Raw genomic sequence first — 55254 nt, 5'->3', positions numbered from 1 at the left:
AAGAAAGAAGGAAAGAAAGAAAGAAAGAAAGGAAGAAAGAAAGAAAGAAAGAAAGAAAGAAAGAAAGAAAGAAAGAAAGAAAGAAAGAAAGAAAGAAAGAAAGAAAGAAAGAGAGAGAAAGAAAGAAAGGAATTATCAAGGAAAACTGCCCTGATATTCTAAAACCAGAAGGTAAAATTGAAATTGAAAGAATTCACAAATCACCTCCTGAAAGAGATCCCAACATGAAAACTGCCAGGAATGCTATAGTCAAATTCCAGAGTTCCCAGGTCAAAGAGAAAATATTACAAACAGTTAGAAAGAAACAATTCAAGCATCGTGGAGCCACAGTCAGGATAACACAAGATTTAGCAGCTTCTACAATAAAGGGTCAGAGAGTTTGGAATATGATATTCCAAAGGGCAAAGGAGCTAGAATTACAATCAAGGATCACTTAGCCAGCAAAAGCTGAGTATAAGCCTTCAGGAGAAAAAAAAACTGATATTCAATGAGATAGAGGACTTTCAAGCATTCCAGATAAAAAGGCCAGAGATGAACAGAAAATTTGACTTTCAAATTCAAGACTTGAGAAGCATAAAAAGGTAAACAGGAAAGGGAAATCATAAAGGACCTAATAAGTTTAAACTGTTGATATTCTTATATGAGAAGATGATATTTGTAACTCATAAGACTTTTCTCATTATTAGGGTAGATAGAAGGAGCATACATAGACAGAAGGCATAGATGTGAGTTGAATATGAAGGGGTGGTGCCTAAAAAAAATAAAATTAATTTCTCTTGGGAGAAAGAGAAAGGGAGAGGCAAAATGGGGTAAATTTTCTCACAAAAAAAGCTTTTGCAGTGGAAGGAAGAGGGGGGAGGTGAGGAGGAGTGAATGAACCTTACTCTTATCAGCATTGGCTCAAACAGGGAATAACATACACACTCAATTGAATATAGAAATCTATCTTACTCTACAAGAAAGTAGGAGGAGGAGTGGGTAATAGTAGGGCAGGGGTGGTGGTGATAGAAGGGAAGAAAAATTAGGGGAGGGGTAGTCAGAAGCAAAACACTTTTGAGGAGAGACAGGGTAAAAGGAGAGAGAGAATAGAATAAATGGGGGATGTAGGGAAATGCAGTCAGCAATCCTAACTGTGAAAAACTTTTTGAAACAAATTTTTCTGATAAAGGTCTCATTTTTTTGAGTATATAGAAAACTGGGTTAAATTTATAAAACAAGAGCCATTCCCAAACTGATAAATGATCAAAAGATATGATCAATTTCCAGATGAAGTAATCAAAGCTATTTATAGCCATATTAAAAATATTCTAACTCATTATCCCTTAGAGAAATCCAAATTAAAACAATTCTGAGGCACTACCTCATACCTATTAGATTGGCTAATATGACAGAAAAGGTAAATGACCTATGTTGGAGGGGAAATGGGAAAACCTCCAGTTAAGAGGGATGCCCAAGCCAGCCATGTCATGTTCCTCTCCAAGTTGTACTCAGGACTTTCTCTACTCTATCCTACACTGGGTACCTACCCCATTTTCCAGATTCATGTATGTCTTCTCCCATTAGATTGTAAGGTCCTTGAAGGCAAGGACTGATATTCTGCTTACATCTATATTTCCAGCACTTAGAACAGTTCATGCTAGCACCTGGTAAATTCTTAACAAATACAACTAACTGACTAGGATGTATTGGAAATGTTGAGGAACAGAACCAGAATCTGTAAAGAACTTTCCAGGTTAGAATATTGGAGTGAATCTCATTAAAGTCCTACCCTTGAGTTCAAGAAATCAGTTTAACAAGTTCACAGTGGGAGAGGCATGCCTAGTCAGTAATCTGAAAAAGATCTGAGAGTTTTAATAGCCTCAATATAAATCATCAGTGTGATATGACTGTTGTCGACCTATTTCAAAAGTTTGGTTAAGGAGACAGACAAATGGTAATATAAGATTACAACATTTATTCCCCCAAAGCTAGCAGACTTGTACAAGGAGTTAGGAGATCTACATCCTAACTGATGAACAGAGGAATCAGAAGACTTTTTATACCTTTTAGAACCATCCCAATTCAGGATGACCATGTCACAAAACTTTATGACTTTCATTTGTTACCATCTATATGTGAAAAAGAAGTTCCTTGGTTGTAAATGCAAATTGAAAACAAACAGAGCAGAGTCTATTTACATTTTATGGTCTCAGGATGTCTGTTTTTCTCCCAAGATAAGGGGGAATTCTATCTCCTATCTTATCTGGTTTCTGGTGTCTTGCTGACACCGAAGGCAAGGGAAAGCAGTCTGTTTGATTAATTCAAATTTTGACCAAAATATGATATTTAATGATGATTACTGTCAAAGAGAATCTCAATGCAATCTTATGTGACATTAAGAGATAGTGTCTGAGACTAGGAAGGCAATAATTCCATTTAATTCTGCCATAGTCAGACCACACCTAGAATACCATGGATAGTTCTGAGAGCCACATTTTAGAAAGTATACTGAAAAACAGGAGGTTATTCCACAAGACAGCAATCAAGATGGTGTCAACCTGAAATGAAGCAGACTACTAAAGTAGTAACAACAAAGTGTCTTTTAATGGAGGCAAGGTGAACGCAATCCTGGTTCACCTGGAGTGCCCAAGGAAGGAAGGGTTAAATATATTTCAACAGGGAGGGAATCTCATAGAAAGCACAGCCTCAAGAAGTTGTTAAGTAAGTTGTTTCATTAACAACTGAAAGTCCATAGAGAAGGCCTGGGCGGCTCAGGAGTGGTAACATATAGTCAGAATTGGGCTCTTTTTTTTCCTCTTTTCTTTTTTTTAACTGATTTTGATTGCCCTCAGGAGGTTCATAGCTCTAGAATCCGGCAAAATTATCTCATAGTCTTCAAAAATGGTAAAAGTCTTCTAAATAATGCCATATGCTGATCGGTCAAAGGAAGTAGTAATGTTTACATGGCACAGTGGATACAGAAGACAGGAGGGACCTGAGTTCAAATTTTACCTCAAACACTTAGTGTGCCTCTGGGCATCACTTTGCATCAGCGTCTGCTTACATAAAATGAATATAATATCCCCTACTTTTAAAGGTTGGAATGGAATAATATTTGTAATGCACAGCACAATGCCTGTCCCATTGTAAGCACTATATAAATGTTAGCTATTATTATTGTTTAGCCTTCAGAAAAGTCTTAAGAGGGGTATGATGGCTATCTTCAAGTATTCAAATGGCTGTCCCATGAACAAGACTTCTGTTTGTCCTCAAGAAAGCAGAATAAGAAATAATGGCTAAAAGTTGCAAAGAGGCAGATTTAAACTCAGTACAAGGTAAATCTCAAAAGTTAGAGATATCCAAAAGAATAAGGGGCTAGCTCCTACATTAGAGGGCTTCAGAGAGTGGCTAAACATTTTACAATACAATGCAAAAATAATTCTTGTGCAGGTACGGTTTGGACTAGAAGATGTCTGAGGTTCCTTTCAACTCAGAGATTCTGCTATTCTTTAAACTCTCACCAGACAGTTAAAAAACAGCTGCTGCAGAGAGGGGAGGTAGGTTGGGAACATTGGTGCTTTAGCCTTAGCCCCATTTCTGACTCATTAAGTAGGAGTAAGAAGTGAGAGCCAGGGAGGTTGTGGTGGGGTGGAAAAGAAGTATTGCCCCAGCCTCTGAACAAAAATGACCAAAAACCACAGCACTGACTACTATTTCAGGCAACTTGGGTTTGGAGGATGGAAAATCAAGTTTCCTCAAGATTGAGACTTTCAGTTTTTGCCTCTCAAATTTTTAACTTTATTGCTTACACTGGAAGGAAACATGAGTAGTCATCTTGTCTCTTGTTCTGCTTCCAGAATAGGTTTGTCCACTATCCACTGCAGAACAATAGACAAAAAGCACCTCACCCCTGTACACCTCCATTTTATGGTATCCTAGAGTCAGAAGGGATTCCAGAAATCACTTTACTTAACCCTTACCATTACTGTCAAGTCCAGAAGTAAATCAAAACCATGAGTTGAGGAAGTGTTTTTAATTGAGATAACAATAATTCCTTTAATTGAGACAGCAAACCTCCTACCCTGTAGGATATCTGGTGCATTTTCCAACCAAAGAGACCCATGAAAATGTTTTTATCATTTTAGGAGGAGAGGGGAAGGAGATAGGTGAGATAGCAAGGCCTGGTCATGAAACCCCCGTTGCCCCCTGGCAATCCCAGCAAGGGAAGCCACTTCATTCTGACTGTTTTGCCCTTCAAGCTGTGAATCCCAATGGAAATGGTGGGGTATGGGACCTGGACTCCAAAAAAACAACCTTCCCATACATCCCAACCTAGATATTCAACAATACTCTCAACTGTCCTTTCCTTGCGGCCCCCCATCCAACCCTTTATTTCTGTTACCTCTGATCCAACCCAGTCCTTCACTGTCTGTTACCTCCAAACCATTCCAGGCTTTTTCCCACCCTTAATCCCCTCTAGACCCCTACCTACTCTGTTACCTGTCATCCCGGGCTATTGAACACTACTTGATCACATCCAGATCTTCCCACAGTCTTTCTCTATAAAAGCGTCCATCTTGCCCCCATTAAATTGCTCAGATTCTTAAAATCTTGATTGCTTCTATTGGTGTCACAAATGTGTAGGTTCTTTTTTTTTTTTTGCTTTTTGGAGGGGGGAAGGTAGGGCAATTGGGGTTATGTGACTTACCTAAGGTCACATGGCTAGTTTTTTTGTGTGTGTTAAGTGTCTAAGGCCAGATTTGGACTCAGGTCCTCCTGACCCCAGGACCAGTGCTCTATTCACTGCACCACCTAGACGCCCCTAAATGTGCAGATTCTGAAAATCCTGCCAACTTCTATTGGCCACACAATAAACTTTGTCCCTGACTGAAAGAAGGCTTGAGTTGAATTCTTTTGAGGCAGACCTGTACCTTTTGCCCTTGAGTTTTGGGGTTCCCAGCACCCCTAGACTGCAGCAGAAGAGGGCAAGCACACTACAAGCTGAGACCCAATTTGAATTGGGCTCAAGGAAACATCCCTGGGGGGTGGGGAGGAGAACCTAGATGTGGTTCAGCTCAACCTAATCAAGAGTAGATTTCTTAAGAGTAGGGATGTAAGGACATAACTGAAATTCAGACATTACAAGGATAATTTAAGGAAGTGGCAAGTAATATTACATTTGATATTAATCATTTCTGTCCTTTTATTTTTTATTTTTTACTTTATCAAATGCTTTATTAACTTCTAGTTTACATCATTCATTTCCGCAAGATTTTGAGTTACAAATTTTCTCCCTGTTTTTCCCCTACCTACCACCCCAAAATGGCAATCCCACTGGATATCCCCTCCTCCAATCTGCTCTCTCCCATATCTTCCCCCATGCTCCCTCTGATTTTCCAGTGGGGCATGGTGGATCTCTGTGCCCCAGTGCTTGTATACATTATTTCCCAATTACATGTAAAATAGTATTAATAATTATATATATATATATATATATATATTAAACATTTTATTTTAAAACTTTGAATTCCAGATTCATTCCCTTCCTCCCTTGTCACCCACCCTTACTGGGAAGATAAGCAATTCAATATAGGTTGTACATGTGTAGCTATGCAAAACATTTCAATAGTGGATATATTGTAAAAGACTGACTATATTTCCCTCCATCATATCCCACCTCCTACTTGTTCTATTTTCTACTTTGATCCTGTCCCTTTTCAAAAGTGGGTGCTTCCAACTTCCCTCCCCCCACCACCCTACCCTCCCTTCTATCATCCCCACTCTCATCCCCTTCCCCCCTACTCTCCTGTAGGGTGATATATCCTATTTAGTGTGTATGTCATTCCCTCCCTAAGCCAAATTCAATGAGAATAAAGTTGACCTGTTCCCTTTTGACTTCCTGTTCTTCCCCTCCACTGTAACTGTTTCCCCTTGCCTCTTCTCTATGAGATAGTTTACCCCATTCTATCTCTCCCCATCTCCTCTCATTATATTCCTCTCTCACCTCTTAATTTCACCTTTTAAGTATCATCCCTTCCTGTTAAATTGTTCCTGTGCCCTCTATCTATGTATACCTGTAAACATATATACACACATTCACATATGTATTCATATGCCCATATAGCCTCCTATATAGACATATATGTATGTATGTATGTGTGTGTGTGTGTATTTCTATTCCCTTCAACTATTCTCATACTGAGAAAAATTTCATAAATTACAATTTTCATTTTTCCATGTAGGAATGTAAATAGTTCTACTTTAATAGGTTCCTTATGATTTCTTTTTCCTGTTTACCTTCTCATGCTTCTCTTGCTTCTTGTGTCTGAATATCAAATTTTCTATTCGACTCTGATTTTTTTCATCAAAAATGCTTGAAAGTCCTCTATTCCACTGAATGACCATATTTTCCCCTGAAACATGAGACTCAGTTTTGCTGGATAGGTGATTCTTGGTTTTAATCCCAGATCCTTTGCCCTCCGGAATATCACATTCCAAGCCCTTCAATCCCTCAGTGTAGAAGCTGTCAGGTCCTATATTATCTTGATTGTGTTTCCACAATATTCAAATTGTTTCTTCCTGGCTGCTTGTAATATTTTCTCCTTGATCTGGGAATTCTGGAACCTGGCTATAATATTCCTAGGAATTTTCTCTTTGGGATCTTTTTCAGGAGGTAATCAGTGGACTCTTTCAACCTCTATTTTGCCCTCTGGTTCTAAAACATCAGAGCAATTTTCCTTGAGAATTTCTTGAAGGATGATTTCTAGGTTCTTTTTTTGATCATGGCTTTCAGGTAGTCCAATAATTTTTTAATTATCTCCCCTGGATCTATTTTCCAGGTCAGTAGTTTTCCCAATGAGATATTTCACATTGCCTTCTATTCTTTCATTTGTTTGGATCTATTTAATAGTATCTTGATTCCTCATAAAGTCACTAGCTTCCATTTGCTCTAATCTAATTCTCAAGAAATGATTCTCTTCAGTGAGCTTTTGAGATTCTTTTTCCATCTGGCAAATTCAGCTTTTTAAGGCATTCTTCTCATTGCCTTTTTTAGCCTCTTTTGCCATTTGAGTTAGTCCATTTTAGGGTGTTATTTTCTTCATTTAGGTTGTTGACTCTCATTTCATAATTTTCTTGCATTGTCCTCATTTCTCTTCCCAATTTTTCCTCCACTTCTTTTATTTGGTTTTCAAAATCCTTCTTAAGGTCCTCTATGGCCTGTAACCAGCTCATATTTTTCTTGGAAGCTTTTGTTGAAGGAGTTCTGACTTCATTGTCTTCCTCCTGTTCCATGCTTTGATCCTTTTTATCCCCAAAATAGGAGTGTAAAGTTGGATTGCTCTGCTTGCTTCGCTTTCCTTGCTTGCTCATGTTACTACTCAATTACTTGACTTTTGAGCTTTTTGCCACAGTAGGACTCTGCTACCAGACAGGGGAGCTTTGTCCCAATTTCTGGGGTTTTCGCAGCTGCTGGAGCTTTTAGTTGGGTGCCCTCTCTGAGCCTCAACATACTCTGGCAAGCTGGTCACACACCACAGGACCTCTACCCAGGACAGGGATCCAGATCCAAGCAGGTTAAAGCAAGAGAGATTACCCCTTAGACTGGTTGCTTGGGCCCCCTACAATCTGAAAGCCAGGAGCTGAAGTTGCCCCATGGTGGCAGCTGCATGGCCAAGGCACCTCAGCAGCTTCTCCCTTCAGGGGGTAAAGGCCAGACCCCACTCCCAAACTACCAGATCCCAAAGTCCACACCACACTGGCCTCTAACTTTGTCCTTAGCATCTATGTGTTGATAATTCTGGAAACCACCACAGCTGCTAGTGATCTGAAGTCCCTCCAGCTGGCAGTTGATTGTGGCCTCCCTGAGGCTAAAACCTTGGGCTCCCAGAGCTCTGTGCTGTCCCCTTCCTGCCAGCCTGCTAGACTGTCTTCAGTGGGAGGTTAGTTTCTTTCTGTCATTTTGTGGGTTCTGTAGCTCCAAAGTTTGTCTACAGTCATTTTTTACATGAATTGGAGGAGGTGGAAGCCGGAGCCATGTGGAAGTCCTGTTTCTACTCTGCCATCTTGACTATTTCTGTCCTTTTATTAACAATTATATTGATGTCTACATCCTGAGAAAGAACTGATTTGAACCCAGATTGAAACAAACTACCTGCTCTTTTTTTTGTTTGGTTTTGTTTCCTCTTTCCCATTGTTCATTCCATCTGATACAATCCTTTTTGATAATCTGACTAATACCTAATGTGAAAGTATTTGCAGATACTATACTTGATTTTATGCCACCATGGGGGGGGGGGGGTGGAGAGAAAATTTGAAACTCAAGGAATTGTGGAAATGAATCTTGTCAACTAAAAGTAAACAAATTAATAAAGACCAAAAATTAAAAAAAAACAATTATATTAACAATTTTGTCAAACCTTGGTTACAACATTCATAAGACATGACTAACTAACCTCTGCCTAAAGACATTCAATAGCTGAAAACATAAATACAAAGAAAGAAGAAAAACAGTCCCTATTCTCAAGGAATTTATGTTCTAAGAAGGAAACATAAGAAGGAAAGCTGAGAGATGCCCATCAGTTGGGTAATGACTGAACAAGTTGTGGTATATGAATGTAATGGAATGCTATTGTTCTATAAGAAATGATGAGCAGGCAGATTTTAGAAAGACCTCGAAAGACTTACAAGAACTGATGCTTAGTGAAGTGAGCAGAACGAGGAGAATAATGTACACAGTAACAGTAACATGATGCAATGATCGACTTTGATAGACTTAGCTCCTCTCAGCAATGAAATGATCCAAGACAATTCCAAAAGACTCATGATAGAAAATGCTATCCACATCCAGAGAAAGAACTGGTGGAGTCTGAATGCAATACTATGAAAGCATACTATTTTCTTTTTTTTATTTTTCCTTTCTCATGATTTTCTCCCCTTTTTATGATTCTTCTTTAACAATAGGACTGATGCAGAAATACTATCACTATGATTAATATTAATTTTATTAATAATATCATTACTATTAATAATTAATATTATAATAAGTATAATCTATTTTGGGGAGGTGGGAAGGGAGGAAGAGAGAAAAATTTGGAACTCAAAAATCTTAGAAAGTGAATGCTGAAAACTATTTTTACATGTAATTGGAGGAAATACTATTAAGTGGGGAAGGAAATAAAAGGGAGCCGAAGATGAAATATTGTGGGGGAGTGAATAATTTGCAAGTGTCAGGAGCCTCTAGAACCTTGTGAAAAGTAAAGAAGTAATCATGGCTGGGTTGAGTATCTTCTCAAATGGAGGTTCCAAGAAGGAATTCACTAATTAAAAGAGGGGGCCAGTAGGTAGAGGCATCTTCCAGGGTGAGAAGAACTTTTAGGCTGAGGAATCTTCCAGAGGGAGAAGACTGCTTGACAGAGTAGAGAAGTCCAGAGAGTCAGGAACAGAGCCAGGAGAGCAGTACAGGAGAATAGTCAAAATGGCCAGCTTAATTCACCTATAGCCAAGATACAATGAGATTTTCAAGTTCAAATGTTTTTTTCAACATATTATCAATCAATCAATTGGTACTTATTTCTTAGACAGCTATTATTTGCCAGGCATCACACTAGGCACTGAGTATAAATATACAAAGAATTAAGCAACTTTTACTCCTAATGAACTTACATTCTAATGGTGGAGATAACATATACGCATAAATTTGTACACAACATAAATGCAAAGTTAAGAAACACAAATATATACAAAGTAGTTAAGTACAATGTAGTTTGAAAAACCTTCAGCAGATCCATTTATCCTTGGTTGTTATGGCCCTATATCTCTCCTGTCTTGTGGCTAAACTCCTTGAGAAGACCATGTAAAATAGATCCCTTTACTTCCTTTCCTCTTACTCTTTTACTCTTATTTCTAAACTCTTGGAAGTTTGACTTCCCACTTCATCATTCAACTGAAATTACTCTCTCCAAAATTACCAGTGATCTCTTAATTACCACATCTAATGGTCTTTTCTCAATCCTCATTCTTCTTGACCTCTCTGAATCCTCTGACACTGTCAATCACTTTCTTGTCCTTGATTCTATCTTCTCTCCATTTTCTTAGCACTGCTCTCTCCTGATCCTCCTACCTATGTGTCCATTCCTCACTCTTCTTTGTTAAAACTTCATCCAGGTCACTATCACTAACATGGGTGTCCTCCAGTACTCTTCTCTTCTCCCTCTCTCCAGACTTCATTTGTGATCTCATCAGCTCCCATGTTATTATCATAACTTATATTATAATTATAATCATTATAATTATGATCTTGGTTCACTTCTGGGCAATTAGGTGGTACAATGGATAGCATGCTGGGCCTGAAGTCAAGAAGATTTATCTTACTGAGTTCAAATCAAGCCTCAGACACTTAATAGCTGTGTGGCCCTGGGCAAGTCACTTAATCCCGCTTGACTCAGTCCCTCACTTGTAAAATGAGTTGGAGAAGGAATGGCAAACTACTCCAGTATCTTTGCCAAGAAAACCCCAAATGGAGTCATGAAGAATCAGACACAACTAAAAAATGAACAATTCTCACTTCTGAGTACTTCCCTCTCAGCTCATTATCTTGTCTGCTCCAACTCCACAATGGTTGCTTTGTCCCATAAAGATCCCCCTCCCCACCTGCTTTCCACCTTCCCTTTATGTGTTATTCACCCATTAAAATATGTTTCTTTTTTTTTTTTTTTTGCTTTTTGGAGGGCAATTGGGGTTAAGTAACTTGTCCAAGGTCACACGGCTAGGTTTTCTGTGTGTGTGTGTGGGGTGTGTGTGTGTGTGTGTTAAGTGTCTGAGGCTGGATCCGAACTCAGGTCCTCCTGACTCTCAGGCTGGCACTCTACTCACTGTGCCACCTAGCCAACCCTAAAATAAAAGTTTCTTGATAGTAGGGACCATCTTGTTTTCTTGTTTCCATAGCCCCAGCACTTTTGTATCCTCACTATAAAATGCTTGACACAAAATAAGAACTTGTTAAATATTTTTCTAATCTAATCTATGCAGATAATTCTCAAATCTATTTATCTAGCCCTGACCTCTCTTCTGAATTTTAATCTCCCGTCTTTCTTTTTTTTTTTTTAAGAAATAGGGGTTAAATAACTTGCTCAAGGTTACACGGCTAATTATTTTTCTGTGGGTGCCATGTATCTGAGGCTGGAACCGATCTCAGGTCTCCCGACACTGGGGCCAGCACTCTTACTCACTGTGCCACCTGGCTGCCCCTTCTTTTACTGCTTATAGTACATCTCAAACTGAATTTCCTATAGACATCATAATCTCAACATGCCAAAACTGAACTCATATTTCCACCCAACCCACCAACTTCTATACTTTCCATTACTGTCAAATGTACCATCATTCTTCCTGTCACCCAGACTCACAACCTTGGTGTCATCCTTGACTCCTCAATGTGTCCCAACACCCACTATGTCCAATCTGTTGGCAAGTCCTATCAGTTGTCCCATCACAACATCTCTCATATGTGGTCCCTACTCTCTTCTAACACCATCATCCACCTGATGCAGGCCATTATCACCTCACTAATAGATTATTGAAATAGCTTGTTGCTTGTCTCCCTGCCTTAAGTCTCTCCCTACCTCAAACTAACCCCAACCTCCTGCTTCCTTTCCTAGCAGGAATCATCCCTTAGCAAAGGGGGAGGGGAGGAGATAATAAAGATATCTGTTCTTGCCTCCCTGCAAGACAGCTCTAGACAGACCAAGGTGGACAAAGTTACATGGGGAAAAGTACACACACACCATTTATGTGTGCCGATTGACTCACATATAAAAGATACATTTATGTAATGGGGTCTGAACTTAAAGTGATTCTGTACTCTGAAGGGTAGTTACAAAAGGCTCATGTTAGGCCCCCAGTAAGAGCACAACACTCTCTAACAATAGGCTGAGGTTTGTACTCCTAAGCCTATTCTAGGAAAAATTCTTTTCTCCTAATGGCTCCCATTGCACACTCAAGCCACAAACAAAGGGGAACCCAGAAATATAAAGATAGAGTCAGCCACAAGTCCTTATGAGAAATAATATTAAATCTGGTAAATGTATTCTTTATCAGAATAAATTTAAGAAAAACCTAAAAGGAAGTAAGGCTGGAGCAGAGTAGGGCTTCTTCTGATGTTCCTCTCTTAGCCAGCTTGTTTTTCTGTGATCCTGCTACTGGGGCAAGCACCCTCAACAAAACAGACATGCATCTTCTAGTTTAACTATTTAGCCTCTCACAGTCTTAAAGAAAGGAAGTAGAGATGTGCCAGTCAGTAGCTGCTGCCAAGTTCACACTACTGTGTGGGACAACCTCTGTCTCTCCCTTTGTCCCTCCTCATTCTCTTCAAGAGCACCCCCCAACTTCCACTGTAACCATGCCTAAAAAATTCCATGCCCTCCCCCCTGCAAGGGCTGATCTCAAGTTAGTTTCCTCTCTGCCCAAATTAAGAATTATAAATGCCAGATGTTTTGCAGATGGCCCACCCTTTGTCAGGGGGTAGTTACATGTGAATGAGAAGATCTTAGGGAGTCAGACAGGTAGGGGAAATACTTTCAAATACATGTTGGGAGAGGGGTTAAAGGCTTGTATGTTGGGACCCTGAGCTCCCTTTTTATATCCTACACCAGCTTAAATGTCTAGAACCTCCCCAACTATATCCCCACTACCTGAGCATTATTGGGGTGTCTTCTGGGTCTCACTGTAAATGGTAGTGGGAAGTTCCCTCTCTGGTGGCTGCTGCTCACAAGCTTCTTGGCACTAGAAGATAGGAAAGACATTGGGACTTGAGTAGTAGTGGAGGAACAAAATTGGAGATTTGGGGAGGGACACAGAGCCAGGTCTTTAGCAGGGACTGGAGAAACTCATGGCAGTTTATATTTATTTTGTGTCCCTACAGCACATAGCATTGAGCCATCTGTATCGGAGACCATAGGATGGTCATAGAATGTGTTTGACTTTGGGGAAAATTTGGGTCCAAAGAGGGGCACAATGACTTCCCCCAAAATCACAAAACTAGAATTCAACTGAAGTCTCCTGGCTTCCAGGTCAGTGCTCTTTCTGCTACAGCACCCTGACTTACCTTTTGTGTCAGTAAGCAGAAGAGGGCAGAAGGGACAGGAGGTGTGATGCCTGTGGGAGCCAAGAACTAAAAGGCTTCAGGGAGCTGTTAGGAGTTCCCAACCCTCAGTCACCTGGTTCTGGACCTCAGGAAGCCGGTCTGGATTCAGCACTGCATATTGGATACTGATAACACTATTTCTCTGATTCTTTGAAGAATCCATAACTGAATCAATAAATAGAGAAGACAGGTTTGATTCTCCCCATACTCCACTTCCCCCTAGCAGAGACCCAAGGCTCCCTGCCTCAACTTCTTCTGTCTGACATGTCTCCCTCCCCCCACACCCCCAATTTAGAGCAAATGCCACACCCATCACCCTTTAGGCACCACTCTTGTCCAAAACTAGCAGGGGAAGGGCTCCTAATTAAGAAGGGAAAGCAGAGGATCCTTGCCTTCAACCAATACCTTCTTTCTTTTCTTTTCCTCTGCAGATACACAGTCCAATCACCAGAATCTCCAACCATATGAATGGAAGGAAAAGTCCAATCAGCCAGTGCTGCCGTAAGAGATCTGACATGAACCAACCTTTAGAGAACAGGAGATATAAGAACAGGAAGGAAATGGGAGAGACACCGATTTAAAGGGGAAAGAGATAGAGACTTTACTGACAGAATGGTGATAAGTGGCCAAGAGAGGGGAGGGCAGGGAAGCAAAGTTCAGACCTAATTTATTTCAGTTCACCAGAAATTAAGTACCTGGCTTCCTGAGGGGATAGTGATACCTTAAACAGAAGTATCTAACTGGAGACTAGAGAAATGGTGATGGTAAATGACCAGCTCTCTGCCCCTTTCCCCAAGGCCCCCAACTTATATATCTCTTCTTTTCTTCCTCTTTGATTCCTTCCATACCACCAGCTCCACCCTGCATCCTCCCCCCTCCGCCACCCAAGAAGGCCACACTCACTTGAATTCTCACAGGCATCATGAAGGTTTAAAGTGGATTTTTTCTGCTCTGCAGGATTCTTGACTATGCAGGTGAGAGAAGAATCCTGGACACTCCATGGCAGGGACAGATTTAGTATACTAGAGTTAGAGAGCAGCCCTAGACTCTCCTCCTGTGGTAGCATGGTAGAGACATCTCTACTTTCCCAGGCCACTATCACCCCCTTAGTGTCTCCCATGACTTCACATGCTAAGGTGAGGTTGCACCAATTTGACGTCAGCAAATTTGAGAGTATCTTGATCTTGGGGAAGATGGGCTCTGAGAACAAAAGAGATTATAATATATAATATTATATTAAATTCAAACATAATAGGGGACTGGCCAAATCCAGCCCTCACAACCATGAGCAGCTTGTTTGGTCTATATAATCCCCATGGCAGAGATGGACTTTTAATTTTCTGTGGAGCCAGAGTGGGTGTGCGCTGGAAAGTCAAAAGTGTCCAATCTTTTCTTCCTGCCTGGCTAGGTCAAGTGAGGAAGATGAACTATGAGATTCTGTGTGAGAAGGGGCCACATAGCCTCCTCACTGGATGTGCCACGTGGGCTGTGAATATGGGCCTCTATTCATTTTCTCATTGCATTTCTTTACCGATTTCAGGTGGAGTATTGGAGATGACTTTGTGAACTTCTGAAGGTTGGGAGGGCAAGCCATCCCAAGTCCAGTGACAAGAGTCTAGACCAGAGTTTGCTAATTGGTAACAAGCAAAACTCCAAGGAATGAGAGCCAAGCCTAGGGGTACCTAAGATACTACTGCTCCATTGCTTATGATGAAGGTAGAAATGAATTCAGTGCAGTGAATGTTCACAGAAGCTATTCTAAGCCTGTGTTTACTCTCCCTCAAAACTTAAGAAGTCTAAGACAGAGTGTACCCCCTGGTTTTGGGGGGTGGGTTGTACATCTGTTATTTTCTCAGAAAATAACCCCTTGTGAAGGCTAAGTGGTGAAAACTGGTTCAATGATACTGAGGAACTATTTATTGGCAGTAATCCCACTGAAGTGGGAGCTTGAGCCAATAGCATTAGAAAGCAATCTACACACCACCCCCAGTGACTCAGGGATTCCTCTAGAAACCTGAGGACATGTGGTGCCTTGCACTGGCTCTTAACTCACCAATCTGAGTAAGAGTTGGAATGAGAATCCCCAGAGCTTTGTAAAAGCCACACAAAGATCAGAGAAGCTCCTAGACAAGGTTCTACAAGTGTATGATTAAATTATACCAAAGTACTTTCTCCTCATTTTTTTAAAGATGAAAACAGAAACCATGGAAAGGAGTAAGACCCAGGTGAACCAAGAGAATCAGAGGCAGGATGTACTCTTTTCCTTTGCCTGCTTGGTGGTATTTCCCAAGGGCAGTTTGGCAACTCTTTCAGAGGCATGAGAGAAAGGAGAATAAGTATTTACTAAGTGCCTACTATGTGCTAGGTAGGTGCTGTGCTAAGCATTTTACAACTGGTATATCATTTGATCCTCACAACAACCCTGTGATTGAGGAGCTACTATTATCCCCATTTTACAGTTAAGGAAACTGAGTCAGCAGTTAAGTGACTTGCCTAGAGTCACCCATCTACTAAATGTCTGGGGCCAGATTTGAACTCCAGCTTTTCTGACTCTAGGCTTGGGGCACCAGCCATGGCACCAGCTACCTCTGAGGAAGCTCAGAGATCAACTAGTGTCACCAGTTACTCCAAAAATCCCCTCTACACAGCACTTCTTAAACTGTGAGCCAAGACCCATATGGAGTCACAAAAAAAATTTGGCAATAGTAAAAGGTTTCTAAATGTGCAAGGACCAAAAATTAAAAATCAAACATGTAATGAATCCAAGGTGTTTCTGGCAGCACTTACTCATGTTGCATTGTACAACTTCACAGCAGCCTTGGTTCTGAACACAAAGTGTGGGTACTTCGCACTGTATATGCCCTCAGGCCACACAATGCCAACCAACACTGTCAAAACATGAAAAGGGATCTCAAGTAGAAAAAGTTTAAGAAGTCCTGCTCTACAACATCCCTGATAAGAGATCATCCTCTTGAAGCTTTTTCTTGAAGAACACTAATGAGGGGGAAAGAAATGCTTCCTGAGGCAGCCTATTCCTATTTTGGGATGATTCTAATTATTGGAAAGTTTCTTTTTTTAAGCAATTGGGGTTAAGTAACTTGCTCAAGATTACATGGCCAGTTATTTCTGGGTGTGGTGCTAAGTATCCGAGCCCGGATTTGATCCCCAGGTCATCCCGACACTGGAGCCAGTTCTCTTACTCACTGAGCCACCTGGCCACCCCTGAAAGTTTATTTCTTGCTGCAAACTTTGTTATTGTTAAGTTATGTCCAATTTTTCATGACCCCATTTGGCGTTTTCTTGGCATATGTACTGGAGTGGTTTGCCATTTCCTTCTCTAGCTCATTTTACAAAAAAGAAAACTGAGGCAAACAGTGTTAAGTGACTTGCCCAGGGTCACACAGCTACAAAGTGTCTGAGACTGAATTTGAACTCACAAAGATGAGACATCACTTAGCTGCCCCACATGCAGGTCAAGAATATCAAGGGAGTTAATAAAAAAATGCAAAAGAAGGTAGTCTAGTTGTGCCAGATTTAAAACTATATTGTAAAATGGCAATCATCAAAACTATTTGGTATTGGCTAAGAAATAAAGTGATGAATCAGTGCAATAGGTTAAGTATACAAGATGCAATAGTAAATGATCATAGTAATCTATTGTTTGATAAACCCAAAGACTCCAGCTTCTGGGATAAAAACTCACTGACAAAACCTTCTGGGAAAACTGGAAAAGAGTATGGCAGAAACTAGGCATAGACCAACATCTCACATCCAAGATAAGGTTGAAAGGGTACACAGTTTAGACAGAAAGGGTGATATCATAAAGAAAGTAGGAGGGCAAGGAATAGTTTACTTGTAAAATGGATGTCTGATTACATTAAATTAAAAAAAAACTTTTGAACAAACAAAACCAATCCAACCAAAATTAGAAGAAAAGCAAAAAGCTGGGAAACAATTTTTACAGCCAGTATCTCTGATAAAGGCCTCATTTTTCAAATATATAGGCAACCAAATCAAATTTATAAGAATACAAGTCATTTCCCAATTGAAAAATGATCAAAGGATATTGTAATAGTAAGAGAATTTGAAAATCCCCTTGTATTGACAAGCTGATAGGTACTTAGCACTTACTTCCAAGTTCACAATTGTGTCAAATATTAAGACCCAGAACTTGTGAATCCCACAGTGGGATGGATTTCCTGATGTAACAGGAAGGGCCTGGAACAGGGAGGAGCTATTACCTTACATAAGGTATTAGCACAAGCTGGAGAGTCAGAGCTTCTTGGAGCAAGCAGTTGGAGGCTGAGGAGGAGAGGCCCAGGCTGGAGAGAGTGATTTTGATTTTGAGAATGGAGCTTATGGTGGCAGAGCTTCTTCTGAGAGCCAACCAAAACGTTTGCTGAGAGCTTCCGAGAACCACCGGAGCTGCCAAGATTTCCAAGGGCCAGCTGGAGCTACCGTGAGTGAGAGGGGAGGATCCCTGCTTGAGGGAACCTTTTCTGTTGTGAAGGCTTGGGAATGTGGGTGTTCACTGCATTAACCACGTGTACCAACTTTGTGATTACTATAATGACTTTGACTTTCTGGTTCTGAGACTTGGTTTCCTGGTATTTGAATAAGGACTCGAGGTGGACTATAGACTGTGAGCTTCAATATGGAACAGGAACTTCATGGAGAGCTGGACAAGGAACTGGGAGCTGTCTGCCTTTGAACTCAGGTGGCAGTTGGTTAGATTTGGGCAGGAGCTGGGACCATGGAAGAGGAAGCATAGAAGCTGAGAGCCTGCCTCAACTCAAAATGAAAAGACCTCTCCATGGGTATTTAATGCTGACTAATGAGATTGTAACTTATTTGTGACCTAGGGGTGGATGGCCTTTGTACTTTCCACAACCCCTTAAGTGGATACTTAGTAGTGACTGATGTGATGATATTGTATCTTAATTGCACTAGGGGTGGAGGACTTTGACCTTTGTACTTTGTGTCAGTTAAGAAGGCTTGCCTCCTTAAGGGTGATTGAATTAAGGATTTACTAAATGAAGGACTTATTAAATGAATGTTATCTTTTGTTTAAAACTATGTGACCACTTTGGTGAAAACTATGTGGCCATTTTAGTGATAAGTTGTGAAGTTAAAACATTCTGAATGCTGTACTTTGTTTACTGTGGATGTTTTGCTCTAATTTGTTACTAAATAGAGAGTTCACTTTACTGTGTAATCAGAACCTTTAAAGCTGTTCACAGCAGCAGTCCTCTGGAAATCTGCTCATGCTTGGCTTTACAGATATCAACAGGCAGTTTTCAGATGAAGAAATCAAAGCTAGCTATAGTCATATGAAAAAATGCTCTAAATCACCACTGATTAGAGAAAAGCAAATTAAAGCAACCCTGAGGTACCACCTCACACCTGTTAGATTGGTGAATATGATAGAAAAAGAAAATGATAAATGTTGGAGAAGATGTGAGAAAATTGGAACACTAATGCACTGTTTGTGGAGTTGTGAACTGATCCAACCATTCTGGAGACCAATTTGGAACTACATCCAAAAGGCTATAAAACTGTACATACCCTTTGACCCAGCAATACCACTTCTAGGTCTGTATCCCAAAGAGATCATGAAAAAATGGAAAATACCCACATGTACAAAAATATTTATAGCAGCTCTTTTTTGTGGTGGCCAAGAATTGGAAATTGAGGGGGTGTCCATCAGTTGGGGAATAGCTAAACAAGTTGAGGTATATGGATATAAGAGAATACTATTGTTCTTTAAGAAATGATGAGCAGGTGGATTTCAGAAAAACCTGGAAAGATTCACACAAACTGATACTGAGTGAAGTGAGGAGAACCAGGAGAACATTATACACAGTGACAGCAACATTGTGAGATGATCAACTATAATAGATTCAGCTCTTTTCAGCAATACAGTGAACCAAGATAATTCCAAAATACTTGTGGTAGAGAATGCTATACATATCCAAAGAAAGAACTATGGAGTCTGGATGCAAATTGAAGCATACTATTTTCATTTTTTGTTTTTTGTTTCTTTGTCCTTTCTTTCTCACAGTTTTTCCATTTTGTTCTGATTCTTCTTTCACAACATGACTAATGTAGAAATGTGTTTAACATGATTGTACATATACAGCCTATATCAGATTGCTTGCTGTCTGTGGAAGGGGGTAGGGAAGAGAAGGAGGGAGAAAAAATTGGAACTCAAAATATTACAAAAATGAATGTTGAAAACTATCTTTACATGTAATTTGAAAAAAATAAAATACAATTAAGTACAAAAAAATTAATTTGCCCATTTGCAACTTCCATCCATTGCTGTTTTTCTGCTCATTTTGCTAAACAAGCGTTATCCTCTTCAATGATATCTCTTCAAAACCTTGAAGACTTTGGGAGTTTTACTTGAAAATAAATAATTTTGTTCATTGCTTCATTCTCTGACCCTACTCCTCTTTCCAAGGTCTCATATGCCTCAGAAGGGCATGCCCCATAATTTGGAAAACTCTGAACTAGATAAATTCTCTAAGGGTCTTTTCAACTCTAAATCCTAGTTTAGGTAGTTTCATAGGTGAAACAATGACACCCTACCCTATCCAACCCTACCCCCACACACATACATACCATATACAGTCATGAAGACAGTCTAATAGAAAAGAACTAGAAATCTTGTGACTTAGAAGGCTACAGAGAGGTTGAATGGAATGAGAATTGAGAAAAAGCCATTGGATTTGACCATTAAGCAGTTTCAGTAGAATGATGACTTGGGAGTCAATTGTAAAGGGTTAAATAAAGAGTGAGAGGAAAGAAATTGGAGGATGCTATGAAAGATGGCTTTTTCAAGGAGTTTAGAAACAAAGGACAGAAGAGATTTAGGATGATAGTTAGCAGGGATGGAAAGATCAAGTGAGGGGTTTTTGAGACTGGAGGACACATGGGAATGACTGTAGACAGCAGGGAAGCAGCAAATTGAGGAGAGATTGAAAGCGATAGTGGCAAAAACAGAGGAAGCAATCTGCTAGAAGAAATGGGATGGAATGGGATCATCAGTCCCATGCTCACCCTGGTGATTTTATGTTTCATCTCATGGGGTGAAAGTACCCATGGTAGTTACAAGATCTCGATTATTCTCAGAGTAAATAACCATCTATCTCCCTCTAGCTCTGTCCCTAACTTCCCCTAGCTCTATCTCTTTGTGTCTACTTGTAATGTCAATGCAATACCCATAGCAGCCACTATGAATATGCATGCATATTTCTAGGGTAAATTTGCAAAATATAAATAATTCTCTTCCTGAAAGACAAAACCAAAATACTTATTTAGGACATCATTAGAACACCAGGAGGTAAGATTTAACAGGGTACTTATCACTAATCCAGAGGCTACTGACATCTTAAACCTTCTTTCTGTCAGGCCTCCCCACAAAAACAAGTACCTCTAGACAAATTCCTCCTTCTACGCACTCACAGATTGCTTCTCTCTCTCTGCTCCTTGGGCCAACTGCTCCCACTCAGCTTGCTTCTCCCTCTATGGTCTGCCTGCTCTCACTGCTCTCTCTGCTTCTCTGCTCCTCTGCTCTGCTGTTCTGCTCTCTGAGAAAACTCCTCCAGCACTAAGCTCCATGTGACTCAGGTTGTATCAGCAGGTCACGTGTGCCTATTAATGGGCAGAGAAGATCTTCCTATTCCATTAACACTATACCACTCTGACTCATGGGTCTAAAAGTAGAGATAAGATGAATATTGTCCATTAGAATAGTCTCTAAGCCCAATCTGACAGGCAAAAACCTACTTCTTTTCTGAACTTGCTAGACTTTGCAGAGCCCTAGTGAGAGGACTTTGGTATAATGGATTTTTCTTATCATCACCCCACATTAGGAGAAGAAATCTGTGATTACACTGAAGGTGTCATCATCTGCGCTGGGACTCTGATGTTCTTGGTGCTACCATTCATTCTACTGAAACTACCATTCATCATCACCACTTTGCATTAGGAGAATCACTGTGAACCTCAAAGATGTGGCATCACTTGAGTGAAGTGAGCAGAACCAGGTCCTTATGCACAGTAACAGTAATATTGTGCAATGATCAACGATGATTGACTCACAATATGTAAGTATGTAAGCACAGCAATACAGTCATTCAAGAAAATTCCAAGAAACTCGTGCTAGAAAATTCTGTCCATATCCAGAGAAAGAAGTGATGGAGTCTGAATGCATACTGAAGTATACTATTTTCACCTTTTTTTGTTGGGATTTTTATTCCTTTTGTTTGATTTCTTCTTTCACAGCACAAATAAGGTGAAAATATGTTTTACATGATTACACATGTATAATCTATAACAGATTGCTTACCGTTTTGGAGAAGGAAAGGGGAGGGAGGAGAGAGAAAAATATGGAACTCAAAATCTTCAAAAAATGAATGTTAAAAATTGTCTTTACACATAACTGGATGTAATGGTAATGGAATTTGAACCCCACAATGGGATGGACTTGTTGATGTGATGAGAGGGGGCTGCACTGGGGGGAGCTGGTGTGGTGGAAAGAGAGAGGCCCAAGCAGAGAGAGGCCAGAAGAACTTCTGGGAGTCAGCATCTGGAGGCTGCTACTACTGCTGGAAAGAGAGAAATGAGAACTGAGGACTGAACTGGGAAGAAGCATGGCTGTGATGCAGGTATTTGGTCTGTTTTGATGTTACTTTTGTCAAATTTGTCTGCTGATGGAGGGCGTTGCTGTTATTGCAGAAGTTCTGGGACCTTGCTGTTGGTTCAGAAGCCCTGAAAGAGGATTTTCTTGTTATATGTTTACAGAAATCCTGGAGGAGGGTCTTTTTATGGGTCCTGGGACTGTACTGATGATTTGTGCTAATTCCTCAGGCCTTGTTGGGTCTAAGTTGATTTCACAGGCAGAGGATGCTGGCAGTATGTATCTAGGTTGTGTCTTTGTTAAGCTTTGTCTTCCCAGGAACAGAAACTGCTGAGAACTTGCTTCAGGTCAAGAAGAAGAAAAGACCTCTCCTTGGGTATTGAATGCTGTGATGATATTGCAACCTAGTTGTGACCTAGATGTGGATGGCCTTTGTGTTTTGTGACTGACCAAATGGATGTACTTTGCTTATGATGGGAAACTAAGCAGGGGTGGAGTACTTTGACTTCGTGATTGAACTGAGGACTTAAGACTTTGTGATTGACTAAATGAATATACTATTCAAGAGTGGAGTATTTTGACTTTTGTACTTTGTGATTGAACTGAGAACTTACTAAATGATTGAGTTGCCCTGTATTTTGATTTTCTCTTTTCTGTGAATGTTTTCCCTTAATCTGTTGCTGAATAAATGGAGAGTTACTATGCTCGTAGTAATCAGAACTGGAAAAATAAAACACTATTAAATCTCAAAATAAATAAATAAATGTGGCATCACCTATCACACAGACCAGACTGTGAGTCTTTGAGACTTAGTCTTTCTAAAAGAGGGAGAAAGGTTTAGAATTTCTGGATTTTGTGTTCCTCCACATTTTTTGTTTTGTTTTTGTTTTGCTTGTTTGATTTTGTTTTTTCCTTTAATACTGCCCATATTAAGGTGACTCTTCAATAAAAGATTTGAGAGTTGGTCTTTCTGGAAAGGTAGAGAAAAACCTAGAATTTCTGGGTTTTGTTCTACATGTTTTTCTGGGTTTTGTTTTTGTTTTTTTCTTTTCCCCTATTCACCCTACCTTAGTACTACCTCTAACAAGAGTACTATACCATAATGTAAATGGTGAAAGTTCTTCTAGAAGATTCTAAAGACCTTGCCACCAAGGGCTGGTAAGTGATAGGACCCATGTAAAGTGATAGGACCCATGTTTTCCAGATGCAGTTTCCTGGTCTGGGGACATAAAAGGTTCTGGCCACATTCAGTCAGGGCTTCTGAGACTTACTGGGTGCCTGAGACTACACAAGTGGTCATATTGTGATGACCTACTGACCAGATGCATTTCCAGATGGAGATGAGGGGGGGCCACATTGAGAAAAGCTAAGTGCTACCATATCCTTGTTGAACATTCTTGCTGTGTAAGGGCAAAGTAAATCTGCTCCTTTATTAAATGCTCACTGTTTAGTTGTCTGGCTCCCTCTGAGTGGACAATAGAGCAATAAACTCCTCCCCAAACTTCATTTTATAGAGGGCTCAGAATTTTCCAGCTAATTTAATTTTCCATCAGTTGCTCTGCTTAGTTTGGACTCCACAGACATGTGCCCCCAAGCAGATATTCCCCTGCAAGACCTCCATCATCCCTCCCCTTTCAGTTTCCTTTTGTGTACTATCTCCTTTCATTCCATTGTAAACTCTTTAAGGGCTGGGGTTGTCTTTCCTTTTCTTATTTGTATCCCCAGTGCTTACTCAGCACAGTATCTGGCACTGTGTTTCATAGTAGGTGTTTAATAATGTTTATTGACTACTGATATCAAACCTGAACTAAAGGGGTGCTACTGTTGCAACTGCACCTCCAACATCCAGGTCACAGCCACAGAAAAAAACCAACATCACATAGGGTACTTGCAGTAGAAAAAGAGTTTAAACAGATGATCAGATGTTATAACACCACATGAACTATGATCGTTATATCAGGTTCCCTGAATGAATGTGATCATTCAAAAAACATCTCTGCTTTCGAGGGCTTAGGTTCAATTACATCAGGTTGCCTCTGCTCCTGACATCCCCTACAACCTATCCTTTTCTGGAATCTTCCATATTTGAGAATTTCAAATAGCCAGAGTCTTACCAGCCAATCTCCAGGGTCTTCCTTCCTCTGACATCAGAGATGGGAAATCAATTAGAGTCACCTAACTGCCTCTTAGGGATACTTACACAAATACTTGAAAATCAGTTGAACTCCATCTGGTATTTCTATTTCCATTCAAATTCATTCTTGCCTTCTTTAGATTCTAAAGACAGGGAGCACAAATTCTGGGGGCCTTGACACACATACATATTCTCTTCAAATAATAAGGAATGAAACCCTCCTTCCTATTCCTGTCAAATAAACTGGAAGGGCGGGATTGAGGCAGCAATGGGAGAGATCAGTTGGTGGGAGTGTGACTGTTACAGGAGCTGTAGCCAGAGCTGCTGTGTGGTGAGGAGACATGACAACCTCCCAGAAGCACCAGGACTTTGTGGCCAAGCCCACTGGGGAGAAGCTCATAGGGAGCCTGAAGAAGATCGGAGAAGTGCTGGGCAAGAAGCTAAAGGACAAGGATTTCAACAAGGCCTATACGGTTCTGGGCCAGTTCCTGGTGCTGAAAAAAAGACAAAGACCTCTTCCGGAAGTTACTCAGAGACACCTGTGGGGCTGATGTCAAGCAGTCTCAGGACTGCTTTGGCTACCTTTAAGAATGGTGTGATACTTTCTTGTCAGCCCCATGGCTGGGGGCCCACCTCCCTTTCCCCCTCCAATAGGTCTTTACAGTTAGCACCCCCAAGTGGAAAATCCTATCCCTCCCTCCCTTTCCACCTCCCCCAGAAAGAAAGATTTTTGCTGCCGCCTCCAGCTGGGACACTTTCCCCTCTCCACTATCATTTTGATTCAAGCCTCCCAGTCTGCACCTCAGTAGGTCTTCTGTCCTGTAAATTCCAGTGGTGATAGCTATTAGCTTTCCTGGGTGGGTCTCTGGAGTGACTTCCCCACCCCCTAAGCCTCCACTTCTGGTGTCTTTTAAGCCATTTGGATAATTTGGCAGAAGGTCATTCACTGCCACTGTAAATAGTTTTTAAAACCAATAAAGTCAGAAGCCTTGGAGAAAAAAAAAAAAGAAACTGGAAGGAGAGATAAGACTGAGTTTGGTAGGTCTGGACTATGTGACAAGAGGGGCCATATACTCTCTCAAGTGGCACCTAGGCTGTCTCAGGGACTGGTCTCGGGGTTTTCAGTATATTATCCTCACTTACCATGAACAGAGAGAAAGAAACTTTGATCAAGTAATGTTCCTTTAGAATATTTGATTCGAGCTTTATAGCACCCATGATCCGCAAAGGTGAGATTCCCAATACTCAGGGATGTTGTGTTAGCCGTCATACGGACTTTCTGCTCGTGTCTGTTCTCGAGATCCTCCCAGTTTAGAAACTCATTGTCAGGAAAGAAGTCGAATAGAATCTTATGAGTTTTTTTAGATTCAAAGCTCCATGTGATCATGTTGATATTTTCTCCTGAGCTTATATTCAAATTAAACAGGATGGAACCTCCCTTGACCCCATTTAAAGAAGTCTCAATTCCAGAACACTCAGCTCCAGAGGTCCAGGCACCTGGGATGATGGGAAACAGAGAACAGAGGTCAGCACTATTGACTTAGCTAGAGCAGATCATAGCCTCCCAGACTCCCTTAGTCAAAAGGAACCTGGTCACTTAGCTCATCCTTCTGTTATCTGGATAGCATTGTCCTAAACAAGCCCCATTTTAGGAAAGGGGTACAGAAGTAGAAGGTCTCCTCCCCAAGGGGCAGCACAGTCCAACCCTAGAACTGGACATAGAATTCACTTATAGTCAGCAACTGTCATAAAGCATGAACCCCCACCATGTGTTACAGAGGAATGATACTGGACCAGAATCCCAAAGAACTAAATTTGAGGACCAGCTTCACCACTTACATGACCTTGGGCAAGTCACTGAACCTCTTTTGGCCTCAATTTCCTCATTTGTAAATGGGGACAGTAATCTTTCCACAAGGAACTTGGCCAGGTTATTTTAAGGGTCAAATGAGATCATGTATGTAAAGTGTTTTATTAATACACACATGTACTATTATTATCAGGAAGGTGTTTGCATTGTAGTTTTTATCGTATTCTTCCAGGTACAACATAAGCACATTCTGCCCTTAGTAGGTAGGTAAGAACTCATCACTCCCTTTTAAGCCATTTGGGGATTTGAGAAATATTATTCAATTTTCACCCACCCCATCCCCAGCCTTCTCTCATTCATTCATCCTGCATTTACCAAGTACATATGACCTGAGAGGTAAACTCATCCAACCCCCTCCTTTTACAAGTGAGAATACCAAGGTCCAAAATGGTTAAGGGATTGTCATAAGGTCACACAGGATATATGTGGCAGAGCTGAGATGAGAATTTCATTTCTCTGTTTCCAAATCTGGCACACTGGACCATGTCGCATCTCATATATCCATTTCCTCACATTGTTTTGTTATCTTCATATACAATGCTGTTGTATAGCCTTTTTATCTACTCTTTCCTACTCACTGTACCTAATAATGGGAAGTTCATACAAGCACATAAGAGCAAGTCATTCTTGAATATATAAATGACCAAAGGATATGAATAAGCAGTTCTCAAAATGAAAAAGAAAAGCCATCAACAGCCATATGAGAAATATGTTCCCAATCACTAATAAGAGTAATGCATATTAAAACAACTTTGTGACTATGCTTTACACCCATCAAATTGGCAAAGATGACAAAAGAGGAAAATGACAACTGCTGGAGGGGCTGTGGGAGGACAGGGACATAAATTCCTATTGGTGGAGTTGTGAACTGTTCCAATGATACCCAAAAGACTAAACCCACTAAAACTATGCACACTCTTTGGTCCATTAATAACATTAATGTACCTACATCCCAATAAGGCAAAGGACCCAAATGTACAAAAATATTTGTGGTCACTCATTTTGTTATAGCAAAGGATTAGAAACAAAGTATGTCTCCACAGGGAATAGTTGAACAAATTATAGTGTACTAATATAATGTTTTGTTTAAAAAAATGGTGAAAAGGATGAATTTAGGGAAATCTAGAAAGACTTGTATAAACTCATACAGAATGAAATGGGCAGAACCAAGTGAATAATTATACAAAGATTACAGTACTGAAAAAGAAAAAACTGAAATACTTTGGATTTCTGAACATTGCAATAACTAATGGCCACTCCCAAAGGCTGATGATGAATCCCATATGCTTTCTATCTCTTGACAGAGAGATAATAGATTAAAGGCAAAGAATGAGACATATGTTATCAGACACAGTCAACAGGGATATTTGTCCTGCTTTATTTGACTGTATTTGTTATACGGGAGGGCTTCTTTTTTTTGTATGAGAGGGAGAATTATGGAAAGAAAAGCAATCCTAGTAATAACCGTGTCGAAAAAAAAAGAAGAGAGCAACAATAAAACCTTTAAAAATACACAAAAGTATGCAGAAGAAAGTTCAGAAAGGGATACAGTCAAGCAGAGCAGTGTTAAGTTTAATACATACTCAAAAACAAGCCGTGTGTAATAAAGACAGAGTTCCATATGCAATCCTTTTTCTGTGTTCTTTGTATGTGAAAGTATTCATATCTGTTGATGTTTGTCAAGTCTATAATTTTAAAAAAAGAAGCTAAAAAAAGTAATAAGGACATTAGTGGCCCTGCATCATTGGAGGCATGAGTTGCTCCTTCACATGTTTGTATCTCAGCACATTCCCCGTGTGTCCATGCTCCCCGAAGATGATGTGTGCACTTATGGGAGAGTATACCCCTGACTTATGGGTAGAAATGTTTTATTGCTACTCTTCTTTCTCTGCTATTTCATTGTCTTTGTTCTGAAATAATTATATCCTCCCTGGTCATCTCATGCCATGGCAACCTAACTCTACTCTCTGCCTCTATCTTGGCCCCAGATCAAACACTCCAGCCCCCTTTCTGGACCCTGCTTTTTGGACGGGTAAGAGGTTTCCATATCAAGATCATCCCCGACCCAGAACATTACTGACTTACAATGTTCATGCCATGCTCCTCATGCGCCACCCTCTCCCTATACATGGGACCTGTTACACCAGCTCTCACTAAGGGTTTCTGACTAATATTGGAGCATATTGAGCACCATCCAGACGCAGTAAACTGGCCCCTCTTCCTCCCCCTCCCCCCCAATCTCTTCCTCCTTTATCTCAACACTATCAATTGATATCAACACCATCAATCAATTGCCCCATGGTTCCCTGCCATCCTGTGATTTCCCAGACCATCGCTGCCCTATATATGTTACCTTCTGCTATTAGAATGTAAATTCCTTGCAGGCAGGAGCTATCTTTCTGCATTTGTATCCCTAGCACTTAGTACAGTGTCTAGCACATACTACATGCTTAATAAATGCTTTCCACCCATTCTTTTCTTCTAAATGACTAGGAAGAGACACATCAACTAGGGCTCATGAGCTATGGTTCTGAGTGAATGCAGATGAACGGGGTATTTTGTCCTTTGTTGTTGTTCAATTGTGTCTGATTCTTTCTAACTCCGTTTAGGGCTTTCTTGGCAGAGATAAGGAATGGTCTACCATTTCCTTCTCCAGTTCATTTTGCAGATGAGAAAACTGAGGCAAACAGGGTAAAGTGACTTGTCCAGGGTCACACAGTTAGCAAGTGTCTGAGGTTGGATTTGATCTCCGGGAGATGAGTCTTCCTGATTCCAGACACATTCTATCCACTGCACCACCTGGCTGTCAAATTTTCTATTTTGGGTAGCCTTATCTAGTGACACAGTAGATAGAGCACTGGGCTGAGAATCAGGAAGACTCATCTCCCTGAGTTCAAATCCAGCCTCAGACACTTGCTTGCTGTAGAATCCAGGACAAGTTATTTAACCCTCTTTGCCTCAGTTTCCTCATCTGTAAAGTGAGCTGAAGAAGGAAATGGCAAACTAATATAGTATCTGCCAAGAAAACCCTAAGTGGAGTTAGAAAGAGTCAGACATGACTGAAAACAAAAGCCTTATCTGGGGGATTCATTGTACAAGTTGGACCATGTCCCCAGGTGCACCAGAGACTTCATCAAATATTTCACTGATACTTAGGCAAACTATATTCCCCATCTAGCAACCCAGTCCAAAAACACAAAATGAGGTCTGTATGGTATGACCTGTTGTTTTTGTTTTTGAACAAGCCCATTTACTGTCTCTTTCTCCCCATATCTCCCCACACTAGAAAACAAAACAAAACACATGTAATTTATACACACAAAAACAAAACCAATGTCCACAAAACCAATGTCCAAAAATGAATCCACAACCTGTTCTTGATGAAGATTTGCCAATTTTTTTTATATATTCATTAGTCCTTCTTTTAATACTTTCTGGTGTTTTGACAATTAAAACCAAATTTCCCGGGCCTATAATTTTCTAACTCTGTTCTTTTCCCTTTTTTAAAAACTGGAATGAGTGAATAGAGCACAGGCTCTAGAGTCAGAAGGAACTGAGTTCAAATCCTACCTCAGACACTTGACACACCTACTAACTGTGTGACCTTGGGTAAGTCACTTAACCCCAATTGCCTCGCCTTCCCCCCTCAAAAATAAAAACACAACTGGAATATCTGTACTTCACCAGTCCTGTGATACATCTCTGGTTCTTCACTATCTTTCTCCATTTTTTTTTTACTGCCATTGTCCTCCAGAGATCACTAACAGTAGCTCAGTAATTACTGGTATATGCTGAATCTAGACCCTTTGTCTTGAATTCATGAAGAAAAGAAGCTGCATAATTTTACTGTCTCCAATTCTCTGTCCTTTGTTTCTCCTTCTTCAGTGATCATTCCCATTAGAATAGAAAACTAAAGCAAAATAATAGGACCTTCTTTTCCTTGCCTAGTATCAGCGTTCCTTCCCTAAACATAACTAGGATGGGACACCTGGGACGTGGTCCTAGAGTAAGCAATCAATCACAAATGGGGAAACCTACCTCGAAGAAGGAGACCTAAAAGGATACTGACCATTGCCTTAATCTAAGGAAGAAGACAGAGCAGGGCTTGGTGATGGAGCAAGGATGGAACTATGACGTAGTAGGACTGGTGACTGAATGGTGAGAGTGGAGATAAGTGAAGGTTTCCCACTGGAAAACAGTTGATCAGTTCCTTGAGAAGAAGACAAGGTTGGCAGGACCCAAATTTACCCCAGATAGGAGGGGTAGCTAGGTGGTATATTGGATAGAGCACTAAGCCTGGAGTCAGGAAGATGTAAGTTCAAATCCACCCTCAGATACTTGTAAGCTGTGTGACCCTGGGTGAGTCACTTAACCCAGTTTGCCTCAGTCTCCTCATCTGTAAAATGAACTAGAGAAGGAAATGGCAAACCACTCTAGCATCTTAGCCAAGAAAACCCCAAATGAAGAGTTGGACATGACTGAAAACAGAAAACAAAGGAGTGGAAAGAAGGCCTAACTTATGGAGCCAGTCACCTCATCACATCAATTTGTCCCCTCTGAATCAGCCAAGATGGTGGTAGCCCAGCCTAAAGTCTAGTCAATAATATTTTGAGGGGTCAAAGAATGAGGCATGAAAATTGGCTTTGGGGCAGCTAGTTAGTGCAGTGAATAGAGTACCAGCCCTGGAATCAGGAGAACCTTAGTTCAAATCCAGCCTCAGTCCATTTAACACTTATTAGCCATGTGACCTTGGGCAAGTCACTTAACCCCAACTGCCCTGCCTTCCCCCCTCCAAAAAGCAAAAAAAAAAAAAATGGCATCAAAATCTCTTTCAGTTCATTTTCTAAAAGCATCTTTCTGGAAGGGTTACCACTCTATCCCCATCCCCCAAATCAAATTTTTTTTAGATGCCAAGTTTGAATAAATAAGTGACCTTAGCATCTAGTTATCAAGAATAATTACCTTAAATAGTAAGCTACTGCATGGGCCAGTGGGGATGATAAGGGAAGGGGGAAACTGAAAATTCTTTGTAGCAGCATCCTCGTGGTATCCTGGAGATGTCGTCTTCCCCCAAGGAATGCTGAACCCCTCTCCCAAACTCAAGATGCCTTTCCAAGTGTGGTTGGCCCAGGTGTTTAGTTCCTTATTCCCTGGTTCCATCACCCCAAGAAGCAGAATTTTCTTACTTTGACCTTACATATGGGGAAAAAAAGAACAGTGCTTTATATTGTGTTCAGCAGTCATGGTCCATGCTTGACTCATTATCGTGTTTAAACATTCCTAATTTTATTCTTATAGGACCATGGTATTGTTCTTTTCAGATGGCTCCCCCCTCCTTCCTTATTGGAAATGTTTCTGTTTTTGTGTTCTAAGAATCCTTCTGGCAAATCTTGAACTGGTTGCCTTATAAGGTGCCTAAGTAAATAAAGACCCAATGATTCTTATTTCTTCCCAACTTGGGAAGGGAAGAAACAGTCTCAAGAGCCATACTGAAATAGGGAATTTCCTGCTAGGAAGTTAGGTTTTGTTAGGGTGGGGGGGAGCTGTTGTTGAAGAGAAGGGAAGAAATTAAACAACCTGAATTTTTAGCAACTTACACCCTCTCACAAAGGCAACCAGTACATGTCTTATCAGAAGGACTGTTAACAATATACAGAATTGTATTGCTGAGAGTTTCCCATCTTTCTCAGAGTGAATGTCTCTGGAGAATTTAAGGGCCTAGGATCCTACTTCTCCTTTTTCTGAATTCTTTGAAATCCTTTCTCCCTTAATCTAGGATACATGTGAAACTATGCCTGACCTTCTTATCTTTACCAAGAATTCTACAATAGAATGACACTCTTTCCCTGAAAAGTTTCCATCATTTTGACTCCTGCAACCAGCTCCTTCTCTTTGGTCAGAATCAGGGGAAACTGCTACTTATAGTTCCCCTATTACTTCGTCATTTTGAAGACTGAAATGATCACAAGAATTTATGAGTCTCTCTGCCTTTGAGAAGATTCCAGCATATATCTAGAGAACTAATGTCACCAGTTAAGATTGACTGGGGTTGGCTTCATGGAGAAGGGGATATGTAAGTTGCTTTGTCTCCAAACTTACATGATCTCATTTTTATACATTTCCATCACAGGTCATATTTTCCAAATCTTCTTTCCTCCCTGGGTTATTGAAATACCCCTAATGCCCAATGGAAAATGTCTTTTCAAATTTTCTGAGTCCTTAGTGTTGTTCTTTGTGAAATTTCCACTCCAGTTCTGGCCTTCATCACCTCTTGTTACAACACCTGGACTGTTCTAATAGTCTCCTCATTGCTCTTCCTACCTTGTCTCTCCCCAATCCAATCCATTTTCCACATAGCTGCCAAGGTAATTTTCCTGAAACATCTCCTTTCCCCCTATTCAATAAACTTGAGTTACTTTCTATTACTTCTAGGATCAAATATTAACTACAAGACAGTCCCAAGCCTGGAGCACTGTTTTATGAGGACCCCCAACAATGCATACTTCACTTCCAGATCAACTCTTTCTGTAGGTTTCTTTACCTCCTCAACAGCAGCCTAATTCCCCCTGGTTTTTAGCTTCTCTTTGTGTTGTCTTTCTCCCCCCACCCCAACCCCCATTAGAATGTAAGCTCCTTGAGGGTAGGGACTTTCTTGTTTGCTTGTATTTGTAGTCCCCATACTTAGCACAGTACCTGGCATATAGTAACCCTTAATAAATGCCCAATCTATCTATATGCCCCCAGCCCTAGGCCTCCTTTTCCCTTAAGCTATGAAGGGCAGAGGGGATTCATTCTGAGAAGTGTCCCTAGGTTTCACCAGACTCACAAAAGGGCCACAATGGGGAAGGAAAAGGTTAAGAACCCCTCATTTTATACAGGGAACAGCTGTTCCAAAGTATTTGGGGATCTATCTGTAAATACAGAAGGCCCTAGGTGGAACCATAGGAGCTACAGTAAACAAAGCCATTTCCTGGTAATCTTGGTTCTTTGAGTATACATAACATATGCTGCTAGGCAATATGACTCCAGATATCTCTTCCCTTGACTGCTCAAGCCCTTTGGCTCTTTCCTCTCAGTCCACACCTGGCTCTCCCTTCTATGACCTTCCCCTGCCCTGAACATGTTGCCCCACTATTCCAGGAGATCTTCACTCTGCCCAAAGGGCAAGGGTTTTTTTTTTTACATTATTCATCTTTGGATAATATTGGCCTCAGATGAAAGCCATACCCATATGTACTAATCCCAGAGCTGACCCTGGGGGGAAAAGGGGCCCACCTGCACTTAGACTGTGATTATATCCCCACTGACCATATCTTAGCCCCTGCTCCTCCAGAAAATACTCTCAGATTTCTGGAAAGTATATTATTCAATTTAAGTCTTGACCAGTCTCTAGGATAAGCCACCCCAATATGTCCCTCATCTCTCCAAATACTTATCCCTGCTCTGAATACAATAGATTAAAAAAAAACACTTTTCCAACCTATTCACATGAAATACATTTTCCCAACAATTTCCTTAATTTTGTTCCCCTATTGGCTCTCTTTTTATTTTTTATTCTTTTTTTATTCTGGAATTAAAATATCTCACAAAAAGAGTATTTTACATGAAATCATGAATCTCAATTTCATACTCCTTGTTTTTAATGAAAAGTATATAATAAATTCTACACACTGCATTCAAAACTATTCTACTCATCTGTGCTTCTTTCTGAATTTCCTTCTGTTCTCGCCTACCTTCCTTTCTGGCATCACTGTTGCAACAATAGTACCCCACCACCCCACCTCCTACCAATTAACTGAGGAAAAGGCATGAAGAAAAACTCTTGTAAAAAAATAATCAGAGTTAAGGAAAACAAATCCACATAGTGGAAATGTCCAGAAATGTATATCTGCAATAATATTCCATTGCATTTATGTGCAACAGTTTGTTCAGCCATTTTCCAATGGGGGTGGGAGGTGGGAGGTGAGAGGGATAAGGACAGGCAGGAGAGCTTTAGAAGTAGCAAAAGTGGCAAGGACCAAAAAGAAAGAGCCTGCTATGTGGGGATGAACTGAGACAAATACATTTCCCTTCCTGATAACATTTGAAACAAGCTACTTTTAAAATGGGTGAGAGGGGTGGCTAGGTAGCCCTGTGAATAGAGCACTGATTCTGGAGTCAGGAGGACCTGAGTTCAAATCTGACCTCAGACACTTAACACTTACTGGCCATGTGACCTTGGGCAAGTCACTTAACCCCTCCCAAACAAATTGCCCTTCCAAAAGAGTAAAAAATAAAAAATAATTTTTAAAAATTAAAATGGGTGATGGTTCTATGAGCTGAGTTAGGTTGGGCTGCTGAGGAAGAAGCCAATCTGGGAATCAACACTTGCCCCAGATCATCACCATCTCTTCTGTCCCTTCCATTTTATGGGAATAAGGCAAGTACATGTACCACTTGGAAGACACAGAAAAAGAATTGATATGCTTTTTAAACTGATAGGAGAGAAGGGGAAATTCAAATATACAGAGAGACAGACAAGGCAAAGTGACTAATAGTGCACTCTGTGTGTATCTGGTCTGTGCTTGCCTATGTTCCACATTCCATCAATGTTAACAAGACAAAAAAATTGCTTAGACAATGCATATTTGTTACAAGAGTTTGGTTTTCTTTTTTTTCCCCAAGGGGATGGGTGGTAGGAGGAATAAAGTCAAGCAAAACACCCTAAGCCAGGGGTAGGGAGCCTTTGGCATCAAGGCCACATGTGGCCCTCTAGGTCCTCAGGTAGAGCCCTTTGACTGAATCCAAACCTCAAAGAGCAAATCCCCTTAATAAAAGGATTTGTTCTGTAAAACTTGGACTCAGTCAAAAGGCTGTACCCAAGGACCAAGAAGGCCATGTGGCCTCAAGGCCACAGGTTCCCCAACCCTGCCCTAAGCTCTTTCAAATTGCCCTCCAAACAACTTTACAATAATGCCTCAAAATTCATTCTGGTGCAACAGAACCAACGAAAGGAGCAGTTCAAATAATTTTGCAGCCCAAGACAACCTAGGGAAGGTTTGTCTCACTGGGGTGAGAGTGGAGCGCAGTCCAGCACAGGCCACTGAATTTAACATGCTGAATTTATTATGAGTTCAAAAAAAAAGCACTACAGAAAGGTGATCTCCACTTTCACACACAGTCTTCTGCTCTACAGACATATATGCAATTTCTCACTTTGGTAATTGTTAAGCTCAGAATTTAAAAAGAAAATTGGTCAGACAACTACACAGTCGATGAACAGTTAGCCAGGAAGCAGTTGAAACTAGAAATGAAGGGTAGCACTTATAATAGAACTGAAAAAAGAAAAATAGCACCCCCAAGAGCTTATACTGCTCCACCCTTCCCCAGCTTCCCTCACCTTCCTTCTCCCCTACCACCCCCATTCCTCCACCCAACATGCCCTGATGTAGACAGTGATCTCCTGGAATTTGAAGTGTATTTGGAAACCACTCTGAGTAGAAGTGGCTACAGTGTGTCAAAGCAGCTGATCTGGGTTTTTTTCAAAAGTCCTGGGAGCAAACATCTGTATCACTAGAGGAGGTACTAGCTAGGAGAAGCTATGGGTGTACAGCGTTTAGGGAGGAGAGGTAGGTTACAAGGGCTTTGAATGCTTACCTTTCTCTTGTTGTTCAGTCACGTCTGACTGTGCATGACCCCATTTGGAGTTTTCTTGGCAAATATATTAGAGGGATTTGCTATTTCCTTCTCCAGCTCATTTTACAAGATGAGGAATTGAGGCAAACCAGGTGAAGTGACTTGCCCATGGTCACACAGCTAGTGTCTGAGGCTGTATTTGAACTCAGGAAGATGAGACTTCCTGACTCCTGGCACTCTGTGCACTATGGTACCACCTAGTTGCCATTGAACTAAATGTTGAACAAGTCAGGAAAAGTAGTTAGACTATGCTTATCTGTTGCAAGGATTTTGCTTTTGGTTTTTGGATTTTCTATTTGACTCTAGAGGTGATAGGGGGGCCCTGATGTTTATTGAATTGGGGGAAGAGGAGGTCAGTGACATGGTTAGTCAAAGACTTTAGGAAAATTACTTTGACAGCTGAGTGAGAATAGACTGGAATGGGGAGAAACTTGGGACAGGCAGATCAACCAGCAGGCTGTTGAAATAGCCCAGGCAGGAGGTGATGAGAGACTGGACCACTGTTGTGGTGGCATCCGAGAAGAAAAGAGGGTATATACAACAGATGTTAAGAAGGGAAAAATCAACAAGCCCTAGCAACAGATTGGATATGGGGAGTGAGAGAGTGGAGAGTCAAGGATAACAACTAGTTTGCAAGCCTAGATGACTTGGGAGGATGGTGGTACCTTCAACAGTAATAAGGAAGTTAGGAAGAGGAGAGGGTTTGGGGGGAAAATCATGAGTTCAGTGTTGGACATGTTGAATTTATGTCAATGGCCTTTGCAGCCAGAACAATCTTTATCATAGCTTAAGCACAGACAGGTATTGGACAGGTACATGGCTTTGTCACCAAATTTAGCTTTGTTAGACAAATATAAAGAATGATTCTTATAGTTCTCCCATGAAGCAAGTCAAAACTCTGTTCATTTGAACCTAGCTCTGTGTAGGGCAGATCAGGAGCCCCTAGTCTCTAGGGCCCACTTCCCCTCGAAGAGTCACTTAAAGGGAGGGTCCACATCTCTTCTGACCTCTTGCCTGCCTTCCATGCTCCATACAAAAGTCTACACAGAGGGGACTCTCAGGAGGAACCTATTAACCTCCTCGGAGGAGGCTGATTTGATCATAGTTTACGTGATAATAATAATCACATTCACATTTTATTTTATATTTTACAAAGAGTTTTCCTTACAACTCAGTGTGGTTGGTAGTACAAGCATTATTATCTCCACTTCACAGCTATCAGACAGCTAGTAAATTGTATGGCCGTGAACTTGTACCCAGGTATCCTGAATTCCAATCTGCTTCACCAAAGATACCTGGAATATTTTTTTGTTTAAGCACCATAAAATAGCAACCCAGGTTGAGGTGAACCAAGTGAGGTCCTGGGAGAAGATAGAATATACAGGAAACTCAGATGTATCTGTCTTTGGATTCAAAAAATAAACTTCACAAGCATAAAATAAAAGAGGCATGGTTAGATAGCAATTTGTCTGAAAAAGATCTGTAGGTTTTAGGCATCTACAAAACCCACATGAGTAAACAGAATCTCATTGGCAGGCAAAGAGAAAAATAACGTCCACAACATGGAAGGAGATGGTCCTGCTGTACTTTGCCTTGGTTAGAGCTCATGTGGGGTAGTGTGTTCAGCTATGGGTGCAACATTTTAGGAAGGATATTGACAAGTAGATGTAGAAGCATTTTAAAGAGGTTTTTAGGTCAACTGGAAATATTAAGAAATGAATTTATCCAGTCTAGAGTTCTTTCCAAACTTATCTGAAGGAAGAAAAGTTAATTAGAGCCTAATAAAACTTCAGAGGAAATAATGCCCTGAACTAAAGGCCCTTTTTTACTTTTTCTTAGATCTAACATCTTTCTCTTAGGAGAATGTATGAAAAAGTCAAGAATGAAAGCTAAGATTCCAGGAAATATTCAAGATTATAGCATTACTTAAAAGAAGAAATATCTCGTCTAGTTAATATTATTGCCTTCCCCCACCCATCAAAGGGATTGTGGGGCTAGGGAACCTACAGCCTCATGGCCATATGTGGCCCTCTAGGTCCTCAAGTGGGGCCCTTTGACTGAATCCAAACTTCACAGAATAAATCCCCTTAATAAAAGAATTTGTTCTCTGAAACTTGCACTCAGTCAAAAGACTATATCCAAGGACCTAGAAAGTCACATGTGACCTCAAGGCTGCAGGTTCCTCACCCCTGGATTAGAGTATTGACCCACCCAAGAATAGCACCCCATTTCCCCATTTCCTGAAGGAATTAGTGTATTGAAAAGAGGAAGCAGAGTCCTTTGATTACTTCAAGGTGGCCTTTCATCATCATGGGGAATGGGAAGAGTAGGAAGAAAGGGATTCTTTGAGGGATGAGTAAAAAAAAGATAAGTGGGGTTTAGGGAAATGGTCCCCCCAAAATTAAATTATTCATTACATTGAATTATTGGATAAAGCAGAATGTTAACTGTAAACTGTGTGATATTTTTATTTTATTGTGAAATTTTCCTTATGATGCCTATGTTAAAAAAGTCTTTTAAAGATGTGTTACTTAAAAATGATTTACATTAGAGATGTGACCAAGGGCATGAGGAGGCTAAACTTTGCTTGTTTGGACATATCTCCCTATAGCAGAAAATGTTTGAATGTAGATCAAAGATTCTTAACCTTTATGACTCATAGGCCAAAGCAGTCTGACCTCTGGAACCTCTCAGAATAATGTTTTTAAATATATAAAATAAAATACCAAAGGTTACAGAAGAAAGCAATTATATGGAAATAAAAATGTATTTTTTTTTGTTCCTATTCAAGTTTATGGACTGCTGAAATCTATTCACACACCTCTTGGGAATCTATGGACCCCAGGTTAAAAATCCCTGATTTAAAGTAATGTTAAATTAATTTCAAAAAAAATTCTGGCAGACTTGTTCCTAGAACACAGAGTGTAGTATTAATTTTTATTTTTTGAAACACTGATGAGCATTTAGAGGACAGAGGTCCTGAAACCATATATCATGAGGAGGAGTTGAAGAAACTTGGTCACATTTATCCTAGAGAATATAATAGCTATTTGAAGGGTTGTCAAATGGAAGAGGGCATTAAAGGAACCAATCAGTGAACATGACAGAGAGGACAATTGAGGTTTAATATAAAGACAACAGCAAGGAAGGGATGTATATGAAAGTAACTAACTCCCGGACCAACATCACTCAAAAACTATACACAGATACATATGCTACACGGATGTAGCTCTGTCACCAAACCCAACTCTGCTGTATAAATTTAAGGAACTTGAGGGATAGGGTTATTTTATCTTTATATCCTCAGAACCTATCATAGTATTTCATATTGTAGATATTTAATATTTGTGGAATTGAAATTTTAAAAACTATTCTCATTTCCACTTTTGTTGTTATTCAGTTGTTTCAGCCGATGATGAAACTGAGGCCAAAAGGGTTAAAGTGACTTGCCCAAGGTCACATGGTTAGTACATTGTGTTGCCATGTTGCCTTCATTTCCTCTTACTAGGCTCCCAAATAAAATTAGAGGCAGCTAGGTGGTACATCAGAAAGAATGCTAGACCCAGAGTCTGGAAGGCCTGAGCTCAAATGCAGTCTCATTCCCTTACTGGCTGTGTGACCCTGACCAAATCATTTAACCTCTGTTTGCCTCAGTTTCCTCAATTGTAAAGTGGGGGTTATAATAGCACTTACCTGGCAAGGTAGTTGTAAGGATCAAATGAGATAATATTTGTAAAGTGCCTGACACATTGTAGGTGCTGTATAAATTCTTATTTCCTTCCCTCCCTCCTCTTCCTCCTAAATACATTCACCAATCAATCACCTTTACAGAGTCTGTATTTCTTCTTCATTACTGTGCAACATCCCATCCACCATAAACAGCATCTATTTCCAGTCTTTAACTTTTTTATCTTCCCCGTCCCACCCCTACAAAATCATTTTCTTTTTCACAGAATCGTAGAATGTTGGAATCGGAAGGGATCTCATTAGCCATCTAGTCCAAGCCACACCCAAAGGAAGTGTCTGCTGGAATATGCCCAACAAGGGATCATCTACCTTCCACTTAAAGACCTACAAGGTAGGAAAATCCAAACATTTCCCAAGGCAACCCATTTCGCTTTGTTAAAGCTTTAATTGTTAAGAAGCTTTTCCTGACATCAAACCTAAATTTATTTCTACCCATTGCTGCTGATTCCATCCTCCCCCAAACAGAATAAATCTAATTGCTCCTCCAGATAAAGAATTCCTCAAGTAATTTAAAGTTGTTGTATTCACACCCCATCCCCACCTTCTCTTCTCTACTCTAAACATACTCAGTTCCCTAAATCAAGCCTCTGTGGTCTGAGGGCTTGTCACCACCCTGGCTGTCCTCCAACTCATCAACAACCTTCCTGAGATGTAGAACTCAGAACAAAGTACAATATTTCAGATGGGAAACGTTCACTTCCTTAATCTTGAACACTATAAATCTCTTACAGCCTGAGATCACATCTTTTTAAGCTATCATATCATACTGACAATTCAGTCCACTAAACTCAAAAGGTGTTTTCAGATGCTATCTAGGCGTCCTGTACTTGTAAAGTCATGATCTCAGAGACAACAAGGCATGGGTTCAAGTCCCACTTTAACCTTATCCTGACTGTTCAACCTTCTTAGTATCTGTAGGAGACTCCCAAAGAAACATAGAGAAGAGAAAGCACTGATCTACATTAATGGAAGTAGTTCCTCATTGGGAGCTCCACTGAAAATTATATAAGCATACCTTCTCTACCTTTACTGAAGTCATTGATTAAACTGTCAAATAGAAAAGGCCCAAGCATAAATACACTATGTAGATATACCCAATACATTCTCCTGAATATCTCCTTCCAAGTTGACACTAAATTATTAATAACTATTCTATGACCATTTAATATGTTCCCGAATCTACCTACTATATAGCCCACAAGAGGAATTGTATCTCCGCAACAAGAAGAAAACAGCTATATCAAATGCTTTGTGAAAATCAAAGTAAACTCTAGCTGTCGTGTTCTCCTGATCTATCAGTCTAATAACCCTGTCAAAGATGAAAATGAGATGAAGCTGGCATGATCTGTTCTTAAAGAAGTTGTGCTAACCCTTGAGAGTCACCATTTTCTTTTCCAGATATTCAGTAACCAAGAACAGAAATTCAGTTCACTGCTCTGGTTTGTATAATACCCTCTCTTCACTTCTGAAACTTTGGTACAGTGTTTATCCTTCTCCATATCTGGAAAGAGAAGCATTATGGAGAACTGGGACAAGCTTCTTTCAGAAAATGGCAGTTAAATAGAGATCAAAGGAAGCCAGAGAAGCTGGAGGTGAAGATGAGAAGGGAGACTGTTCCAGGTATGCTGTGGGATAGCCAGTAAAAATGCCTGGAGTCAGGAGATGGAATGTCTTGTTCACAGAGGCCAATGTTATTGTATCACACAGTAGGGGGTCTGGGGAGGCAGTAATTAACATGTAAAAAGACTGGAAAGGAAAGAAAGGAGGTATGTTAGGAAGGGTATTAAAAACCTAAATGGGGAATTTTACATTTGAACCTTTTTACAGACAGGAGAGCTGAGACTCAGAACATGAAAAGGGTAAGGATAGGAACAAGTCTGATACAGATGAGGGCAGTTCAGAAAAAAATTTAGTAATATATTGGGGATGGGGTGGGACATTCATCTTCTAAAATAATACTCAGCAAGCACAGTCAGCTGCTGTAAATTTCAGCTTCAAAGGTGGAATGTGGGGACCCTTTGAGCGTACAGAAGCTTTCAGATAGATTATAGCTATCTCTGCATTAAATATAATTTAGTAGATCTAAGATGTACAGAAAAGACTCTGACTCAGAGATAGAGTATACATCTTAAAAGAGAAACTATGTCTTTCAGACTTAGGGGCTTCAACCCGGACATGGAAAAACTACTCTGAATCAATGTTCAGACCAGCCTCCTTGAGTGGAGTGGAGGGGAGAGAATGGGATCCCTGGAAGTAACCTACATAAAAATGCCCCTTTCTCTTTATTTCTATACTCAAAAAATTCAGTCCTAGCAGCACCAATCTCACGCCCACTTCTCAGCCTCAGTTCAATGAACTTCCATTATGTCAACTTTATTTTCCCCCTGTAATAAATTTCAACTACCCCCTACACCCAAAGCAGCCTGTGGAGCCAAGAGTTAAAAAGAGCTCCCCTCCCCATTGCCCATCAAAAGCTCTACTCTTCCATAGCTGGCCAAGCAGAATTTAATGAGACCCTATTGCTACCCTGCTCATGGGCTCAAGGCTGAAGGGTCTATGAAGAGAACACAAATAAAGACAGCTAGACTTACCCAGGAGACAGATAAGGGCACCCAGGACTCTGGCGAGCTGGAAGTATACAAGCTTAGTGGCAAATAGCACTTTCATTGGAGATCTGCCCATCTGCACAATAGACTGAGAAAATTATTTCTTCTTCACAAAAGAGAAACAGACGGTCCCTCCCCTCCCTGCCACTCTGCAGGAAGGTGTGGTATTCAACTGAGAAGTCATAGACAAATTTATTGTCCCTATATCTTCCTTATAATGAGAAAGCCCAGGGGTGGATGGGTGGCACAGTGAATATAGAGCACCAGCCCTGGAGTCAGGAGGACCTGAGCTCAAATTGGACCCCAAACACTTAACACTTACTAGCCTCGTGACCTTGGGCAAGTCACTTAACCCCAATTGCCCTGCCTTCTCCCCCTCCAAAAAAGCAAAAAAAAAAAGAAAGAAAGCCCAGACTGTTTTAATCTGAGTCCCTCCCTCCATAGTCCTACCTATGGAACTTCTCCCATTAGTGGAAAAGGCACGAGGCAAAGGGGGAGAGAGGGGAAGGGGGGGAGGAGGGGAAGTGCGGGGTAGGGGGGAGGGTTTCTAGATCATAAATGCAGAGGGCACATCTATTACCTTACAGATAGTAACCAGGGAGTAGGGAGTAGGTCTGTAACCACAGATGTTTAACAATGGGGGAAGGGGGGGAGGGTGCAGAGAGAGGGAAGAGGGAGATAATATGCACAGCACATTTTAAATCTTATTAATAAATTTTCTCCCTCATTCTCAAGTATAAATAATCAACAAAACAATAACAAGCCCTTATTTGCAGAGTTTACAAATATCCAAAATTGTTAATGATCACACTGCAAATTTAAGTATCCACTATCTCAATTCAAGATGGTTCCAGCACACCCTTGCTTGCAGCTCTCAGTTTCCTCTCTAGCCTCCCTTGTTTGCTCTGAACCAGGCAGAGAGGCTGAGCAAAGGCAGGACTTTTTCTTATTTACCTCTGTCAATCAGTCAATAAACATGTATTAAGCACCTCCTATATACCAGGCATTGTGCTAAGCCTGGGGCTACAAAAAGAGACAAAAAACAGTTCTTGCCCTCAAAGAATTTATAATCCAATGGAGGAGAGAATCACAAAACAAATATGTACAAATAAGGGATATACAGGATAAATAGGAAGTAAATAAGAGAGGGAAAGTACTAGAATTAGGAGGGGTTGGGAAAGACTTTGTAGAAGATGAGTTTTTAGTTGGGGCTTAAAGGAAGCCAGGGAAGCCAATAGACAGAGGGAGAGAGAGAGAGAGAGAGAGAGAAGGCATGGGAGACAAACACAGAAAATGCCCAGAGTCAAGAGATGGGGTGTCTTGTTCGTGGAACAGACAGGAGTCCAGGGTCACAGAATCAAAGAGAATGTGTTGGGAAGTAAGGTGTAAGAAGACTGAAAAGGTTTGAGGAGGCCGTTATGAAGGGTCTTGAATACCAAAAAGAGCTTTCTGTATTTGCTCCTGAAGGTTAAGGGAGCCACTGGAGTTTATGAGTAGTAGGCTGAGGTAGTTGGACCTGTGCTTTATGAAAATAACTTTAGTAGCTAACTGGGGGATGGATTAGAGGAGAGACTTGAGGCAGGCAGACCCACCAGCAACTATTACAATAGTTCAGGTGTGAGGGAATGAGGGTCTGTGATAGAGTGGTGGCAGTGTCAGAGAAAAGAAGAGGAAAGCATATTCAAGAGAGATTGCAAAGGTGAACTCAACAGCCCTTGGCAACAAATTGGATGTGGGAGATGAAAGATGGTGAGGAATTCAGGATGATTCCTAGGTTAAGAACCTGAGGGACTGAGAGGCTGTGTTGGCCTCTACAGTAATCTGGAAACTAAGAGAAGAGAGGGTTTTAAGGACAAAAGATAATGAGTTTTGCTTTAGCCATTGCATTTAAGATGTCTATTGGACATCTAGTTAGTAATGTCTAAAAGGCAGTTGGAGATGAAGATGGGAGGTTAGCAGAGAGTTTGGGGCAAGTATGGGTAGATTTGAGAATTATCAGCATAGAGACAGTAATTAAATCCATGAGAATTGATGAGATTATCAAGTGAAGTACAATAGAGGAAAAAGAGTAGAGTCCAAGTCAGAACTCTGAGTGACACCCACAATTGGAGGATATGATCTGAGTAAGGATCCAGAAAAAGAGCCTGGAAAGGAGTGGCCATACAGATAGGAAGAGAACCAGGAGAGAGTGATGGACTGAAAATTTAGAGAGAAGAGAACATCAAGGAGAAGAGGGGGATCAGCAGTGTCAAAGACTGAAGAGAGGTTGAGAGAATAAGGACTGAGAGAAAATCATTGGATCTGGCAATTTAAGAGATTATTGGTAACTTTGGAAAGAGCAGTTTCCCTGGAATGAGAAGGAAAGCCAGATTGTAAAGGGTTAAGAAGAGAGGGAGAGTAGAGAAAGTGGAGGCACCTAGTGTAGATGGTCTTTTCAAGGAGTTTAACCATAAAGGGCAGAAGAGCTATAGAACTATAGTTAGCTGCAATAGAAGGATCAAGTGAGGGTTTTCTGAGGATGAAGGAAAAATGGAGACTGTTGTTGATTTACTTTAGTGAAGGGATCTCCAAGCTCTAAGGGACAGGTTTTTCTGACAGCATCCTGCTCATCATTTCTTATAGCACAATAGTACTCTATCACATATACCACAACTAGTTCAGCCATCCCCTAGTTGTTAGACATCCCCTCAGTTTCCAATTCTTTGCCACCACAAAAAGAGCTGCTATAAATATTTTTGTACATATAGATCCTTTTCCTTTTTCTTTGATCATTTTGGAATACAGATCAAGTAGTAATATTGCTGAGGCAAAGGGTATAAAGTTTTTATAGTTTTTTTGGGCCTAGTTCTAAATTGTTCTCCAGAATAGTTGGATTACAACCTCCCATTCCCATTAAGCCCACTTTTGAAAAATGAAAAACAAATCCTTCCATACATATTTACATAGGTTTTTTTTTGTTTTCCTTTTGTAGTTCATTTGTGATTTATTCTATTTCTTTTTCTGGTACTGAATTAAATAATCTAATTCCTTTTTTTTGTTAAGCTGAGTATTTTATATTTTTAGTATTTATCTATTTCCTTTAAGTTATCAGTTGTGTTAGTGTTTAACTGCGTAAAATTTTCCTGATAATTTCCTTTACTTCCTCTTCAATTGTTTTAAGTTCTCCTTTTTCATTTTTGTTCAGGCCAGTTAATCAGGTTGGCTATTTATCTGTCCTTCTCCTCTATCTCTCTTTGAGTATAATGCTGAGGTCTAACTGTCAGAGTCTAAGTTAATGAATAGCCATACTTCTCCTCTGATTTTGGGAAATAGATATTTTTCTGGGATGATTCTTCTCCCTTCCCATGAAGAATAGTAGTATTGTATCAGAGGAGACTGATCATAGAATTGTCAGCTGGAACTTTGAAACCTTACTCCCTAGTTACACTAAGTCATTTTTCTACCTGTCCTCGGGAAATTGATACATTTCCTTTCCTTAAATCTTTACAACATGAAGTGACTCCTTTCTTGATCTCTATAGCACACACATAGATGGATGTTCTAGAAATAAGATTAGTTATTTTCAACACAGACTGATGAACTATTTCCAACAGTTCATTAAAATGTTATTTTTTTTTCAGGTTTCCCTATTCCTCCTGATATCAGCCACTGAAATTCATTATCCACTCATCTTTTTGATGGATAATTTAGCTAGGCGGCATAGAGAATAAAGTGCCAGGCCTGGAGTCAGTGAGATCTGAGTTAAAAATCTAACCTCAGACACTTGCTAGCTGTGTGACCCTATACAAGTCACTTAACCCTGTTTGCCTCAGTTTCTGCATCTGTAAAATGAACTGGAGAAAGAAATGACAAACCATTGCAGTATCCTTCCATGAAGACCCCAATTGGGGTCATAAAGAGTTGGGCATGGTTGAACACCAACAACAACATGGTGAATGAAATTATCATAATGCTTGTCAAAATATCCCACTAAGATCAAACTATGGAAACATTTGTGCCAAGTTATGTCTGGCACTGTAGTCTTTCTTTATACTTTTCACAATTCTAAAATCAGAAACTTTAAGATTTTTTAGTGGTTTATTTCCTTTTTCTACCTCAGGTACCAGTCATCATTGTAAGATTTCAGTTACATTTTTATTCCAAATATGGCTTTTTTTTCTTGGTAGAAAATCACCACTATTCAAACCTTGGATATAGAACTTGAGGTCTCCCTTTTCCCCAGAAATGGCAGTGATCAGAAGTTAGATGGAACTTGATCATATGCCCTAACTAATAATATTCAAGGGAACAGATGGATATAATTCTACTATGATGTCCCCTCTCTCTAAGAACAGAATGACCTCAGCCCAACTTCCTGCTTCCCCTCCAAGCAGGAAGAAAAGCCTCTCTTGGAGAAGGATTGGGGAGACAAGGCCAGAGATGTCTATTCTGCCTGTCTTTAAGCCACACAACAACAAACCCTTGCAACACATAGCCATCTCTAAACATGAGACTCCTTTCACTTCTTCTACATGAATCTAACTAGGAATCTAAGTGATATAGCCGAAAAAAAAAACTACTACATTAAAGCAGAAATCTAAAGCTGTTCAAAGGCAGATATGTTCTGAAATCAATACAGAGAACTAATAAGAAAGATGTTGCTGGGGGCAGAGAGGGGAGGGTGAGGGAGCTGTGTCCAAAACTGAAGAAGACTCTTGTTCAAATGATGTTTTATTTGCATGTTGCTGCCTACTAGAAGTTCAGGTCGTTTTTACCATATGTATTTAAATCATAGGTAAAATCAAAGAGAAATGAAAATTCTGGGAGGACTATACCCTCAAATAAAACTTTTTTTTACCCTAGTGTTATGTTTAAGATACAAAAGTGTTATATTTGTAACTGTTGTGAGTGTGTAAATGGAAATTATTTGGTGGAGGTTCAAGAGCAAAGATTGTAAGTAGCAGTACTGTACAACAGTACTGCTCAACAGGGTTTCCCCTAGGACTCTGGTAGAATTTTAGTGCAACCACATGGTGGTGATCCTTCTTTGGGGAACCTGAACCTGCCAATGTGGGAGAAGGTTGGAGTAAGTGAGACAATCCAGAGAGTAAGTAGGTGATACAGAAAAGAGGGAGCTACCTTGTGTACGGAACCCAAACGGAACACCAGTAAAGTGGGTGACTTAGATTCACAATGCATGAAATGTTCCCCACAAATATAACTTATCTCTCTATGAAAAGGAAAAAAAAAGTTATAGTTCTTTACTTATTATCTGGGGCTAAGATTGAGCGCTACAATTTCTCGGATTTTGACTTTTTCTTAATCCAATCCCTCATTCTACAGATGAGGAAACTGAGGCCAAAAGAAGTTAACATATCCAAGGTCACTCAGTCAGTAACAGATCCAGGATTAAAACCTAACTGGATACCTGGGTCTTATGCCCAACTCCTTTGGTGGTGTCATCAGGAAAACAACAACACAAAACCAAAGTTCTTTTTACTTCTCCACACACCTAACCGCATTTGATACTTAATAAATATTTGTTGAATCAAATAGAATCAAACTGAATTGAATCTCTGGGTAAAAAAAAAAACTGAGTTCTAAAATATAACCTAAATCTGATCTCAATCATAGACATTTTGTCTCCTGGTAAGGGAGGTCTTATAGTAATTAATTCTTGGTTTTTAAAAAATAAATACAAACTTTACATTTTGTTTATTAACCAAGCAGTTCTCAGAGAATCGTTTGAGATCTCTCTGTGTTCATACAGCTGAGGCAGTCAAGACTAAAGACCTAATTGATGTTACCTACCAATGTCTGTTACTCTTACCCAGTGGCGATGATCCCAGCTGGTTTGTGAACTTCAAAAGCCTCTGTAGGACTTGTCTCACACCCTCAGATGACTTGATAAGTGGAAGGAAACTTTCAGAGGTGGCTTGGCCGCAAGGACATGAATAACAGGGCCTACCCCAGAACCTCTCACAGAGGAAGGGCAATGGACAAAAATCCTCCTACAGATAACCTTGAGGCTGAGAGGTTAAGGGCTAGAACCACAAGACTGAGGCAGAATGGGAACACCACATCCTCCCTCCCCTGCACCAAACTAAGGTCCTCTATATAATCTAAAGTTTGCGTGTGACGCTTTCATGCTCTGGGCCCCAGAAGATGTCATCAGAGATTTACTGCCCAGTTTGACTTTGACCTTATACTCAAAGACAGATGGAGGGGAAGGGAAAAAGGAAAGCCTCTTAGGCTAAAATGGAAACATGAATACCATCTCGCCTTCACATAACAGAGACACAGAAAGATACAGAAAAAAATACACTGGGAACAACCAACACTACCCTCCTTCCTTCCTCCAGTGTCTGCATCAACCTTTGCTCTCCTTGAAAACTAGATGTCTGAATTCTTATCTCAGCACATCTCTGCCAAAGGTACCCCCAATAAGTACTGGGATTCAGGATAAGCATCCTGTTCTGCCCTCAAGTAAATATTGGGAAGCCCTCATGACTTGATTTCTTAATGCCTTCTTGCCCCCCACCCACTCCCTCATCTCTCAGTGTTCTATCAGACTCTGTTTCTCAGACCCATTTCTCCCTTGCCCCTCCCCTTAATCTACAATGTACCAGTCCCTTCCCATCTCTCCCAGTATCTCCCAACCCCCATCCCTCTCCAACAGTGTCCCTCTGTTTCTGCCACTCCCTTCCCAGCCTTGCCCTCAAAGTCTTTGCTTATCTGTTTTCCCTTCTGCTTTGTGACCTCCTCTCCCCAACTTTGAAAAGTAATTCCTTTCCTTCCATCATCCCTGACTCCAAAAACAAGTTACATTTCCTTCCTAGGTCAGATTCCTAAATGGTAAAGACTTCCCTGAAGTCTCTGCTTCCTCATTTCCCTTGCCTCCCAGAACCTGCCCCAACCAGGGAAAACCAAAAAGGGGCATCCAGGGCACTGGTGGATAGATTTCTCTTCTTGTTAAAAGTTGTGGAACCTGGTTTCTAGGTTAAGACATTTGCATAAGACTCATTGGCAGAAGATATGGCACCCATATCCAATCTATTCCCAGATCTCATCCATTTTACCTTTGTAACATCTCTCATATGTGTCCCCTTCTCTCTTCTGGAACTGCAACCACTCTGGTACAGGCCTTCAATACCTTACAACTGGACTATTGCAATAGTCTTTTGGTTGGTCTCCCTGACTCAAGAGTCAGCCTACACAAAAAGAAAAAAAAAGTTTGTAAAGGGGTAGCTAGGTGGCTCAGTGAATAGAGCACCGACCCTGAAGTCAGGAGGATTTGAGTTCAAATCCATCCTCAGACACTTAACACTTACTAGCTGTGTGACCCTGGGCAAGTCACTTAACCCCAATTGTCCTGCCTTCCCCCCTCAAAAAAAAATTGTATCACCCTATACCTATGCTCAGTTGTCCAATGGATCTTCCTAAGTCTGACCATGTAACCCTCCCACTTATTAAACTCCTGTGGCTCCCTATCACCTCCAAGATCAAATACTAAATCTCTGGTGTTCAAAATGGTTTATAACCTCACCTCTTCCTTCCTTTCCAGTCTTCTTACATTTTATCCCCATGTACTCTGCAGATGAGAGACACTGACCTCCTGGCTGTTCCTCCCATAAGACCCTCCATCTTCTGACTCTGGGCATTTTTACTATCCCTCATGCATGGAATGCCCTCTCTCCTCCCGGGAGCTCCTAGCTTCCCTGGATTCTTCCAAGTCCCCATTAAAGTCCCACTCTCTATAAGAAGCCTTTCCTGATCTCTCTTAATTCTAGTAAATTCCCACTGCCTTTTATCTCCATTTTATCCTGTCTGTCTCTGGATCATACATAGATGTTTGCATGCTGTCTCTTCTATGAAACTGTGCTCTACTTGAGAGCAGGGACTGGCTTTCCTTTCTTTCTTAGCACAGTTCTTGGCAAAGAGTAAATGTTTAATAAACCATTGTTGACTAGAGGGAAGAACATCTCTCCTCTCCTAGGAGATGAGCAAATTCTCCAGGCTCAAAATCAGAGCTATATTATGGTTGCAAATATTATTATCATTCCTGAGGGAATTGCTTCTTCAGCAGTAGAGAGGAATACAGGGTGGATAAAATGAAGAGGGAGAAGCTGCCCCTAACCCAAGAAACCCAATGAGTGACTCCTTCCTGAGGCAGGCCATTCCACTGCTGGAGAGCTCTAATAGTTAGATTATCTTTCCATATAGGAAACTGAAAGCTTCCTCTCTGCAGCCTCCATTCATTGCTCCTTCCCACTGACTTCAAGCAAAACAAGGTTAATTCCTCTCTCTCATATGAAAAAATATTTTGAAACAGTTACAGTGTTCTCTCCCTCTCCCCCCCACCATGTCTCCACTTTTCCAGATTAATCAATTCATCAATTAATAAGTGCCTACCATGTGCAAGCACTGTGCTAAGCACTGATGACATAAAGACAAAAATTGTATAGTTCTTACCCTCAAGGAGCTTACATTCTAATGGAGATAGTAGGTATAATAATAAACTTATACAAAATATTACAAGTACAAAGTAAATTGATAAGGGGGCACTTGGAGCTTGGGGTGGGGAATCAGAAAAGGTTTCAAATAGAAGCACAATTTTGAAGGAAACAAGGGATTTTAAGTAAAGGTGAGGTAATACATTGCAGGTACTCGGGACAGGAATATAAAAGCAGGAGGTGGGAGATCATGTATGAGCAAGAACAAGAAATCTAGTTTGGCTGAACTATAGAGCTGGGGAATAGGAGCAATGTATAATAATGCTATAAATTGGGAAATGGAGGTTGTGAAGGCTTTAAAAACCAAATAAAGGATTTCTGGTTAAGACGGCAAGTTTATAGAGAAACCCAGGTCTCCCACATGCACTCCAGCAAATATCTAAAATGGCACAAGAAAGATCAGTCATTAAGAAGATGTTCAAAGAGAAATAGTGGTGAGCTCCTCTGTCCAGTCTAGGACCACACAGGAAGGTAAGAAAGAAGCCTGCATGAGCTTAGAGAGAGGTCGTGGCAAGGGAACCCATGACTAGTGAGAGCTTCAGAAAACAGAACAAAGCTTGTGGACATTCTAAGTGAAGACTTCTCAAATGGGCCTGAATCCAACCCAATCTCAGGGAACTGGAAGCCTGTGGGTATTCTGAGATGGGATAAGTCAGGAGAAGGAGATGCTGGTAGGATCTCAGTCAGAGTACCAGGGAACAAAATCAGCCTCCATAGGTCACTACACAGGGAGGCAGGGCCTCAGAACCCTGAGGAGATAAGACCAGCTCCACAGCTAAGCACACCTAGTGGTGTGGTGGGGTGGGTAGGTATTTTGCAGGAGCCAGTCTGGAACCAGCAGAATGTCCAAGATTTTACTGGAAGCTGTGAGGGCCACCATGAAATAGAACCAAATCCAGGTTGAGAAGTATGCAAAAAGGAGACAGAGAAGTGTCAAAGCCAGCAATTACACTGAACCACCAGGAGAGAAGGCAGGAGCCGCTGATATAGAGAGGAGGGCTCAATGTCAGCCACTCCATCCATAACATCCATAGCAGGATCCAGAGTACAGATGAGACAGGACCAAAGTGAATCTGTCCACTGCACACAATATTAATCCAGTTTTGATCATGCTGAGTTTGAGATGCCTACAGTACCTTCAATTTGAAATACCCATTAGGAATTGAGAGATGTATGACTAAAGCTAGGAAAGAGAGACTAGGGCTGTATATGTGGATTTTGTAATCATTGGTAAACATGAAAATTAAATCCAAAAGAGTTGTTGAAGTCATCAAGTAAAAAAGTGTAAAAAAAGAAGGGACCCAAGACAAAGCCTTGGGGAATTCTCATAGTTCGGAGATGTGATATAGGTGATGAACAAGCAAAAGAGAATGAGAAAGGTCCAGATAGGAAAAGAAGCAAAAGAGAGCAGTGTCGTGAAAACCCAAAGGAGAGGGTCTCCAGCAGGGGAAGGTGATCAGAATGTCAAACACTTCCCAGAGGTCAAGAAAAATGCTGCAGGGACAGCCAGGTAGCACACCAGCCCCAGAGTCAGGATAACCTGGGATCAAATCCGGGCTCAGACACTTAGCACCCACCCAGAAACACCTGGCCATGTAACCTTGAGCAAGTCACTATTCTCATTGCTTTCCCAGTGTGTTCAGTTCTGGGCACTATGTTTTAGGAAGGACAGTTAACAAGCTGGTGATTGTTTAGCACTCAAATTTATACAGTGCCTTACCTACCGTTTTGAGGGCCTGGTTTCCTATATTTACCACTCTCTGTGGCTTTCTATAACACTCCTCAATTCAAGAGTCAAGAATTTGTGTCCAAGTCATGTCCAAGAGTCTTGTCTCAAGTTTTCTGTTATGTTCCCAGGGGAAAGATAGAGGAAATGCCACTTATTTTGTCTCTAGTACCCCTTCTAGGTTACTCTCCCAAAATGAACACTCACTCACAGGTTGGGTCCTCAGAGACTCAGCTACTTTCAAGATTTGAGGGTATACCAGATTTGAGGTGGTACCAGCCTTCTAAAACTACAGTGCATGAACCCCTATCAGTGTGTTTCCTATTAATAATCTGTCGGTAGCCTCAAATAGCTCTTAACAAAGACATTTACTCAAATGGCATTGCAAGCACAATAGCTACAAAACATGCTTACCTCTCATAGTCCCTATAACTTGCTCCTAAAGGTGTGCAAATATGCGGAAGTCTGAAAGAGGTCCCACCATATACTTTTTTGGCACTGGCTCCACCTGGTGGCAGATTTCCCAAGGAATCAATCACATATTCATGGCTTAGTACTTATTGAGCCTTACTCTGTGCCCAGCTCTAGCTGGTCACCTTGAAGTACAGGAAAGAAGTTTGTCAGGGTCCCTGATCTGGGTAGATAGTGTGGTAGAGTGGAATGAGCAATGAATTGAAAGTCAAAACTGGAAAGGTGTGTTTGTGGGGGCTTTGAGTGTCAAACAAAAGATTTTCTATTTGATCTTGGAGGTGATAGGGAACCACTGGAGTTTATTGGGTGGGGGAGTCAGACTTTGTGTGCTTTAGGAAATCACTCAAATGGCTAAATGGAGGATGGAGTGGTATAGGGAGAGAGCTGTGGCAAGCCAACCAATCAGCAGGTTATTACTGCTGTAGTCCAAGCATGTAATAAAATGTAAGCAATAAGAGGTTTTGCTCTAATGCCTCATCACCACCTAGAGAAAACTCTGGGTTCTTTAATGACTGTTCCAGAAGATCACAAGCTCTGACAGGTCCCATCAAGATAGAAAGGACCTGTGCCTGGCCCCATTGATAAGTCTGGGTGTCTATTGTCCATGGACCAGCCAAGCCAAGGACAAAGACTGATCACAGCAATGCAGCTGACACCGCAACTCTCAAAAGACCTACAAAGACATGATTATACTCTGTAGACAGGGACTACATCAATGAAATCACAGATCATCAGATCATTGGTTCCTTGATGGGATATGATAAATGGGAGTGTTTTGCACCAACAGAGATGACAAATGTGGAAAATCTAAAGAAATGCATGAAGGTAGGGGTGGTCAGGTGGCACAGTGAGTAAGAGCGCCAGCCCCAGAGTCGGGAGACCCAGGATTGGTTCCAGCCTCAGATACTTAGCACCCACACAAAATAACTGGTCATGTAACCTTAAGTTAAGTTAGTTAACCCCAATTGCTTTAAAAAAACGCATGAAGGCTTATAAGAAATAGGATAGAGTGAAAGAAGCAGAATTAGAACAATGTATCTATGTACTGACAGTGACATTGGACTCCTTGACTCTACTATGCTTCATAACTCAATTCCCACATGCCAAAGCTAACCCTCTTCATCAGTGACTGTTTCTCTTATCTTCTGCAATGGTTACACTCCTTAAAACTACTTTCAAAAATGACTCCAGAGCTGAAAAATTGAACTTTTCAAAGACGTGGTCAATTTTCAGCTACCAATAGCAAGCTACTCTCCAATTTCATCAGGAAAAACTGCACACTTTGAAAAGAGATAACAAGGTGCAGACTCCTGCGTTTGTCCTTCACTTAAACACATTAGCAACTCATGAGGCAGAGTCAAGATGGGGAGCATTGGGGAGACGTGCAGTGAGTTTCCTCCTAAAATTTTCCCCAGAAGATCTAGAAAATGCACCAGATTTCTGATGGGAAAGTACAAGAAAAAGTTAGTGATTCATTTTTCCAATGCAGGTCCATCTAGGATAGACTGAAGTCTGTGGACACTAGAGAAGAAGGCTGGTCTGGAGTGTTCCTCCAGACAAAAGAAAGACTGCACCAGGGCAAGAGGAGATTACAAACTCATACTAGGGCGTCATGATAGGAACTGGTGCCAACTGGCAGCATTTTCATTCACTACCCAGTGCTAAGTCACTGATCAAAGGTGAACTAAGGAGGTTACCTGAATCTGGGAGGAGTATTCAATCAATAAATAAACATTTGTTAAGCACCTACTATGTACCAAGCACTGCTTAACACTGGGATTAGTTAAGTGTTCCAGAGTAAGTAGCAGCCATGTGGCTCAGAAGCAGAGCAGAGTCTTAGTTCCAGCTTCTAGCCCAGAGAAACAACCAGGGCAGGAAAAAAGGGATCCTGTGTTTCAATCACTTTGAAACAACAGGGTTTCCCAGTTGGTTGATAATGGTTTAGTCCAGCAACAGTTACTCTTGTTTAGATCAAAACCCAATGTCAAAAATTTGTAAAGATCAACCAAGGGGCAGCGATCAGACTCTACCCTAGATCAGACCACTTTGGGAATACAAAAACGTACAGGTCCTCAACCTGAGCAGTCCCTGAGATCTTGGAATAACATGGCACTGAAAAACTCAAGAAAGTAGCAACAGGGCTAGTCTAAACCTTCCCTCCAAAAGTGAGCAGAGGCTAGGTTTCTCTTCTAGAACAAGAACAGGCAATTCTAGTTGCCTCATATCATCAAACCCAAATTAAGGAAGTAGACTGGAAGAATGAACAACAACAAAAAGGATTCCACCATTAAAAAAAAAAAAAAACAATTATGGTGACAGGAATGCTTGAGACACAAACCCAGAAGAAAATAATTTCTCCAAAGCATCTGCAAGCAAAGCCTCAAAGAAAAACACAACATGGGCACAAAATCAACAGAATTCCTAGAACACATGAAGTAAGAGTTTTTAAAAGTGCTTTAAAATTTTTTTATCGATAGAATGAGAGAAAAGAGAATAAAAGAATATTGGGGGAGGTGGTAAAATGGGTTTAATGTTAGCTCACATTTATATAACTGAAAATCACTTTTCCTACCTTGTCTCACTTGATCTTTACAATAACCTTGTTATAGGCAAGTTAACTAGACTTGACTCCCAGCAAAATTGTAGAACATCGAGTTGAAAAAATGGTAGAAGGGAGAGGGGCAGCTAAGTGGCACAGTGAATAGAGCACTAGCCCTGGAGTCAGGCATGGAGGAGAGGAGAGGAGAGGAGAGGAGAGGAGAGGAGAGG

The 55254-nt window shown here is 40.7% G+C and overlaps 1 protein-coding gene and 1 pseudogene across 1 annotated transcript; one reads left to right on the top strand and one right to left on the bottom strand.

Moving 5' to 3' along the window:
* Positions 1 to 12675: 12675 nt before the first annotated feature.
* On the bottom strand, positions 12676 to 41935 carry LOC138141909 (SLAM family member 9-like). The gene is made up of 6 exons (XM_069062803.1): positions 41782 to 41935; positions 25042 to 25395; positions 14024 to 14320; positions 13526 to 13645; positions 13194 to 13285; positions 12676 to 12759 (listed from the first exon to the last, which is right to left on the bottom strand). The coding sequence occupies exons 1-6, from the start codon at positions 41870 to 41872 to the stop codon at positions 12676 to 12678; spliced, it is 1038 nt and encodes a 345-aa protein (XP_068918904.1). The 5' UTR covers positions 41873 to 41935.
* Positions 24240 to 24552, top strand: LOC138141954 (barrier-to-autointegration factor pseudogene; annotated as a pseudogene).
* Positions 41936 to 55254: the final 13319 nt, after the last annotated feature.

Source organism: Petaurus breviceps, unplaced genomic scaffold, assembly GCF_028583685.1.
Source record: "Petaurus breviceps papuanus isolate PSGF00001 unplaced genomic scaffold, PetGlider_PUasm1.0 90510, whole genome shotgun sequence".
In the NCBI taxonomy this organism is placed as follows: domain Eukaryota; kingdom Metazoa; phylum Chordata; class Mammalia; order Diprotodontia; family Petauridae; genus Petaurus; species Petaurus breviceps.
The sequence above is the reverse complement of the archived record's forward strand: the minus strand, read 5'-3'. Positions and strand labels throughout refer to the sequence as shown.

Excerpts from the sequence above, each read along its gene's own strand:
- LOC138141909 (XM_069062803.1), bottom strand. The coding sequence starts at position 41,872 with ATGGGCAGATCTCCAATGAAAGTGCTATTTGCCACTAAGCTTGTATAC. Across the intron at positions 25,396-41,781 it reads TGCCCTTATCTGTCTCCTGG|GTGCCTGGACCTCTGGAGCT; the intron begins GTAAGTCTAGCT and ends CCATCATCCCAG. Across the intron at positions 13,646-14,023 it reads TGATGCCTGTGAGAATTCAA|GTTGGTTCATGTCAGATCTC; the intron begins GTGAGTGTGGCC and ends TGTTCTCTAAAG.